This window comes from Akebia trifoliata, chromosome 16 (genome assembly GCF_017979445.1).
Source record: "Akebia trifoliata isolate Shusen 1 chromosome 16, ASM1797944v1, whole genome shotgun sequence".
NCBI lineage: Eukaryota > Viridiplantae > Streptophyta > Magnoliopsida > Ranunculales > Lardizabalaceae > Akebia > Akebia trifoliata.
This window is the reverse complement of record NC_141390.1, coordinates 28370390-28425081: the sequence shown is the minus strand read 5'-3', so window position 1 is coordinate 28425081 and position 54692 is coordinate 28370390. Positions and strand designations below refer to the sequence as shown.

Below are 54692 nucleotides of genomic sequence, written 5' to 3'. Positions count from 1 at the left end.
TAGTCATTCAATACATAAATACATAGCATGCTACCTGGATCCTTTTTTTACCTTTCTTTTTTAAATTTAACTGAAGGGTATGTGATATAAAAAGCCATGGGAAAATGTGATAATTATTAACCAACCAATTACTCCAAAAGACCGATCTGTTGGAGAAGGGGAGAACAATGAATATAAGAGGGTCATGGGGCTTGACTGGGGTATGATACACCCGAGAGTGGAGGAAAATATACACTCAACACTCCCCCTCACCCATAACGGTGGAAAGATTTGAACCCGTGACCTATACGAACCTAGCACTCTGATACCATATTAACCAACCAATTACTCCAAAAGACCGATCTGTTGGAGAAGGGGAGAACAATGAATATAAGAGGGTCACGGGGCTTGACTGGGGGTTTGATACACCCGAGAGTGGAGGAAAATATACACTCAACAATAATTAGAAGTTCTAAATTTTTTTTTATCAAGCCAAAAGCAGTGGCTTAAGAAGATCAACGATTTTTTTGGGTAGATTGAATGCATTACGTGGATTCAGAGTCAATACTTTTGGTTAATTGGCAAATTTCATTTATCAATCAATCTGAGCAGCATTTGTTATCCAATTCCATTGCCATCTATAATTTTACTTACTGTTGCTTGCTTTAATAATAAACTGATTCCCATGCAAGGCACTCTAAGAACGAATTTATGTTGTGAATTGAACAATATTAGGTTATGTCTAGCTGCTAAAGGTTTACTGGACTCAGGGCTATGCTGAAACTTTATTTGTTGCTACGTTTTACTATTTCTTGAAGTTTTGAGTTTGGGAAGAAATAATTTGGACTTGGGAGACATTTTATTTGTTAAATTGTGTATAACTTTACTTAGTTAAAAAAAAAAGAAACTAAACTTATTTTTGTTGTCTGTAACGTTACACTTACATGCGTTGTTTCCTTGAAACTGCTCAGGTCCCTTCTGATAATCCCTCTAAAGAAAAGCAATATGGAGATGAGGTAACTTTACTGCATTTATTTGGTTTCCATTTTTTTATTATTAGATAAGAGCTCATCTTAGTTCCAGTAGACTAAACTGATGGTTTGAAACATTTTCACCTTTTTCTCATACCTGAGTGCTAATTAATTTGTGTTTTCAATCAATTTGTAGATATGACCCTGTTCGCAGAGAATTCTCTATGCTAGTGTTCTTGTATCTTTTGGTTGTTTGTTATAAACATGATGAATGGGTTATAGACCACACACGGTTCATCCTGTCATCAATTTAGACTATGCAATCAGTGGGCCGTGGCCCCAAAATCATACCCAATCATGTTATCCTAATCCATAAATGGATGAACTTGTTCCCTATTTGTTATGTCTTGTTCTTACTTGGAGGATTAGATTGCTCTATTAGTATGGATTTCGGGTATGACCCATCCAAGAGGTTGTTCACTGGATAAATAGTTGCAATTGATGGCCACTTATCTGCTAAAAATCAGAGTTAAGTCCAAAATTCTCACTATTTATTAATTGTTTCTTATTGCAGGAAGGACATGAATATGATTCAGTTTCTTCTTCTGGACTAATTAGTTTCGAATTCCCCAATGGTCATTCCCGTGTTCCACTTGTTCCAACTGCCATAGATGATGACCAATATGTAGAGTACCCACTCGACAATCCATCAGATTTCCCATGCAATATGGAAGAAGAAGAAAGGGTAAAGCTACTATATATTTTAACTTTTTTTCATGTTCAAGTTGTTTTCCGTGGGTTGGGGGGACTTAAACATTAAGCTCGCCTCCCAATAAAAAAGATAATATGATAAATTTATTAATAAAATAAATATACGAGAAAATATGAAAATTTGTAGATCTATTTCATATATGGGGAAGTTATGTTTTTGCTGGTATTAATAGGGGGAAAGTATACAAGAAAAAAGAAAGAATATTATCCATAATTATACAGATGGGGCATGGGCCTCAGACACCAGGCATTAAAAAGAGTTCAGAAGGCGTGAGGAATTTACTTTTCTTAGAAATCTCAATGGATGAGTTGTACACCTCACAAATTTCTACATTTTTTTTTACCAAATAAAGTTCTATTTGTTTTGGGGATGTTCCTACCGAACCAAAAAATAATTTTCCTTTCTCTTGATACTGACTGCTCAAAATAATGCAGATGTTCATGGAAGCGGTAATAGAGTCTTTAAAGGACTTGGACTTCAGACGCCCTCAGGAAGGACAATTATCCAATATGGGCACCAATTCACCAGAATCTTCACATAAGAGTGACCAAGAGTCTTCCTCCAAGGCAGAGCATAGCGGATCCTCGAGGACTGATGGCAGTTGCTCATCAGTTACCAACAACACACGTGAATCGGCTAATGAGCACTCATCTCCAGATGGGAGCGTGGTGTCTGTGGCCTCTACATCTGACACGCCTCCATCATTCGTCAAGCCAGGAAGAATTGATGAACATCCATCACGAGATGCGAGCGTGTCATCTGTGGGGGCTACTTCTGAGACACCTCCATCATTTATCAAGTCAGGAAGTATTGGTGAACACCCATCATCAGATGTGAGTGTGTCGTCCGTCACAGGACCAACTTATGAGACAAGAAGTATTGAAACTTCTGCCTGCAATGATGTGTCGGCGTCTGATGGAGACAGGTCAGCAAAAGAAGCTGACACGGTGGGTGGCACACGAGCCACCCTGACCGTGCAAAGGAATCCAACCAGTCATGTCTTAGATGGGTTAAGGCACCGATGGGGTCTCAACTTCTTTAGAAACAGTTGACAATGGACCATGACGATGAAATAGCAGGGATTGTAACATTATGAAAAATGTGTTTATTTGGGGGCTATAGTAGTGTTCACTGTTCTTCTGTGTCTTTGCTTTCCATGGCTACCACTTTTTTTCTTTGTTCTGAATTTGTTCGATCGATCAACAGGGCATGTGTAGATTGTGTATTTGTAACTTCTATAGCCAAACACTGGATTGTGAATCCATTACTTTATTCTTGATAGTGCAGCAATTCCATTGTAGCCAAACAATCCTGCTGACCAAGATCTTGATTAATATTCTAGATGTCATCAGATACCTGCAACCCTCTACGAGCATGTTTGGTGGTAGGTAGGTATCATGGTTTTAAAACTCGTTTTGTCCATGAATGAGATAGAGAGTCGTCTCGGACAAATTTTTCGATATGTTTTGAGTCGTCTCGATCAACAATGAGAATAATGAACTGTGGTTTTAAATCTCGTCTGATATGTTTGACTTGTCTATTGTCTTAGTCTCAGATGAGATTTAAAACCATGGTAGGTATATGATAGGTTACCAATATTTGATCTTCCCATATCTTGAATGGTGGAGGACAAGGTTTCCCAAGGTGACTACAAACTCATGCTGGCAAAAACAAACCAACCGTTGGCCCCTTCATCTTATCCTCAACAAAGACGATGACATATCCTTATAACCAAGCCAACTATGTGCGATGGATAGAATTCACTAACCTTGTCATATATATAAGAAATTGAATGTTTAATTTCACGAAAAATTAATTTTTTTAAGGGGCACAACTAGCTATTCTTATTTATCTGTTATACTTAAAAATGTAGTACATCTGCAATTGGTTTACCCAATCAATCTACAAATCTACTCTTATAGGCATCGTTGTGTTCCACGCCTCGTGTAAGTGTTTCTATAGAAACACCTCCATTGATATATGGTGCTTAGACAATGTTGTTATTTGGAAACAAATATTTTGACAAACGCATTAAAAATGTTTAACTTTTACATCATATACATATAACGGATGTTTTGGACATTTTAGCCACCAAAAATCATTCTGAATAATTTTTAGAATACAGGCATTGGATTGCATTTTGATAATGGGTTTGAAATAATTCTTTATTACCCTATTCGACGGCCTATTCGGTAAAATGCTGAAATCCAACAAGAAATTGCTCATAAGGTACTTTTTGTTTAGTAGATCCACCAAAATGTGGGCCTAATATTTTATGGGTTAATGGGCCCGTTAGAATGTGCCACGTCACGCATTTCTCTCTAAAACCCTTTCGAGTTGGAGAAACAAAACCCCTAACTCTCTTCGCCAGTCGCCACAGTCTCTTCGTGAGGCTTTGCTCAGTTTCATTTTGGGGGTTTTCGTCGTTGTTGGCTCTCGAGTTCTATCTTCCATGGCTTCAGTTGCTCTCAGAAACCCTAATTCCAAGCGCCTTCTGTCCTTCTCTTCTCCTATCTACTCGTGCTGTCGAGGAGCTATTTCGAGCTCATTTTCTGTGTCGGAATCACTTTGTGGAAATGAGAGGATCTCTAATCTCGGACCATGGTGGAGGTCGATGGCCACGTTTACGCGAACGTAAGTTGAAAATGGATCAATGGAGTGGATTTTATTTAGTTCTTTCTTGATTTTGTGTGTGATTTTGAATTGATTGGTCTCTCTTCTTTTTTTCTATCTATTTTTGTTTGATAAGTAAAGGAATATAATTTTTGAATTATGGGCAGTTGATTTGGTATCTATGTCTGATGAACTGTTAAGATAATTTATGTTTAAAAATTCGAATTAAATGAATTAGAAATGATGAATTATTTATTTATTATTTAAGATATGGGTTGAGGTATTGAGAGCAAAAATAGAACACTTGAATTAATGGAAAACATGGTTTTATTTAGAATTGACTGAAGGAAGAGGCTTAGCCGAATCCAGATGTTTGGGACAAGGCTTTGATGGTGATGATGTTGTTAAGAGATGGGTAGATCTTGTCTCATTAATTGTACCTGTTTTGAGGATCATTGTTTTAGTTCCATCTAACTTCAAATTCTATTGAATTTGGTAGAGATGGTCATTTGTAGTTAGTTCTGTAGTTTTCTTTTGGGTGATCTATCAACATTACAAACATTTTTTTTGTGTTTAAGTAGTGAACCAAAGCTTTATCATCTCTTTGTTCTGTGAAGGTTAAAAACATTATCTTTATTGGGCTTAATTACATTTAGAACTAGTAAAGGAATATTGGAACAACACGAAGGAGTGATTGGTGGAAATGTGGTGAGTGAGTAAATTTGGTCTTTCGTATATTTTTTATATATGTTTCATCTTACGTGGAAGATTCCTCCATTACCCATATTTAAGGGGTCATGAATCATAATTGTTCCTCGAAGGAGGGTTAGTTAATTATTTTTTTATGGGTATAGGGTTAGTAGTTAGCAAATGAAGTTGCGTTCAAGGGTGTTTGAATGTAGGACATGGGAACAACACTCCACATGTCTTACCACATAGTAATTTAATCAATTGTAATTGGGGCTGTATTTGCATTCTTATTTTGTGGACTTTCTTTTTGTTTTTACAGGAAACCTCACGTAAATGTGGGTACTATTGGACATGTTGATCATGGAAAAACTACCCTCACTGCTGCAATTACAAAGGTTAAGTTGTTTTTATATGTGATATTCTGCAGATAGATTTCAGTTTTCATTCTCCTTTGGTTTCAGGGTCCTATTGAATGATAATAACTCACATAATGGATAAAATACTACTTGGATTTTTTTTATTTTTGTTATAACCATCTTTCTGTCTTTAACACTGAAATATTTGATTGAGTCTACTGTGTGCTTTTTCTAGGTATTGGCAGAAGAAGGAAAAGCTAAGGCTGTTGCTTTTGATGAGATTGACAAGGCTCCAGAAGAGAAAAAGAGAGGAATTACCATTGCGACGGTTAGGAAACCATTTATTTTCATGATGTTTACATAGTATTATGCTACTTAGTGGTTAGATGTAGTAGTATTTTTTTTTGGTGCTCAAAACTTGAAAAATATATTTGAGATTATTTTGCGTGATTTTGCAGGCCCATGTGGAGTATGAGACCACTAAGCGGCACTATGCACATGTAGATTGCCCAGGCCATGCGGACTATGTCAAAGTGAGCCATGAAATTTCATCATGTTATGAGTTATCTATAGAAACAGAATGTATATACATCATTATTCCTTTTGATAAAATACTGAGATGAATCTAAATGAGGAAATAGGAAACTGTAATAGAGGAAACCATCTTACTAAAAAAAAATTACATGTTAAGAACTAAAGAATCAATTAAGGTTATCTTTGTGTTTGCTAAATGTATCTTGCTCATGTTGCATAAGTTTCTAGTGAGGGTGTCTTTTTTTATAATTTTAAAGTAAGCAGAAGTACAAAAAGAGAGGGGGAAGGTAGAACAATACCAAAAGGGATTACATAAGTAATTCAAAGTCACTCTAGATAAAATCCTTTGGCAAGGATATCCGTCATATCATTAACAGATGTTTGAAAATTGGAGAATGATATTTTCATACCATGGTCAGGTCCCTAAAATGTTTTTTTTATTTTTATTTTAAATTTATAAGTAAAGAGAATTTTATTCTAGACCATGGGAGTCAAGATGACCCACCCAAACAAGAGGCACGTCCCTAAAATGTTAACTACCTCACGTTTTATTGAATCTTGTTTGATTAATCGTTTGAGCTACCTTGATTAATAATTCTTCTTAAAGTTCAAGTTCTTATAAAAAAAAAGTTAGCCCTTGACCAGTATATGAAAGTGGGGAAAATTGGAGGATCTTTGAACATTGTACTAGTAGGTCTTTGTTGGAGTTGTGCAGGGGGAATTGGGAAACTCTTGACTTTTTGGGTTCGTGTTTTGAATGCTCTTAAAATTGTAATGGGGGTGCTATTATGTTGGAAGACTCAACCAACTAAAATTCCATTGTCTAGTCACTTTCTTGTTGTATTTTATCCTTGTTTTTCTGTGAAGTTTTGTACATTCTTGTCTTTTGAATAATATTCATCATGTTATCGATAAAAAAGAAAACAGAGAAATTTTAATGTCTGTTATAATAAGCAAGATTTTCCGAAGTTTGCTGCTAAGCATTAGTCCTGTTTATATATATACTGCTAAGCATTAGTCATATATATATATATAGATACAAATAATTTTGATTTGTTAACATTACTGTTATTATATAGCTGTTATCCCATTATGTTAGACGTCTATGATGCATTCATATTATTTTGTAATTTCTTCAAAATGAAGTGTATTATACATCTGATTCAATAATAAATAAATAGTTATTGTTAGAAAAGGTACCCACCATCGTAATGGTAAAACGGTGAATGGTGGTCAAGGTTCACATCTATTGCCCCTTTGTTTTTGTTAATTTAAAGTTTGCTAGTAAGAGTTATTGTGTTCATCTCTGATATTCTCATTTTGAATGCTATTGTTTTAAAAGTTGTACTTATTATTTATTCATTAAGTCAATAACTGATGTTTGGTTGGAGCCAAAAAAGAAAAAAATTACTGTTCAGTTGACTGTCATACAGCATAATAGTCTTTACATCACATCATTTAATTATGCCTTGCAGTTCAATTAGTTGTTTTTCCCTAAGATTAGCTGTTGGTTCCACCATTGTTGTTAAAGTGATTTCTGTCTCTTGTATTCACGTTATGAGTTTGCTTGAATCACAGAACATGATAACTGGGGCTGCCCAAATGGATGGGGGCATTCTGGTAGTATCTGCCCCTGATGGGCCCATGCCACAGACCAAAGAACATATTCTGCTTGCACGCCAGGTGAGTAACAAAATTTTGGGCTCTTGTAAAGATGTCTGGCTCTCATCTCCCATGTTCCAAACTTCTAGAGTCATCATCTCATATTTGCAGATGTCTGAGGGCAATTATTATTTATTTGCTTGTTATTCAGGTTGGTGTGCCATCATTGGTTTGTTTTCTAAATAAAGTTGATGCTGTTGACGATCCAGAATTACTAGAACTTGTGGAAATGGAACTCCGTGGTATGATGAACTTTGTAATTAATTGTATTTAATAGTGTATTTCTTTCGTAATGTCATGAATTCAGTAGAATTGTTTCGCACATATTTTTATGGCAGAGCTACTTAGCTTCTACAAATTTCCTGGGGATGAAATTCCAATTATCCGAGGTTCAGCTTTGTCCGCCTTACAGGGGACAAATGAAGAAATAGGAAAGAAGGCAATTTTAGAGTTAATGGATGCTGTGGATGAATACATACCCGATCCTGTTCGCCAGCTTGACAAGCCTTTCCTAATGCCAATAGAAGATGTTTTCTCTATTCAGGTAATTGCAAATGCATTTTGATACCATCTCTTTCAAGTAATCTTTCAAATGGCGATTTTCCCTTCAGCGAAGCTTTACTACATTTCCATATTTATTATTGCTGCAATGCCTCTAAGGATCTCAGGTCCTCTGAAGGCATGACTCGAAGATTTACTAATAATAAAAAAATTAATCAGGAGAAACACTTTCCTTACTTAGTAAGATGTGAAATCATACCAAGAGTCGTTGAGCTCAAAGGATTACCAAATTGGCAATCCAACACCATGGCCCTCTAGATTTCATGGAGAAACTTAGATAATTTTTTTAATAATAATAATGATTTTTTTTTGGGTTTGTTCCAAGGTTTTGAAAATGGACGGTTACTGAACCCCCAAATTCAAAATTTTAAAATTTAACGGTGAAAAATAACCTTTTTCTAAGATTTTTATGTTCATAGAATTTTGTCCTCTACATCCCTGTGGCATCGGATCGTGTTTTTGGATGCTACAAGATGAGCTCAACAACCCTTAGTAAGATTTGAAATTTTACCAAGTTATTTATTGGAAATAAGGATGTTTTTTTTTGTTGTTTTTATTCTTTTATTTCTTTGTAAGGGCATTTACGTTTATTCACTCTTTTACTAATATATATATTGCCAAGCTCTTTTAATGAGACTTGGCAACTACTTTTCTGCAATTCTTCTTTAGTAAGGCTAACCTTACTCTTTAATCAGTATTGTTTTCTTAAGAGTGTCTAAAGTTCAATTTTGTCTTAAAAATAGACAAGTGATAGATGGCTAACATATTGCTGAAATGATGATGTGTTATATCTCTAACTCTTTCTCTCATCTTTATCATCTTAAGTTTTATAACCGGAAACTAAAAATCTGTTAATATTGGAAATGAATTAACTATTTGATGTTTTTTACTTAATTTTATTCTCATAAGCCTCATACGATAAAGCATTACCTGGAATGGTCTATCTAATCATTTGCCTTGGTAATCTAGAGACTTGATGGAAATTTATAGTCATATCAGTTTTGATGATACATGTTTCGTTTTCTGAAGGGGCGTGGAACTGTTGTCACTGGTCGTATCGAACAAGGGGTTATTAAAGTTGGAGAGGATGTTGAGATTATGGGATTAATGCAGGTATTACTTGAATCTTGAGTTTTGATGTTATTTAAAATTGTGAAGCAGACTTGCATCATTGAATGTTTCCTTTCTTGAATGCTCTGATCTGATTATTCATTATGTAAAAGTAAAACTCATTTGTTGATGTGAATGCATTGTCTTCATAAATGATTTTGATCTTAACGGTAGGTGATAATGTGATGCTAGTAGTGAAGTGTTGGTCTACTTGATGTTTGATCCTGATGTTAGTGTCTTTACTATAGGGGGGTCCTCTGAAGAGTACTGTGACAGGTGTAGAGATGTTCAAGAAGATCTTGGATAATGGACAAGTAAGTCGTTGGGTTTTCAGTTTTAACCACATTCCAATCTACTAATATTTTCTGTACAGCCAGTCTAAGCCATTGATGATTTGTCTATCCGTTTGTAGGCTGGAGACAATGTTGGCCTTCTTCTTCGTGGTTTGAAACGTGATGATGTACAACGAGGACAGGTGAGACACCAACCCATGCCTTTTGCAGTTGTAGTAGACACTACCAATCAACTTAACTACTTTCAAGATATAAAATTTATTTTCACAAAGTTTTCATAGTGGACACTACGAATTAGGGCTGGCAATGGATTGGATTGTTATCGGATCAATACCATACCAATACCAATCTGAATATTTTATAATATAATCAGGGTCCGATCAGATCAACAAATTGTTGAACCAAATTCGATCAGACTACATGTTCAACAAAAATCAAAAATCCAAAACCGATCCGATCTGGGCTGGATTTTCCTAAATCCTTTTACAATTTACAGTTTTTCTGTTTGATTGCAGGATTTTTTTTTTTTTTTAGGAATATCAAATTTCTAGGAAACAGCGCACACACTCTGCTCTTTGTTCACCACAAAGAGTTTGATTATATTTAGTAAAAAAACTGAAAAATGAGGGGGCACACCGTGCTCTTTGTTCGACAAAGAAAACACATAAGAAAGGACCATTTTTATTCCATTAAGGAATGAAATCAATCAAATGGGTTTTGGTTGAAAATGAGATTTTCTTTGAGAATAGCATCTAAACAGAGAGAGAGAGTTTCCGATCGGATACCAGATCATTGCCAGCCCTACTACTAATGTATGCCACTGAGAAACAAATGGACAACCTAAGATTCTACAGAAAATTTGGACTCCCCTCTTCAACATTGTAATGTTTTTTCTCGTGCTGCTTTTGTGGTGATAATTACAGGTAGTCTCCAAGCCTGGTGCTGTGAAAACATACAAAAGGTTTGAGGCAGAGATATATGTCCTCACAAAGGATGAAGGTGGACGCCATACTGCTTTTTTCTCAAATTACAGGCCTCAGTTTTATATGAGAACTGCAGATATAACTGGGAAAGTGGAATTACCTGAGAATGTTAAGATGGTGATGCCTGGTGATAATGTGACTGCAATTTTTGAGTTGATATCAGCTGTTCCTCTTGATGCAGGTATGTATCTCATCATATCTTTTTTTTTCAAAAATATACAAAATGGCATTTCAATAAATTGCTGGGAATACATGCTTGTTACTTTTCAACTTTGATCAGATCATTGAATCATTTATTTCTCTAGAAATCTGTCCAATTCTTATTTCTAAATGTCAGAGGTATACTCCGTATTTCTTTTCTTGGTTTGATTATTTTGTTTTTATGAATATATATTAGAGAATGTTGCCTGTTTGTAGTAATGTTAATTGATTTATTATAGTTCAATGTGAAGTAGAAGAACACATCATTCAATGCTTATCTTTTTCTTAGAGATTTGTTCCATGCTGATACTAGAGGATAAATGGAATTATATGACACCACATTGCACATGTGCTAGTATGGCCAAAATTTCATTTTTAGATAATGCACTTAGTGTACTGTCACTTGAGTTTTTAAAGTGGTATCTCTGACATATATTCTTAAGGTTCTCATTTTCAATTTTTACTATAGATGTACTCTTACATGAAAGAATCAAATCGTGTTCATGTTTCTTATTTTATTGGGTAAGTTGAGTGCTCTAAGAGGCCTGGATACCTTGTTTCCAATTTTTTTTTCCCTTCAGATTATTTTTATTTTTAACTTCTGTTGTATCTAATGCCAAACCATCATGATTAAATGTAAATACTAAATACAAATATGAAAGTGCCAACCTAGTAATCACATTTAAGACTTCCCTTTGAAAATTGCGAATACTAGTAGTACTCGTGTTATCTTTCAGCATTTCAGACAATGAGTTGAGAGTACGGAAGTCCTGACCTTTTTGGTGGTTAATGGTTTTAACAGGACAAAGATTTGCCTTGAGGGAGGGAGGTAGAACGGTTGGTGCAGGAGTCGTATCAAAAGTGATCAGTTGAGCTATTTCAGCAGTGCTGTTGTTTTTACCTATTCGGCTCATTTGCTAAAAGAGGAAAAACAGAGTACCAGAGGCACACTGGCAGGGACAATGTGGTAATAGCTTACATGTTGTCCAAATTTGATTGACATTTGTTTCTTGAGTATTCCGACATAAGTCAAGTTACTGGTGGTATGCAATTTTGAATTAATTAAATTGCACTTTTTCTTAAGGACTTCAGAATTTCTCAAAACGTAGTTCCAATTGTTTCTTATACGCCTTTTCCAGATCTGTATCATGGATAAATGATGTTCATTGTTCACCAATATCAAGCACTGGACGAGTATTATGTTGCCTGCATGTTGAGCTTATGATAGGTTCCATATGCAACTAAGAATTTTTGTTTGTTTTGTGCACAAAATTTTGGTCTGTGATCTTTGAATGCTTTGTCGATCCACACACACACACACACACAAAACCCCTGCACAAGCACGCATTTGTGGTTTACATAGACGAACTTTACCACCTTACAGAGGTGGAGGTGGCACCTTGGTCATATTCAGCATCGTAAGCTTTATTTATGATTGGTGCAAATCTTTTGATGACCTTTATTTGAGGATTTTCTTTTCAGATGAAGGCTCGTGTTAGGAGAGATCTTAAGATGGGTTTTTCGTGTCTACTGTATTGCAGTTTTTCTGTATGTTTCTTTCTTATGTTCTAGGTAGGTCTGGCATTTTCTTGTCTGATTAATGAAGTTAAGATCCATAATATACATATAGAAGCTGAGATTCTTCCCAATTAAAAAACAAAAAGAGAGAAAATTAAAGAACTTTTCTAACCTCAAACCACCTTGATGGGCAGCATGAGAGCCGGAATTTGAGGGAAAATATTGGTTTCCCATGTATCAATTCAATTTCCTTGAGATTCGTTTAGTTTTTGATGGATCGACTGCGTTTTCCAAAATTAAAAAAATAGCCTTCAACATGGGAAGAAAAAATAAATAAATAAAAAGCCTAAAAGAAGACTGCGTTTACCATAAGAGGGCTTTGTAACGTATCTCATTTTCATAGATAAGTCAAACTGTTGTTAGGTTCGACGCCACCTTCCCGGCTGTTTCTCCATCTCTTTATATTCTCTCCACAGACAGATGAGATAAGAATTAAGCGTAGTTGTGGCAAGAGTAAATAGTTAGTAATTCTCTGAATGATTGGTGAATTATACCTAAACTTTTTGAATGATGCACAAGATGACTTTTTTTTAATCTTTTTGAATCACTCACGATTTATTCTTTTTTTGAATTAAACAAATTAAAAATATTTTTTACACCGAAAGTTAAAAACACAAATTAACCCTTATTTTTATAATAAAAAAAACTCTATCTTAATATTGCATAATAATATTTTCATTATTCTCTATTTACACTCGAAGGTTTCATCATTAGATAATCATTAATTGTTGATTGTTATCGCACTAATCATTATTTGTTATGAAATCTCACGATTATAAATCAACAATTAATTTTTTCACTCATTGTACATGTTTTCTCTCTCTCTCTCTCCCTCGGATTTTTGAACATGAGTTTTGGTAACTCAATTAATTAAGATAGTATTTGCTTTGCATTATGAATATTTGTTTTAATAGTATGATTAATCATAAGAAAGAAAAATATTCTTAGTTTTAATTTTTTTTCTATATATATACTATCTTAGAATAAATATTAAAATGGGATACCTGTAAAGGTATCCAAGTGTTATTGATTTGTAATAAGGCTTATGAGTTTGATATACATGCAATTAGAGGTGCAATTTGGTTCGGTTTGAGGTTAAATTAGAATCAAATTGACATAAGTCGGTTTAATTAAATAAGAATCAAAATCGAACCAAATTCGATTGGAACTAAATATATCCAAATTGAATTAAAGTCGGTTTGGTTCGATTTGATTATAGGGATTGCCAACATTCTATAAATCATAAGTAATCTTATAATGAAAAAAATAAACATAAAATTTCATACAATAAATCACAAATCTATCCATAGAAAGTCGTTAGTTTATTCATAAAAGATCACTAATCTATGTCTTAACTCCTAAAATAATTCATAAGAATTATTATATATATTATTTATTTATTGCACTAGGGTTTTATTCTATACAAGTTTGATATGAGAAATGAACCAAATTGATCGGTTTTTCATTTTCGTAATCCGGAATCGAACCGCAACAGAATCAAACCTCCCTAAACTATCGCTTTGGTTTGGTTCTCAGTTTGAACCGGACCAAGTTGCACTCCAAATGCATATCATATGTTCTTAATTTACATGAGTTCAAAGATGAACGGTACTTATGATGATTTTGAAAAGTAAGATATAAAAATAATAAATATTAAAAAGGTAGGGAAAATTTCTAAATATTTGGATATGAGTAATATGAAAATTTTAATAGGCATAAGTTTTTTAGAGTATTGGAGTTGAATTATACCCGAACCATTTTTGTATCACGTTTTTGTCGTTCTTTGAATTTTTGACCGAATTATCATACGAACTACTAAATGTATATTCCATAGGTGTACTTAAATTAATCTCGTAATGATGTTTTGCTATCCATCGAATTGCTAACTATAGCCACAACACTACCCATTAAAAACAAACATTTTACTAAAAGCACACCTAGATTTGTATCTAATTATTGAGAGATGGCCTATTGTCACAATGCGACATCGATGTTATAACAAAACTACTTTATTCTCTTGTCAGGCAATTTAGTGAATGTTGGAATTGATTCAGTTGAGTGGTTGGGAAGCCAGTCTAATGCTACCCCAGAAAGGTTGGAATAAGCAAAGTTACTTTCGGAGCTAACAAATTCTTTACAATAATAGAAACACAACTTTAAGTGAGTTGAATCTGATCAGGATTGAAAAAACCAAATGTAATTTTTATTAAAAACATCTCAAAATATGTGCCAATAAATTAATTATATAATAAAACACAATTATAGGTCTCAACTTTGTTACTTCAATATAAGGTTCACATTAATTATTTTATTGTCTTTTCTCTTCACCTTCTTAATTTTATTGTCTTTTCTCTCTTTTTATTTTTTTAATAATATTTTTTTAATTTTACTACTTTTTTTCTTTTACCCCTTTTTCAATAGTCTCTCTCTAATTTTACTATATTTATTATTTTACCCCTTTTTAATATTATCCTTATAATTTTTTTATTTTATCTCTTTTATTTATTTTATTATCTTTCCTCGTCTCCCATTTTTTTAATGACACCTCTTCAATTTTATTATTTTTTCTTTTTTAACTTGTTTATCTCAATTTGGTTAACAATAGATTTGAGGTTGAAGAGTCCCATTTGTCTTAAACTTGCCACATAGGGAGAAATCATATTTCCTTGGGGACATCCCGACAGTGAAAACTTATTCTCTCAACCGTCTGTGGAGAAACTTTTACATTTTCACATACAATTAATAATTATTAATAATTCTTTTTTATCTCACTTATTTCATCATCTATAAATCCCCGTCAGCAATCAACGCAATTAAAAGTTCTCTCTCTCATTTGAAACCGAAACCCTAGAAACCCATTTTGAATCGCGCAGAAACATTTCGTAATCGAAACCCCACGATATCAAATTCTCTAGCAGAAACTCTAGATCTCAACCCAATCCACAATCTTGCAGAGAAAAAAAACCTAAACAAATACCTAATTCGTTTGAATTTCGAAACCAACCTAATTTGAGAAATCTTTCGATTTCTACAAAAAGGTGTAAGATTATCATAAAATCTTTTGATTTCTCTCTATTGTTGATTCGCATGGGTAGGATTTGCAGAGAAACCTCCAACTCCTCTTCTTCTTCATCCTCTTCTCCTTCGATCACAACTTCCATCTCTCTCACAGACACTATTAATGGTTCTCACCAATTCAAGATAACCGGGTACGCTTTGTCGAAAGGTTTGGGGATCGGAAAGTACATCGCTTCGGATACTTTCATGGTTGGTGGGTACTCATGGGCGATCTACTTTTATCCAGATGGGAAGAGTATCGAAGACAACGCGGGGTATGTGTCTTTGTTCATCGCGCTTGCGAGCGAGGGGACTGATGTTAGGGCGCTTTTCGAATTGACCCTTTTGGATCAGAGTGGAAAGGAGAGGCATAAGGTTCATAGCCATTTTGGGAGGACTCTTGAAAGTGGACCGTACACCCTTAAATACCGTGGAAGCATGTGGTATGTTAAGGTTTTTGTGATCGAATTTGTTTATTTATTTATTATTATTCTTATTATTATTATTATTTTTATTTTTTTTTTGGGGGGGGGGGGGGGGGTTGTAGGTTTTAGGGTTCTTTGAATTGTAGAAATACGAGGGAATTTCAAAATTTATCCTCTTTGTGACAAGTAAAAGCAACTGATTTTGGGTTTTAAAGATTCCTTTACGGTCCTTACACTCTTAAATAACGTGGAACATGTGGTAAGTTAGGGTTTTGGTGCTCTAGTTTGTTTTTGTTTTGGGAGAAGTTTTTGTGGGATTTTATGGTTTTTTGAACTGTAGATTACGAGGGAATTTCGAATTTTATTCTCTCTATGATTAGTAAAAGCAATTAATATTTGGTTTCATTGAATGGATTGCCTTCTAGATGATGAACTCCACATAAAATGTCTGATTGTTGGATTCTGCAGGGGTTATAAACGCTTTTTCAAAAGAACTTCTCTAGAGACATCAGACTACCTTAAAGATGATTGCCTTTCGGTTCATTGTAGCGTTGGTGTTGTAAGGTCTCACACGGAGGGGCCAAAGATTTATTCCATAACGGTGCCACCTTCTAACATTGGCCAGCATTTTGGGCAACTCTTGGAAAGTGGAAAGGGAATTGATGTGAATTTTGAAGTAGATGGAGAGATCTTTGGTGCCCACAAATTGATGCTTGCAGCTCGCTCACCTGTGTTTAGGGCACAACTTTTTGGTCCAATGAAGGATCGAAACACTCAGTGTATAAAGGTTGAAGACATGGAGGCTCCTGTTTTCAAGGTGATTAAATTATTTTTATTCTACAAATAGGCTGATTTTGCATTTCTTTTTTTCATTTTGTAAGTTGCATTTGTTTTGTATGTGCATGTAAATTCTTCTTATCACGTATACAAAAAATGTAAATTCTTAGCTGCTTATAGCATAATAATATGTGAAATGACTAGTATGAGTGATACACAGAGACAAATGCGTATGTGCGTACATTCTTATTGATAGGGTTTCCTTTTAACTAGGTCTCTTGTACTCCTGCTTGTAGGGCCCATGTTGATATCATGTTAGATGGTCCAATCGTACATTGATTTTTCCTCACTTTGAAGATCATCCTTACAAGATTTCAATTATTGTGGCATACTGAACCTCATTAAAATTACTTTTGAGTTTGAACAACTTGAATTGTTCACTTAATACTGTTAAGTTAAGCCATATTTTTTGTGACAATGACTCATCATATTTTGAATGACTCAATGTCGGGTTGGATCATCTAACATTATATAAAGGGAATAAGAATAGGGGTAAGTATAGACTAACTCTCTATATATATATATAAGCACACACAACTTGATTGTTTAAGTTGGCTCATCAATTGCTAAGAGGACTGGGGATGAGTTCACTTTTTTTGTGTGTGTGGATAAGTGGGAGTTCGGGTTTTGTATGCTTAGAGAAGCACAAATGGATTATCTTGTATGCTTGGTTTTGGTGCGCATCGGACCTTTGTGTAGAATACTCAGACTTTTGATCATTGATTTTTGGTTGTTCAATTACAAATTGGTGATGGGTTATTTTGTTGAATTATTGGCCATGCAATCTTTTTTGTTGAGCTGACTTATATTGTTACAACTGTTAGCTTCTCAATTTTCTTTTGTATATTTGACAGTAGTAGATTCAGATTTTCATTTGTCTAGATATTTCTCATCTTCCAAAAGTCATAGTGATATGGAGTTAGTGATTCATTAGAAATACCACAAAGCGCTTTCTTTTTCATTTCCTATATGTGTTCTTTCAGAGTTTAGTATGGGGAATCATTGTTTATTTATTTCGTTATATGTTGTCATTGTACTTTAAAGATTAATAGAAAGAGTCAGTCAAGTTTGTTATCTTTGTCAGGTTGTTAATTTTAGTGGCATAGAAGTTGATTTACACAATCATGAGCTTATGGCAACAATCTTCTCCTAAGTCCGTATTGCCACTTATGCTTTGCTTGCAAATCTTACTCAATTCAGCGCCAGCTTCTTAACATCTCGCTTTTGCCACTGATTGTTGCTGCCATAATTGTATTTAGTGCATTTTAACTTAATCAAGTTTGTAATACTTTGGCTTATTGAACATCTAAATTAGTATCTTTTTCGAAATTTTGTTTCTACAAATACATCACTATATAACTTGATGTCCATGCTTTATATAGATTAAATGCATGTTTATATTCTTTATCATTCGCACTCCAATTAGGCTAGTCTTGCTAAGAAATGAAGAGATTAGGGAAAGATAGTGGGTTATTTTCATAAATTATTAATAATAACTATTGAAGAGTTTTGGGACTAGCAAGAGATACATGGGAGATCCAATAATACTCATACTTTAGTAGAATTGGGACTCTAGAAGTGAAATCAACAATAGTGAAGATGAAAATAGCCAAAACTCTAGGATTGAATTGTTTTCCGAGTAGAAGTATGGAAATGCATGGGAGTGGTTGATTGTCCTGATTAACAAGCTATTCCATAATATTTTAAATATTAAAAAGATGCAAGATGAATGGGAAAAAATCTGTGTAGTACGAGTAACTGAGACATTGAGTTGTACCTAGAGAATATGATTGAACAAAGGCAAAATATATATATATATATATATATATATATATATGGAGAATCATTTTGGTTTTATGCCAGGTAGATCAATCATCAAGGCAATTTTTCTGCACAAATGATAAGAGAAATTTAAAGATACTAAGAAGAATCTATGATAAAGTACCTAGAGAGTTAATTTGGTAAGAATTGAGAAAAAGAAGTCTTGAATGGATATATTTACATAATTACTGACATACAGTACCCCATTACAATTGGTTTATATCAAGATTGACGTTGAGTCCATATTTGTTGGCTCTAGCTATAAATGGAGGAATAGGTCATATTCAAGAGCACGTACTTCGATGTACATTATTTGTAGATGATGCATATTAATAGAGAGGGAGAGAGTATGGGGGGTCAAAATTGGATAGTTAAAGTGGAGGTGTGCATTTGGAGTGCTATGTGGCTGGTGCATACCAATCAAATTAGAAGGAAGATTTTGTAAGATGCCAGTATGATCAACTATGCTTTAGGGAGTTGAATCTTGGGCAGTTAATAAATATCTTATTAATATATTGAGCGTAACAGAGATGGGGATCTTGAGATGGATGATGGGAAGACTAGAAGAGATAAAATTAGAAATGAACATTCAGAGAAAATGTAATAGTAGCTTCAATACGCGATAAACTGAGAAAGTCAATTGAGATGGTTTGGGTACGTTCAAGGAGACTGATAATAGTCTCAGTTAGGAGAAACACATGGGTGAGAGCTTCTAAAAGGGCAAGAGGAATTCCGAAAAGAACATAGAATGATAGTCCCAGTTAAATGGTTTAGACCCTTCATTGGATGATTTTTCCCATCGCATCTTGGCTCATGGTTTTTGTATGAAAATTGGTGTTAGGATTGTTTTCTCGCTTCCCTTGGATTAGTTCTTTAATATCTGAAAAACATAGGGCTTGGGCCAAAGTCAAGTTGATTTCTGAAAAATTGTGTTGCAACCCAAATTTGATTTCTCATTCTTTTTCATGGTTTGTATTTTGCAGGCTTTACTCCATTTTATGTACTGGGATGCCCTACCTGACATGCAAGAGCTTACTGGTATGAACTCGAAATGGGCTTCCACACTGATGGCACAACATCTTCTTGCAGCTGCAGACCGTTATGGCCTTGAGAGGCTCAGGTTGCTCTGTGAGGCCAAACTCTGTGACGATGTTGCCATAAACACTGTGGCCACCACATTAGCATTGGCCGAGCAGCACCACTGCTTCCAGTTGAAAGCTGTGTGTCTCAAATTTGTCGCGATGCCTGAAAATTTGAGAGGTAATGTTTTGCATACTTCCATTTTTCTATCTTTAATTATATGTAATGGTTGATGGAAAAGATAAAGAGGCAACTTTTTTAATTTAATAAGCATAAGAGTTTAATTTAACAAGTATAAGAGTGATTTGGCAACAAGGTTCAAGGGTTAAATATCGATTAAAAAAAAAAAGTTTCAATGGTTAAATGGAATTAGGACTATTTTTCTCGCCCAAAAAATTAGTGATATATGCGAGTCACATGGCACCAGAAGTGGCTCTGAAACTCAACAGCAGTTTAGGATTGATTTTTCATGTGGGAGAATTTCCTTTTTCAGCAGTCGCCCTTTGTTTCCAGTCTTAAGAAATCTCTATGAACTCATTACTTTTCATGCTATAATCCGCAATGTCGGGTTTTTATAGAAAGGGTTCTCTTGTCATCATGGTTTTGAATCTCATCTGAGACCGAGATGACTTGTCTGATACGTCTTGGTATTGTCCACCAATGAGACGGATAGACAAGTCAAACATATCGGATGGGATTTAAAATCATTTTTCATTTTTCTCATTGTTGAACGAGATGACTCAAACATATCGGAAAACTCATCTCAGACGACTCGGTCTCACTCATGGACATGACGAGCCGTCAAAACGAGTTTTAAAACCATGCTTGTCATTTGGGATGTTGGCATGAAAATTCTGGCCTTCCATCTGATAGATTACCACCTGAATTCAGTCAACTGCACTACTTATCATCGCAACACTCAAATCTTTTTATATTTTATTTTTTCCAATCAAGAAATTGCATCCACACCCAAACCATGTATTGCAATTTTTCCATGTGAATGACAGCCTTGAGTATCAAAATTTAAATAGAATAAATGTGAACAAAATAAGGAAAAAAAAAAAAAAAAACCCATACATTTCTGTGTAGTGGGGGGAAACTATGCTGAAATTTACCTCATGGAAGGAAAAGAAAGGGATCCTCTTTGGTCTGCCTCAGCAGTTCTCACTTGAAAACCCTTTCTCTTCTGTAATCACCTGACTACTACTTGATTAGTAGTTATTAGCAATGTTCCATTGTTGCTTTAATTGCACCTTCTTTTCCCCATTTTTCTTATTGTCAATACATAATGTTTTTTGTTCCTTCTGATAAGCATATATATATATATTATTTGAAGTATGAGAGATTGTTGAAATGGTGTTTGCAGCTGTGATGCAAACGGATGGTTTTGAATACTTGAAGGAAAGTTGCCCTTCTGTCATGACTGAGCTCTTGGAATATGTGGCAAGGGTTGGAGAGCACTCCATCATGGTCTCTGGGCATGGACATGGGCACCCTGGGCATGTCCATGTGAATGAAGCCATCGTTGATGGCAGTGATGTCAATGGGAGGAGGGTGAAGCAACGGATATAGTAAAAGCAGTTCAGATTCTCTATAGCCCGACAACTAATGACTAGAATTAGAAACAACAACAGTTCACTATTGTTTTCTCTCAACTTTCCATTTTGTGTAAGAGATGTAAAATTAGTGGTTTTTGTGGTGTTAATGAATGTCTTTTAATGTGAACCTATCTTGAGTGCGGTGTGATATACTTCCTTTGAAGACCATTGTTTCTACATCTATTATTTGTGTTGCATTCGTAATATCATCATTACTTGTTAAGGAATCAGCTAATTTTGATTACTCTGTCAAGACCCACCACCAATATTATCGTTGTTGCCAAATGCAATTCTTAATTGTATGCAATTTAGGTTCTTTTATGACATTTCAGGAAATCAAAATAGATGCAGTTGATATTTTGATGTAGATGACTCAATATATATGTAAATATCAGGTGCCCCTACTATGATTATGATTATTATGTTTGTTTTGAAGGTATTATGGTCATAATTAGGGCACCCATGAATCTCTGGCATCTCTTTGTCTTCTCCAGTGAATCAACACATCAGAAGCCAACCACGAATCTCCAGCACCACCACCTCCTCTCTCTCTCTCTCCCTCTGTTTTTGTCTTCCTCCTTACCTAAGCAGTCAAGAACTGTTGGGAGGATGAGTGGGGTGCCCTTTGACATGGATTGCCTACAAGGGAGCCTTACTTTATGAAGTTTGTTACCCACCAAACCCTTTTACTTTATCAAGTATTTTACCCGGCAAACCTTGGAGGGGGGATCCACATCATAAAATTCAAATTGATGCGGTTAATTTGCTATTTAACATACTTGGAATAGATTAGTAGATTCTAGCAACATCAATTTTAATTTTCAATGTTTAATTTTAATTTTAAATTTAGGTGTTTAGTAGCCTTTCATTTTTAATACCTTCGATCTAGAACATTTAATTTTTTTTTTTTGTGTGTAGAATCTGTGATTTTTCAAGAAATCTAAAAGGTTGTAGTGTTGGATAGCCCATTTGATCATCCATATGGTCCAAACGACTCTTAATGAGATTTCAAGTTAGTCATGCTAGCATGATTTATAAAGTAAGATTTGTTCAATATAAAGTAGAAGAGTTTTTTTTTAGTAAAATTGCAACGTATAGATCTCTCATAAATATATTAGTAAAGTGCACGTGCGATTGCACGTGGTATAAATTTTATTTTAGATAAAATTATAATCATTAATTTAAAAGAATATATTTCTTCAATTTTACCGACGAGTTGTGAGCCACATGTTTCATATATTTTTTACGCTACTAATTGCAAAGCAAGACATCACTGACAGAACGTGATTAGGTTTATAAAAGGATATCCCTAAAAGAATTTACAGTCAAGATGTTCCATTTAGCAGTATAACGTATCTGTGTTGGACACATCCTTAGTAATTGAGTTACACTCTTTTCTTGAGATCACAATTTTCTTTGATCAACTAAATTATCTAGCTGGCACCGTCAGAGAATCCCCTGTTACTTCTAAAAAACTCCCAAATGATATCATATTCAAATCCCACAACTTTCGCAGAAAAAGTAAACAAGAAAACAATTACTATTATAATAATAATAATAATATTAATTTATGAATAATGTTGAAGTGACCTCAAGATAAGACCTCGATCAGAAGACCCCGACTAGAGTCCGGGAGCCACTACAAAGGCTGAAAGAGACAGTGACTCGAAGCATAAACAGGAAATATTCATATTCAGAGGTCCTCAACCCTATGATCCTTAGATGTTGAAGGAATGAGAGGGAAAGGTATCGAAATTCCCGACGTTTCACCTACATAGCGGGGGATCCCCTTTCGCACGTTCAATCCTTTTATGCCCACCCAAGATGCTTCAGTGGCTCATGATGATGGTCCTATGATCAGACTATTTCCAAGGAGCCTTACTGATCAAGCTAAACGAATGGTACTTCACCCGAGGTCTGAAATTCAATCCTTTATTGTGAAAGTGTATGAGAACCATACAAGTATTCTCCCGGGAAACAAGTGGAAAAGCATCTATGATTCTTATCCACTTTCATGTCAACATGTTCGATATGAGGTCCAATCTTGAGGTATTAACGTATTTCCATTCACCACCCAACTTCTTTGAACTTTTCAAGTAGCCAATTTTATTTTGAGTGGGAGCTGTTCCATTACCAAGATCAATAGTTTAATTTGATTTATAAATTCTCCAAGCCATTGAAGTCATTCCCAGCTAATTTGAAGTACTGATCAAGTGACTTTGAGAAGGACTGGCCAACTAGGCAACAGTAATTACATAATTCAATACAAAGTTAAATGAATATGTTGTAAACATGGGTATTTAAATGAAATTGCAACTGTCACAACTTGAATATAATCCTAGATTTGTATCATAATTTGTAAACTGTTTTAATGCCTTATGAATTACAAATATAAATTTTTATCCTCTCTCTCTCTCTTTTTCGTACTCATCTCCTTTTAAGTTTTGTGAGAGGTTGAATTAATGGAGATTAAGTTGTAGGATTTTTTTCTTTCAAATTATTTTATTTCTTTGATTTTTGATTTTTGATTTTTTGCATTTAATCATGGAAGATGAAAAAATTACTAGTAAAATCGTTAAAATAATGATTTTGAATTAAAGAAATTAGATAATTTTGACAAATTTATTCAGTAGATTCAGATCGAACTTGTTTTAGTAAATTTAATAGATACCCCACAAAATATTACAAAGTTGATTTGATAGATACTCACAAAACATTACAAAATGGATTTGGTAGATTCGATTGGAGGTGTTAGGGTTACACGAAAATCGATTTGGTAGACTCGATAGGTACTTATCGAATTTGTTTTGTATTATATGATAGGTACCTATTGAATCGATTTTGTAATGTTCAATAAATCCTAACACCTATAATTAGGTCTATTGAATCTATTTTGTAATGTTCGGTATGTATTTATCGAATCTACTAAAACAAGTTCGATCTAAACCTACCAAACACAATCTTTCAAAAAATCTTTGAGTTCTTCAATTTAAAATCATTGTTTTTAAAGATTTTAATAGTATTTTCCCATATTCCTTGATGATCAAGAGCAAAAAAGTAAGGAAAATTTTAAAAAACTTAGATAACCTTAAAAAATCCTTAAAATCTAATAACCATTGATTCAATCTCTCACAAAACCCAGAAGGAGTTGAAGAAGAAGAATGAGAAAGAAATGAGAAGAAAGAGAGAATGGATGGAGAAGATGGTGGGTAGACTACGAGGAGTTGGCTCAATGACATGCTCAAATCGATAAGCGGTGAAAGTCCATAGGTCGTGAATTCAATACCTAGAATGAGCAATAATTTCTTGGGGCACCTATGAGGGTGCACCCTCACTTACCTGTTACGTGTGATATGCAAGCATTGTATGTGCCTCAGGAAGGTATCACACACATTGGCCCAGCCTCTGGCTGTTTTAGCTTTACTAGTCGGACGTAATTTCAGGTATCTCATTAAAAAAAAAAAAAGAAAAAAAGAGGAATATGGTGGGTGTACAGAGTAATTCGACGAGGATATATGTGTAATTGTCTTAGAGAGTACATGGTGGGTGCGATTAGCACGAATCTTATTAATATTAGATGACTTTTGGGCGAGTCCCTTTAAGTTCCAAAATCCTACTACGGAGTGAAGTCTTCAATAAGAGCCGAAGCAGAACCAGAGCAAGTTTTCGTTTCCTATTAAAAATGGTAATCTTTCATAAAATTTTACCATTTTTCTTTAAATAATTCTGTAAATTTATCCCATATTTTTTCATGGGTTTTCTTCACCTGTTTTCTACATTTTTTTTATTTCTGTATTTTGATCTATTTTTTTTCTCACATTCACTTAAAGTTTCTGATTTTTCCAACTTTTTCTTTAGTTTGATGTCGAATCTTTCACGGGTTTTCTTCAAATACTCTCTGTCTCTAATTTCTATTTCTTTTTTAATTTTTCTGCAGTTGTTCTTCTCGTATTTCAAGGATTTAGTGGGCAAAGAAGTGACGGTAGAGCTGAAGAACGATCTTGCAATAAGGGGAACTCTTCATTCAGTCGATCAGTACCTCAATATAAAGCTAGAGAACACCAAGGTTGTTGATCAAGATAAGTATCCTCACATGGTAAGTCTCTTCTATTATCCTCCGTAATCTTTTTAGGGTTTCTCGTTGTATTTTTGTTGTTTTGCTTGATTTTGATCTGATTTGGTACTGGATCTTGGTTATGGTTTAGTTCGTTAATTGTTAACAATCTTGGAAACAAGATGATATGGAAAAAATGGGTACTTTTGTGGATGGAAATTGAAATTTAGGGTTTAGGGTTCTAGAATTTGGGTTTTTTTAGATTTGAGGATTAGTAGGTTTAGAATGTTTTTCTGACTTGGAGCATTACTGTTTGAAGATTGTGAATGTTGCAGACAATGATGCAAAAAAAAAAAAAGGATTAAAGGATGAAGAGTTTGGGATTAGATTCTAAAGTATGAAGTTCTAATATAGTCATGGTTTGAAGTATTACCCGTCGAAAAAAAAAGTCTGGTGTAGTGATTGGATGCTCAATGTAACTGACTGCTATGATGTGATACTGAGTCACCACCATTCATTGAGTTAACTGAGTGTGAATGGCCATCAGGTTTGATTTTGATTTTTAAAATGATTTATTTTTCTAGCGAGTTCAGACTCCAAGGGAAAATCCAAGAATGAGAGATTTGGGTTCAGAGATTTGGTTGTGACTTGAGGAAGGTATTGGGCACCTCAACTCATCCGTTAAACGGTTACCTACTTAACGTCACTTGGTTTATTGATTTACTTTATTTTTTATTTATTTCACTTTTTAAAGCTTATGTACATTGGATCGAATCAGATAGAGGCATACCATAGACTTTTAGCCCACCAATGATTCAATGACCTCTAGCGCATGCTATGACCTACTTTTAGTCACTCGCTTTGTTAGTATATCAAATCCATGATTCAACTAAGTTTAACTCGAGCACATGTGTGCAATTGTGGTCTGGGATTTATTGAAACCTAGTGAGTTAAGGTGAATTAACTTGTGATTAATTAAAATCCTGATTTCCTTGCAATCACAATAATCATTGTATTCACCTCATTTTATTGGATTTGGAATTATCATGAATCCAAGCACTCACACTTATTGTGTCATCTTGATGATTGGGAGAAACTCGATTTTCAAACCTAGTCTCAAAAGTTTGAGTTCCACAAAACCAAACCAATCCCAAAAACCATTTTGTATTAAAGCTAGATCAATAAAAAACTTGGTTTTTTATACCCTCAAAACAGTAAAAAAAAAAAAAAAGATTCTTGCATCACAAAACTCTCCCAAAAGTTTGTTTTTTTTGCATAGTTCAAAACAGTCCAAACAATCTGAGTTTCACCTCACAAAAAATAGTTCCAAAAATCTATTTTTTGGCACTAAAACAATCCCAAGAAAATTTGTTTTTGTAGCATATTAAACCAGTCCCCAAAATCTGTTTTTCCCCTTTTTTCATCAAGTCGACTTGATAGTTAGACAAAATCTGAAATTAATCTATTTTGGATCACACTGAACCATGACTGAATTTTTGTTTGATCAGTAAAGATGAATTTATTGAAAAACCATGACTGAATCAAATGAATACATCATCAGAAAAACCAATTCATCAAGTTGTTGATCCCCAAGTCAATTCAAAATCCATTGTTGTACCAATGAATTTCACAGAAACAATTTGTTTTAATTTTTCTTGCCGCTACTTCTCCAAAAGAATTTTTTTCTCTCTCCTCTTGCTTTTCAGTTCACTTTCTTGTTTCTTTTTTGTTTTTTGTTTTTTTTTTTTTCTGTTCTTAGCCTTTTTTTTTTGTTTTATCTCCTGCTACTATATGTGAATAGAACAAAAAAGAAGGGGAGAAAGGTTATGAGAGAGGGCTCTGAGATTGGGAGACTTAGATCAAAGGGAGGTAACACACTGTGGAAGGGGGTCTGAGATGAAATGGAGTGGAATAGTAGAGATATGAGAGGTATTGTTTACTGAGGTACAAAAAAAGATTTGATATCTAAAATTATTTTACACAGCGACAACTCCGCAGAAGATAGGAAAAAAAAGATAAAGAAAGGAGACGCTGGATAGTTGAAAGAGAGAGAGAGAGAGTTTTGTAGAAATTGTGCTCCACCTTCAAATTTTTTCTTTCTTTTTATAATGGTAGCAACTTACTTCTTTTTCTTTTTTCTATTTATATATTATGTATAAGAGAGTGAGAGATGAAGGCAAAGAGAAATAAGATGTGGTGAGAAGAATGAAAATGATGAAGATAGGGAAGGCTTTGAGTAAAGAGATCAGTGGGATGTTGGAAAAAGATAAATGAGGGGTTGTGATAGACGATGGAGACAAAGGGAAAGACGAGAAAGTGACAAAGGTAGAGGTTTGAGGAGGACGATGGAGTCAGGGAGATGGGAGAGATGATCCGAAAAAAGAAAATTTTGTATAGATGTAACTCTCACATGAGTGAGTGAGAGAGAGATAGTATGTAGGCACACGGATGAACAACAAAGTCAGAATAATTCGAGGAGAAACATTCTTGAATGAAAATGTCGAGATCTTCAAGATCCATAGAAAGCTATGGACCTTTCATTCTTATTCCTGATTCCTTCATTTACTGTATTTTTCAAATAATTTTGTCATTTTAGGAAAGTTTTGTTTTGCTAATAACTTTATTTATAGAAGTTAGAATCACGCACCGTCGATTCCGCCTTACATCTAGGGTTAAGTTGTATCTATTTCCATGCTTAGTTTGTTTTTACTATTTTTAGTAATTTTTTGGCCATTTTCATGATTTTCTAGGAATAAGACTATTTTCTATATTTAATGTTGCAGCTTCATTGTGGGGTACAAATTTTGGATTAATAAAATATATTTTTTAAGAGAATTTTCTCTTTTCCAATTGCTTGGTATTCTGTATGAATCAACAAGTTTTTTATGCCCAATTGTTCGGTATTCTTTTGAGAATCAACGAACTAATTGGAAGATTATTCTTCGATATGCATCAGTTGCATCAGTTGGTGTCAGAGCTTGCATCAATCATGTAGCTTCTTATTCTCGTTGAGATGTGTCCAAGAAGACAATCAATTTAACGCGATACTACATTAAATGTATACAAATTGAAGAAGTCTATTCATTCGCTTTTTGCGATCACAACTGATTTCAAATATAGTAAATTATATAATGTAGAAAATATTTTATTTGACATAACGTTCCCTAAGTGTCCACTGTTGATTACCTTGCAAATTAATTATCTGCCAATCGTGCACATTGTGAAAGACATTGTTGCAAAGCCAACCATCATTAGATTTTTAATTGGATGTAAAGATGTTTGTCGTAGTGCTAGAGCCGCCTCCACGTGTCGTAAATTTCTTCCTCTTCCTCAGCTTCATCTTCGTATTCATCATAAGATAGGATTGGAGTGAAAAACACTTTCTGTATTACATGATTTATTATATTTGAAGTTAGATTTGATAGTAAAGAGGGAATTAACAAACTTCTTCTATTCGTATACATCTTCTAGTGTAGCATCAAGTTGAACCGATTGTCTTCTCAGAAGCATCTCGAAGAGAATAACAAGCTACGCGATCGACGCAAGCTCTAATACCAATTCATGCAGATTGAAGAATAATCTTCCAATTAGTTCGTTAATTCTCAAAAGAATACCGAACTATTGAGCATCAAGAACTTGTTGATTCATACATAATACCAAACAATTGTAAAAGAAAGAGAAAATTCTCTTAAAAATATAAATTTTATTAATTCAAAGTTCGTCCTCTAGTAGAGTTACAATACTATTTATAGAAAATAGTCTTATTCCTCGAAAAGTATGAAAATAGAAAGATTACTAAAAATAGTAAAAACGACTTAAGCATGGAAATAGATATTACATAACCCTAGAAGTAAGGTGGAATCAACGGTGTGTGATTCTGACTTCTATAATTAAAGTTATTAACAAAACAAACTTTCCTAAAATAACAAAAAAGTTTAATAAATACGGTAAATGAAGGAATCATGAATAAAAACGGAAAGTCTATAGCTTACTATAGATCTTGAAGATCTTGACGTTTCCATTCAAGAATGATTCTCGTTGGATTATTTTGACTTTGTTGCTCATTCGAGCCCGTGGGACTACATGCACTGCATCAGAGAGGTTGATTGAGGTTGGATGTGCTTTTGTCAAGTCGGGGGCAATTTTGTAATTTTGAGGATTTTTGGGATAGTTTTCTCTACTTTGAGTTTGAAGACGTGACTATAGTCACTCATAGGGTTTTTTGACATTCTGAGTCCATTTGTAGAGTTATTTTTTGGTTCACTCAAAATGTGCATCTGGTTTGGCTAGAGGTATTTTCCTAATTTTGCGTAAGTGTTAATACCTTAAATTTTGTAAAATTACTAAATTACCCCTACGAAACCCATTATACTTTTCAACCCAACTTGACTTGACTCACCATAAACACAATCCAAGCCCGAATCCAAAATCCAAATCCAAATCCAAATCAAAACCAAATCCAAACCTAAAATCAAAGTCAAATCCAAAACCAATAACATTTATCGTTCCGTAGTTCTCTCTCCTAATCTTCCTCCAACGAATCAATAACCATTCCCTATTTTTTCTCTCAGTCCAACGAGTCAATACCCACCTCCCTTTTTCTAAAAAAAAAAAATTGCCTATAAAAAGAGGTAGAATCCCAAGAGACGGATCACCAATTTCCAACAAAGGAAACCCTATCCTCTCACTATGCTCTTTCTCACAAATCCTGTAAAACCCACACCCTTCCCCCTTTCTGATTTGTTTTCGGGGCTGTTACCATCCATATTCAAAAAGGGATGAAAGAGATAATGGTAGGAGTTTTGTTGGATAATGGGGACTTCACTAAAATAAAGATGATGGGGTTTGAGACGTTGAAAGCAAATAAAGGGGGTTATGTGAAATTTGAGAGATAGAGAGATGTTTTCTAAAAATAAGAATATTTTTGTGCAACTGCAATCCCATAAACAAATGAGAGAGAGAGAGAGAGAGATGCGTATGGAGTGGGTGATAAGAAAATAATATAAATTGAGGAAGGGGTGGTCTCATGACCCAACATGAAGAAAATGTAAAAGGAGGAGAAAAGAGAAGAAAAAGGAAAAAATAAAGAAAATAGAGGGTTGTGGGGTGAATAGAGAAACAATTGAGTGAAATAGGGATTTTTTTCTTTGAATTTGTACATTAGCAACCCAAAAAAATAGACCAGAGAGGTAGGTTTTAAGGGACTTGTGAAAGAGGCCTTAGTAAGAGGGGGAGGTGATTTTCTTCATTGGAAATTGGTGATCCGCCCCTTGAGATTCAATCCTTTTTTATAGATAATTTTTTTGAGGGAGAAATGGAGGTGGGTATTGACTCATTGGACTAAGAAAAAAATAGGGAATGATTATTGACTCGTTGCAGTAAGATTAAGAGTGAGAGATTAGAGAAAGATAAATGTGGTTGATTTTGGATTTGAATTTGGGTTTAAGTTTGGATTTGGTTTGGGTTTTGAAAAGTATAGTGGGTCTCGTAGGGGTGTTTTAGTAATTTTGTAAATTTTGAGGTTATCAACAATTGTACAAAATTATGAAAATACCCCTAGTTGAATAAAATGCACATTTTGATCGAACTTCAAACTACTTTGTCTTGAAAATAACCCAAAAAATTAACTCAGAATATTGAAAAATCCTATGAATGGCTATAGTCACACATTCAAAGTAGAGAATTATTTAAGAAACCCTCAAAATTTTCAAAATTACTAAAATGCCCCTGACAAAACCACATTCAGCCTCAATTAACCACAATCTTTTTCTCCTCTCTCTCTCTCATGTGAGGCGTGTACCTTTACACACTTTTTTTTTTGGGATAATCTCTCCTAGCGTCCATTCTCTTACTTTCTCTTGTCTTTCCCTCTGTCTCTATTGTCTGCCATGACCCCTTTCTTCTATCCTTTTCCAACATCCCATCAATCTCTTTTCTCAGAGTCGTTCCCATCTTCATCGTTTCTATTCTTCTCACCTCATCTCTCTCTCTCTCTCTCTTATAAATAGAAAAAAGAAGTGGCTGTTGTGATTGTAAAAAAATTAAAAACAAAGAAAAATTTGTAGAAGGCGGAGTACAGTCTATAGAACTCTTTCTCGCCCCCTTTCTCTTTTTTTGTGTGTTTGTTTATATAAATTTTTTTATTATTATCTCTAACCTTTTTCTCTCTTCTCAGCAACACTCAACTCTCCAACATCTCCCTTATTTATTTCTTATCATTTGTGGAGTTGTCGCTGTATAAAAATATAAAAAAAAGTTTCTAGAGATTACATCTCCTTTTGTATCTCAATAAATTTTAACTCTCATCTATTTAATATTTCACTCCATTTCATCTCTCAAACTCCTCTCTAGTCTCATGGTGTGCTGCCTTTCTCTGATCTAAGTCTCCCAATCTCACAACCCTTTCTTATAACCTCTCTACCCTTCTTTTTTGTCTTATTCACATACAATAATAATAGGAAATAAAAAAAGCTAAGAAAAGAAAAGAAGCAAGAAAGTGAATTGAATGGTTGTGGATCTCCTCTGAAGGATATCTTTTACATGATCTCGGATTTCTTTGGGTTACTTTTCACTAATTTATTTGACATGGTTGTTACCGTAGTGCTTTGGTTCATGTTAGTGCATTTAAATGCCCTTTTAATTCCTTTTTGTTCATTTTTTTTTGTAGTCATTTTGTTGTCTGATCTGGTTAGGTAATCTATATCCATGATCGAGTTAAACTCAATTGAATTATGGGTTCGATTCACTAATTGGGCGAGTGACTAAAAGCAATGTCAGAGCATGCATTAGAGGTCCTCGAACCATTGGTGGGTTAAAAGCCCATGGTATGCTTCTATTTGACTCGATCCATTGTAGATAAGCTTTGAAAAGGGAAATAAATACATAATAACGTGAGTTAGTGAATCGAGTGACGTTAAGTAGGTAACCGTTTAACAGGTGAGTCAGGGTGCCTATTACCTTCCCCGTGTTACAACTGAACATTTGAATCCGAATCTTTGATTCTTAGATTTTCCCTAGGAGCCAACTCGGCAGAAAAATAAATCATTGTAAAAATCAAACCAAGTTGCCATTCACACCTTGTTAACTCAATGAATGGTGGCGAGTCCGTATCACATAGTAGTTGGTTCCATTGAGCATCCGATTGCTACATGTGATATTTAGATGATGCCTAAAAGTAGCTAAAATAGATGGTTAGGGTATAGGGTTCCTGAAATTTTAGAATCTTGAGGGATTATAGTTTGGCATTTGGAATTATAATGTCTGCATGGGGAGAATTTCATTTTGACTGGAAGAATTTCTTTGGAATTATACAAGATCAATTCGTTCATTTTTCTCTGACAGGTGGTTAGAACTCGATTTGGGTTCGAATCCTATTGAGAGATTCACTAGAGATGAGAAATTGGTGAAGGAAAAATAAGATATTTCTTTTTTCTAAAAGTAACTAGAATTTTACCAGATAAACGAAGTAAAATCCATCACATGTACTGTTTTGTCGTCTGTAGATAACAACAGTGATTTATACATAGATTTATATTGGGAAATATTAACTACTTTTGAAACTAATCTGGGTCCAACTTTTTTGGGGTGTTTAGTGTTTTAGATAATTTTGGTGGTTTGTTTTGGGTTGTGTGTATTATTTGTGAATTTTCTAATTTTTTGTCTCTCTCATGTCCTGTGGATTTGGTGATCTTTTTAAATTATTCTATGGCAGCTTTCAGTGAGGAATTGCTTCATCAGGGGATCAGTTGTGAGATATGTCCAGCTACCTCCAGAAGGAGTTGACGTTGAACTCCTTCACGATGCTACAAGAAGAGAAGCTCGTGGTGGTTGATTGTTGCTGTTTCACCTTTTGGTGAGAGATCACTTGGTGGTTATGTTAATCGACAATTTATTTGGATATTTTAAATGTATCACAAGATAGTTGACTGACATAATATCTATAATATATAGTTGTTTCACATCCTTTATTTATTTCGAAGATTTGAAAGGTTTTTTTGTGTTGGTGGAGATTTCACCTGTTGAATTTTTCATAAAATTCATATGGATCCATACGTATGATGGATGCGATCATGTTCTTCCCATAGAAGACCGACCGTCTGTCAGGGAATGGGAATGCGAGTTCTTTTAAATTTGACGACTGATGGTAATTAAGATCTTATTGTCATTATCATGTTGGTTGCAGTACTGTTTCTAGTAATTGGTGGGTTAAGTTATGCAAACATGGTTTGAAATCTGTTTTGGGGTAATAATTTTTGGTTAAATGTTTTGTGGTTAATTCTCATTTAAGTTTCGGTTGAAATATTTCGAGATGGTTTGAAACTTTAAATCATCATCAGAGGAGCCAAATTAACTCATGGAAATTGCCTTCTCTTCCCATGGAACCCCTCTCCAATAATTGGAATCTATTTCTTGCATTTTTATGTTACCCATTTTTTTTTTGGCATCAGAATGATATAAATGTGGTTAGAAAGCACAAATAAAAAAACATGGTTAAAAAGTGGGAATTCTGATTAGAGATTCTAAACTAAAATTTTAGTAGTAGTATGTCATAAACTAGATTCTAAGTTCTTTTAGAACAGTTTCTTCAATTTGATTTTGAGAAACCAAGTGAAAATCTAAAATTTTGAACCAAATGTGATCCTTAAATCGTACATAATTATAAATTGTTCAACTTCAGGGTCTAAAATCAAGTCGAACTTGAATTGGGCAGGGCGTGTGAAAACCGATTCAAATAGGATGTTTATGCTTACGATAATGATTTTTCGACTCAAATTTTTTTCTAAATGTATGAAATCCTTTGAACCAGTTTGGGAATGTTTGGTTCTTCCAAATTGGATCGGGACAGTTTCAATTGATCTAATAAGTAATTGAGTTGTGTTAGAGTGACCTCAAGTTGGAATCTCATATGACACTTCTTATCACGAAAGTGGATAGGAATCATTGATGCTTTTTCACTCATATTGAAAATGAGATTAAATAAAAAACGTAAAATTATTTAATGGATCCTAAGGGATTTCTTTCTAATTATTTCTTAAGTTTTAAGACTTCTCTTAATAGGAAATCTTTTCTTTAATCCTTAAATCTCGCTCCTTACATTTCTCACTATTGAAACATCGAATGTGTCCTAATGTTCAAACTTATCATTTTCATAAATAAAAAAAAAAAAAAACCCTGAAGTTTTGACATCTCAATCGAGTTTTGGGGACTCTAATCTGATATAAATAAATTGGGAAGGAAGAAGAAATCATTTTCAAGTGATTTTTCAATATTTTATTTTATTTTTGGATAAAAATCGATTAATGATGAATCTTTTGGTTTGAAATCATCTAGAGAAGTTATTTTGTTAAATTTTTAGTTGATATTTTCATGTATTTTAGTCAGAAAATTTTGAAAAATAAAAATAGTTGAATCTTACTAGTGTTGGGCTCACTAATTTTTATTATCAAATTTAGCATTTATTTTCTAAATTGTCAAATTCAATAATAGAAAATGTTGAACTCGACAATAAATAAAAAACGCGGACCTAAAATATAAAGAGGGATCATTAAGAAATGTAAAATTTACTAAATGGACCATTAAGCAACTGCCTAATACTTAGGGATTATTTAGAGAGAAATCCCTTGGTCAGGGTCCTTTAAGTAATGTTCCTAATAAATAATCCATGAATTGTCAGATTAATCAACACTTCTGACTTGTCATGTTCGGGAATCGTAGATCTGCACTCCTCGAGATATTAAATCAACTTTTTTTTTACATGGGAAAGCACGATTATGCATCCCGAGGAGTACAGATCTACAGTTCCAAACAAGTCAAATTACAAATATTACAAATGTGATTGATGGTGTAAAACTAGAAAGGCAAGAATAAAAGAGAAGGAAAGAACATCTCAATCTAAACGTTTCTTCATCTTTCAACCAATCTTTCGTCGTTTTCATTTGCGTTTTTATAACAGGGTTCTATTGAGACGACGGACATAGGAGAAATTATTGAGGGAGAATATGGGTTCTCTGAAAGATGGAAATGGAGGAGAAAGAGAAGAAGCAGATGAAGAAGAAGAAGAAGAAGAAGAGCCAATTTTGACAGAGAAGTCTCAGAGATTTTGTATGTTTCCTGTAAGATACAAACATGTTTGGGAGATGTACAAGAAGGCTCAAGCTAGCTTTTGGACTGGTATCCTCTCTCTCTCTGCTTTTGTTTTCATTTTCTTCTCTTTTGAATTTCTCTTTATCTCCTTGTTTTCTGAATTGGGTCACTTTGCTTTCTCACTTTTTTGTGTGTGTGGGTATTTTCCTTGGGTATCTCTCTGTCTCTGTGTTTTCTGAATTGGGCATCTCTCTTATTTATTGGTTTGGGTTTGGGTTTGGGTTTAATTTCTGAAGGATCTTGAATTTATAGACGTGTGGGTTTTAAGATAAATGCAGTGGAACTCTTTTCAAGATACTTGTAGAGACGAAACATTAGTTAGTTAATATCGACAAACAAGCTATCCTTCAAAATGATCTCATCCTGTAGGATTGTCAATATGCACTTATCAAATTAAATGAATTTTTTTTTTCAAGGCAACAATAAAATCAGCCATGCTTTATTGAGCTAAACCTTGCCTGTCAAAAAACAATTTGTTTCCTGTCGAAATGGTATATTTGAGGAAATTTAAGAATAAATTCAATAAGAGACACAGTATGGAACGTCATTTCAAATCTTTTAAGCATGCCATGCAAAATATGGAGACGTAATATTGAACAATAGGAACACAAATTATATTTATTGTTGGAGCCTGGTTCCTTTTATTTTTCCCCGTAATCTCCGATTCCGCAAATTGCTTCTTTATGTAACTGTTTCATTGGAAATTGAGCAAGTTTTTAAATCTTACTTTTTTATAAAGTTCATTCCTAGACAAAATCGAAATGAAATCCGGAAATTTATTTAGAACTATATTGAAGCACTTAAATTTTGTAGGAGACTAAGCCAAAATTGAAATTGAAAAATATTGAAAACTAAAAATCACCCATTACCAAAACAAAACCTTGAAATGGTTTTGAAGTTTAAAACTTTTGTCAATTGAACTGTCAAGGCAAGAAGACAATATATATGTTTGAATGGCATCCTCTGAAGTTGATTTTGGAATGGGGCTAGTATTTTTTTTTTCATTTTTCTGTTTCATGTGAAAAGTTAATTTTTCTCTTGAAAATGTGTGTTTTTCTTTTTTGTGGTTTTCCAATTTTAAGGTGATGTTTGGGACGAACAAGTTTTGAATCCTTGGATAAGTTAATATCAGCATTACTTACTGTTCTCTTTGGATTTTTTTCTTCTCTTTTCTTTGGGTTTACTCTCCAAAATATATTCTTGAAATATATATATTTTTTCCTTCTAGCTACTTTTTCTCTTCCTTCGAATTTGTCAAAGGGAGAAGTTTTCATAAAAACATGTACATGGTTGATGATTGGATCATATTTCCGTTCAAATTCTTGGCTGTCACTTGTTATCCTTAAATAGGTTCTGTTCATGGAATAGAACCTTGGATATTTTCTCCATTAATTAATTATTTATTATTTTTTAAAATTGGTTTGCAGCTGAGGAGGTTGATCTCTCCTATGACATTCAGCACTGGAAAACTCTGACTGATTCCGAAAAGCACTTCATAAGTCATGTATTGGCATTTTTTGCTGCATCTGATGGCATCGTTTTAGAGAACTTGGCTGCGAGATTTCTAAAAGATGTTCAAATTCCAGAGGTTATATTCTTGACCATGCACCCTTTTTTATTCCATCTAGATGGATATTTGGATCTTTAATGACTAAACTTTATTTTGAACAATTGGTGGCATATTATGACCTTGTTCTCTGTTTTGTTCATCTTAAAGTGCCCAACATGTTTTCTTATCATGTTTGAGTTGCAATCTTATTCATTGTCTTCTTATAGCACAAAAAAAAAAAAGATGAATATTTTTTTCCTTCAAATAATTAGTTTTCTGACACATTCATCTGCACATGTAACATTAAGAAATATGTATTTTTTTTTCTTCTGTAGGCTCGGGCGTTTTACGGATTTCAAATCGCCATGGAAAATATTCATTCTGGTAGAGTTTTGTAAATGAATTTAGTGAGTTTCTCTTCTTTATTTGGAATTTTCTAGCAGCCTTAAAGTAGATTTTTTTGGTCTCTTCTCAGAGATGTACAGCTTACTCTTGGAGACATACATTAAGGACTCAAAGGAGAAACACAGATTGTTCAACGCTATTGAAAATATTCCTTGTGTCGCGAGGAAGGCCAAATGGGCATTGGATTGGATCCAAAGGTATTGCCACATTTTCTTATTCATATTAACCATCTGCTATTCTTATGTTTCAGAGTAGAACTTTATCACATTTTTTGTACCGTTCGGATAGTCACCAGGGAACTCATATTTAAGTGCATAGAATGTGTAGAGGCATCTTGGCCATTTTTATCTACATAATACACTTTATAGCAAATGATTTCTCACTTATGTCAGCATCCTCTTGTGTGTTGCTTATGCTAAAATTGGCATCTCCTTAAAAATGGGCATTCCCTGGTTTGAGGGGACTATGGTGGAGAGATTTTAGTGGATATAAGCTCAGATCTCCATTCCTAGAGGATAATTGTTAGTTTAGGTGAGGTTTTCCTGAATTGTTGTTGGACTTTCTTGTTTAGACTCGGAATGAGTTCTTAGCTCTTATTTAGTGGGTTTCTATGAATCCGAGTTTGCCCTTTAATTTGCAGTTGTGTGTATGCACGTATGCATATGTGAGTGTGAGGCCATTGGGATATGTCACAAATTTCTCTTGAGAAGCCTGATTCTAACATATTTTTCATTGGAGATCGCTACCCTGTGAAGGCTCTTATAGAACCCCTCCTCCCCTTCCCCTTTCGATTCCCTTTTTGTAATTGGTAAATGTACCTCGGGTGAAGTAGGAAACGTGTTCCCATTACACAATTTCTATGACATGTCTTTTGACAATTGAATGGGGAACACAATTTGTTTAACCAACCCAAAATTTTGGGTAAGGCTTTGATGAGCGTGATGACAATACCAAGTCTCGGCATTGAATCAGCTTTATCATTGGCGCAAACATAAACTCTGTTTATACATAATCCCCGCCACCCACTGTTAAATTTCCAATTTGATTGAAGGAAACTAGTTAAATATTTAATTTGACAACACAAAAATAATTTAGTGTAGTTGGCTTCTGATTAATTACATTTCATAAGAAAAGAGACTAGGTTTTTTTTTCTTATTGTTGTGGGTAACCCCACCCTTTGGGGTAGACTAATCCCACAGTCTCATGCACCGCCCCCTTGGAAAGTCCTTCGTGCAACTGGTTGAGTCGAGGGTCAACCGGACCCTTGAGGGTGGCCCCAAGGAATTCATTGCTTCATGGGGTTTCAAACACTTGACCTACGCTTCCTGAGAAGCTTATCCAGGCTTGGCTTGCCACTAGGCCAACCCCTTGGGGTTAAGAAAGGAGACTAGTTGGGTGTGCAGTTATCAATATAATTTAGTAGTTTTTTCTAAACCTAATTTTGGAAAATGTGGGCTTTTGCTTGTGTGCCTCTCTATTCACGTGTGTTGTTACAGTCTAATTAGATTATTGCATTATTACCCATTTATTTGTGACTAGCTCCTTCCAAGGACTTTATCAGATCTCTTTACTGTAGTCAATCCTTAGAAGTAATTTTTTATTGGAACTGTCAAACTGGTCGTTTATTATCTATATTTGTATTGACTTTGTACTGAAATTATGGAATCTATGTGCTCTTCATTGATTTCTTATTGCACTCACTGCCAATGTGCAGCTCCACTTCATTTGCAGAGAGACTTGTTGCCTTCTCATGTGTTGAAGGAATATTTTTCTCAGGAAGGTAGGTTCATGTCTCATAACATGGTTTGTCCTAATTTTTCAGATTGGTTTATATCACACGTGTCCTTGTTTCATTTTTCAGTTTCTGTGCCATTTTCTGGCTGAAAAAGAGGGGAGTAATGCCGGGTTTGACCTTCTCAAATGAACTTATATCAAGAGATGAGGGCCTCCATTGTGACTTTGCTTGTCTTCTATACAGGTGCGATTGGTTTACATTTTTATCTTTGCTGCCTGGGTCGAGCCTATCTCTCAATACAGCAAACTCAATGTCTCCATGTGCTCATTGGACTAGTTGCATGTTTAGCCCTTATATTATATGTCAGGAGCTTTATGTCCCACCTTTGAAGTCATAGGCTTGGCACTGGCTTCCACTGACAAACAACACAAAAGAACTTGAACAATATATTGATAATGTGATTAAACAATATCTTTTCTATTATAATGAGAGAAGGTGGAGTAGAAGTGGTTCGACACGAAAATTTGGATTCCAGCAATGTCCCCACCTTAACATTTAAACTTAATATGATTAGGGTCATTTTGGTCAAAAACTAAGAAAATTGCAATCGCACGTCCCTAAACTCATGTTGGTTAGTTTTCAAAATTACAAACATATCCTTTTTTAACTATGTAATCTTCAAAACCACCCTTTAATTAATATTTTAAATTACAAATAAGCCCCTCTGATACATGTGCCACCTTCTAGTATTAATAATGTGATTAAACAATATCTTAATAATGTGATCATACTGTATCTTCTAACAGCTTGTTGAAGAAGCAATTAAACTGGCAAAGATTACATCAGATTGTCCACGAAGCTGTGGAGATTGAGACTCAATTTGTTTGTGATGCCCTTCCATGTGCTCTAATTGGGATGAACTCAGCCCTCATGAGTCAATACATTAAGTTCGTCGCTGATCGCCTTCTGGTAAATCTATTTCCATTGGTTTAATTTTTGACTTGGGATTTTTTTGTTTTTGTTTCTTGGGTTGGATTAATAGCTTGATGTACTCAAAACACTTTTCAGGTTTCTTTAGGGTACCAGAAGAAGTATAATGTGGAAAACCCATTTGATTGGATGGAGTTCATTTCCTTGCAGTGAGTATTTGAGCAAACAAGTAGTTTTTTTTAAGGCCTTCTGCCGAGCAAACCCATAATGCGAATATTATGGTAACCCATAATTGTGTTATGAATTGTGATAATTTGGTGCCCCCCTCTGACATACGCCCCCCTATTGTTAACGTATTTAATAATGTGTTTTTGTCCTTTTTGGTTTTTTCCTATTTCTATGTATCTCATTTAAATAAGAAGTAAAGGAATAAAGAAAATAACTTTTTCTCTGGAATTTTCTTTCTTTCTCTCCAAAATCTTAGATTAAATTTCTACATGGTATCAGAGCACGAGAAGATCAAGAGTGACCAAGAATCAAAGAGAAAAATGTTATTTTCTTTATTCCTTTACTTCCTATGTATATGAGATTCATAGAAATAAGAAAATACCAAAAAGGACAGTGACACATTACTAAATATGTTAACAACTACGCCCCCATCACAGAACCATAGATCATTTGCCTCAGGATACACAAGAAAAAGATTTATAGTTCTGCATATCCCAAGGCTAATGATCTACGGTTTTGGATTAGCCTATGGTTTTGGAAAATCATTATTCTTATGTTATATAGTTAACTACTTATATCTTTTTTTTTTTTTCTTTTTTTCTTTCTTGATTGAGCAGAGGAAAAGCAAATTTTTTTGAGAGGAGAGTGGGTGATTATCAGAAGGCGTCTGTGATGTCTAGCCTACAAGATGGAGGAGGAAATTATGTGTTCAAGCTGGATGAAGACTTCTAGTTATTAGAACTTTTTTATTGGATTCTACACCCCAAGTGTTCAAGGATGCTAAACAAACCATCAACGTTTTGTAACTATTGTTATAGTAAATTTTTTTCTTTCTTTTTATCATGAACCAACCTTTTGAAACATGTTGAAACCTTTATTGTTTATTAAAACAATGAGTTGAAGTGCTGACTTTTCTTTGGCACATTGATACACTAGTATTTCAAATTGAATAATGCTGGCGTGAAATTACATGGGAATCATAGATGTTTTCCTTGAGATATAAGTGAAAAAGCATCTATGATTTCTATCCAGTTTCACGTCAAGATGTGCAGATGTGGATTATGAGGTCTAATCTTGAGGTCACTCCAGCTCGATTCTTTCAAATCTCAATCCATTCAATTACTCTAAAGAATGTAAAATAACTTTATGATTTTATTTTTTCAAGTTAAAAACAAAAGATTGTCTTTTATTGTATTAAATTATTTTGGTGTTCCCATTATATAAGATTGATGCTGGAGTGATCTCAGTGGAGGACACACAAGGGACATCTTGATGTGGTGGTGCGAACATGCCTATAGATGTATTTTTTCCGAGATAAGAGTAAAATGCATCTACAGACATGCGCGCACCATCAAGTCAAAGTGTCTCCCCCGTGTGTCCCTCACTGAGGTCACTCTTAACACGACTCATTATATAATTGTTATCATAATTATTACAATTATGGATCCGTACTCCACCATTGAACTTTTTCTTATAGCAACTCCAATGCATGACTTATTCCACTCTTCATTCCATCTCAACTGTCATTTTAGGTCGTGAAATCCAAAATAAAGGTCTCCAATGTATGCCCGTCTTACTATCCATTTTGGATGGTAGGATTTTCTCCATTTTGGATAGCAAGACATAGTTTCTCCATTTTTCACATTTTTTTTTTCTAAAAAAATATAAATTTTTTAGATGATTTGAAATTTGAACTGAATTAAAAAATATTAAAATATTTGTAGATGATAATTTTGGATAACACAGTTTGATTGCATATCACATAAATATCCAAAATGACTATCCATAAGCGCATGGTTATGAGAGATGGAGTTTGGTATCTATGTTTGAGTTGCTTTTGAGTAACTAACGGGGGAAGGAGAGAGAATTCATAAACTAGTTTAAATGACTAAAATGTCCTTCAACACTAATACCTATTGAACCAAAATCCGAATACCAACAACGCCAACCCACTTCATTCATTCCCGCCATTTCTTTATTCAAGTTTACCGTTAAAAACTGGACAAGCTGAGAAGAAAATACAGGATTCAAAATTTTCTTGCCAATTTTCTCTTCCCCCATGATCAGTCACAATGGTTTTCAAATCCATGAAACCCAATCACCATCACCTCTCCTACATCGCCATATTTAATAAATGCAAATCCATGCTGGAATTCAAGCAAGCTCATGCTCGCCTCATTGTTGAAGGCCAATCACACCCTCCATCAGCTCTTCGACCCGTCATCTCGTTCTCCAGTCTCAATCCTTCCGGCGACATTGCTTACGCCCTCCTTCTCCTTTTTCGAACCTCTACCCCTCCAACCATATTCCTCTTCAACACTGTGATCCGGGGCCTCGCTCGTTCTCACCGTCCGGATTCTCTATTGGATTCCTTCTTTGTATTTGATCGGATGGATGAATTTGGCCTTACCCCCAACAATTTCACCTTCACTTTCCTCTTTCAAGCTTGTGCAAACTCCACTGCATTTGATTTGGGTAGGCAGTTTCATGCAATGGTGACCAAGAAATGTGTTCAAGTCGATGTATTTGTACATAATTCAATCATCCAATTCTATTCAGTTTGTGGGAAATTGGATGACGCTCAACGGATATTTGATGAAAGTAGTGTTGTGGATGTAGTGAGTTGGAACTCTTTGATAAATGGGTATGTAAGAAATGGAGAAATTTTAGAGGCTCTTGGCATTTTTGAAAAAATGCCCGAAAGAAACGAGGTTTCGTGGAACAGCATAATTGGTGGGCTTGTGAGGTTCGGTCTCCTAGATGAGGCTTGTCGTCTTTTTGACGAAATGCCCAAGAGGAATCTAATCACATGGGTAGTGATAATTTCAGGCTATTCTCAGAATGGGAAACCAAGGGAAGCTTTAGCCTTGTTTCGAGAGATGCAATTGTTGCATTTGGAACCGAATTCTGCAATTCTGGTGAGTGTTCTTTCTGCATGTTCACAGTTAGGAGCTTTGGTTCTTGGGTATTGGGTTCATTCTTACGTTCAAAAGAAGTTTAAAAAGATTGATTCAATACTTTCTGCAGCTCTCATTGACATGTATGCAAAATGTGGAAGCATTGATTTGGCGATGCAAGAATTTGTTTCAACTAAAGAAAAAGATGTCTCTACTTATACGGCAGTGATATCTGGGTTGGCACTCAATGGGCGTTGTGAAGACTCACTTTGGTTTTTTGAGAAGATGAAAAGTGAGGGCATCGTGCCTGACAATATATCCTATATGGCAGCTTTGTGTGCTTGTAACCACATGGGATGGGTTGAGAAGGGTTTCCATTACTTCAATTCGATGGTTGATGTTTATGGAATCAAACCGGAGTTGGATCACTATTCATGCATGGTAGATCTTCTTGGCCGTGCGGGTTTGTTGGAAGAAGCAGAAAGATTCATATCTACCATGCCAATAAAACCAGATAATGTAATATGGGGTGCCCTCCTTGGTGCATGCAGGACACATGGCAATGCTGAAATGGGACAAAGAGTGGGGAATTTTCTGATAGAGTCCGACCAATTCCATGATGGGCGTTATGTTCTTCTTTCAAACATTTATGCAGAGTCCAGTAAAGGAGATGATGCTGAGGAAATCCAGAGAACTATGAGAAGAAGAAGAATTAAGCGGGTCCCAGGATGTAGTTCAATTGAGGTTGATGGTGTAGTTCATGAATTTGTAGCAGGAGACAGGTCCCATGGTAAGACAGAAGAGATATATTTGGTGTGGGAGGAGATGATTAGAGAGATAATGAAATTTGGATATACACTTGAGACGAGAGGGGTTGTGTTTGATGTGGAAGAAGAGGAGAAGGAAGCCATTGTTGGTTATCATAGTGAGAAATTGGCAATTTCATTTGGGTTCATCAGCACAAAGCCTGGAACAGTGCTGCATATTGTGAAGAATATTCGGATTTGTAGGGATTGCCATTCTGCAATGAAGCTTGTTTCAATGGTTTTTAAAAGGAAGATTGTGGTTAGAGATAGGAAAAGATTTCACCATTTTGAAGGTGGGTTTTGTTCTTGTATGGATTACTGGTGAGAAGGTTACGTAATGTAATTTTGTGTTGGATAATTCTTCTTTGGGAGGAGAAGAGAGCAACAAGTTCAGTCCACAGAGGAGCCCATAGGAATGGCAGCACATAAGCAAAATAGGTATAAGAGAAACTACTACTCTCAAAGTAAAATATTTGCTCTTTCACAATATACAGCCATTACAATGCCATCACTATATCTTCAGTTGGTGCATATGTCTTCATAGATTTTCTTACTACGTCTACCCACATCATTTTTGACCATTCTTTCTCCTTTTCAGAGCCTTCAACTTGCACCGAAGCGTTCCTTCTCATTGGCTTTGTTATTAGCCTTCATTCTACATGCCAAAACCATCCCAGCCCCTTTTCTTTTCAACAGGCTTCGAGCTATACCCCTCCCAGATAAGAAGCTTTTACATGATTTAGATCTAGACATAGATAACCTATTATGCATTCCACTATATATCCTTAAGTGCTCATTCGGAAAGGCTCATCATTAAGTACAATATCTCAACAAATATCTCATTCAAAGTGGATTAGGAATTCCCATTATATGGGCCCCACATAGGAGACTTCCAGGTCCAAAATCAGCATGACTGGTGATTTGCAACCATCAAATCTATATACTTTTTTCGGAGTTTTTTATAGAATGTTTTTTCATCATACAATGGATAAGAAGCTTTTACATGATTCAGATCTAGACATAGATAACCTATTATGCATTCCACTATAGATCTAGACATAGATAATCTATATACCCCTCCCAGATAAGAAGCTTTTACATGATTTAGATCTAGACATGGATAACCTATTATGCATTCCACTATATATCCTTAAGTGCTCATTCAGAAACGCTCATCATTAAGTACAATATCTCGACAAATATCTCATTCAAAGTGGATTAGGAATTCCCATTATATGGGCCCCACCTAGGAGATTTCCAGGTCCAAAATCAGAATGACTGGTGATTTGTAACCATCAAACCTATATACTATTTTTGGAGCTTTTGATAGAATTTTCACCATACGATGGATAGAGTAAAATTGAATGGTTAATATTACCCTATCATATTGATATTGGTCTTGTATATCTCTTCTAAAGGACCCATTAAACATTGGGTTCCTGATCCTCTGCATGCCCACTTATTGTGCCGAAGGATGGTCATAAGGCTGTTTGTATTGAGAGAAATTGAGAGAAGAGAAAATAAATGAGTCTCTCCATTTCTCTTGTTTGGATTGTTCGGTGGGGAGAGAAGAGAAAAGAAGAGGAGAGAAAAAAGAGAGAGTTTTCTTTCTCTCCAAAAGTGGAGAGGAGAGAAATGGAGAGAAACCCTTCTAAAATATTTTCTAATTCCAACTCTGCCTTTAGATCTCTTTTAAGATATTTTAAAATTCCAAAGTTGTCCCAAGTTCTTTCCTGTCTATCCAAACATGGTGGGAGAGATATTGAGTTTCTCTTCTCTTCTTTTCCCTTCTCTTCTCTTCTCTTCTTTTCTCTTAATGAGATTCTCTTCCCTCCACTTCTCTCAACCCAAACATAGCCTAAAGTCTGAGTACTCGGCCAAGTTCTGCCCATTATATAAACTCTTTTTTTTCTTTTTTCTTTTTTAAGTTTACTAGAATATACTGCAAAATACATGAATTTAATCATCTTAGTGCAAGATTTCAGCTGATCCCAAATCTTTGGGATAAGGCTTCGTTGATGATGATGAGTGCAAGATTTCATATCCATGCCATTTTTGAAAACCATGTCCACAATATCAGACTTCCATATAACTTTGTGTTTTGTTCTAAAATCTAAATTATGCATGCAGTGGAGTGCCTATATTTTTCCAATTGTTCCATGAATGGTAGTTTGCACTATTTTCCATGTGAACATACATAACTGGCATCTTAGAATGTCCTTTACATTCTTCAATTTGTTATTTTCTTTCTGATTTTGATCGTTTGTCCCTCTTTAGTCTTCATCTGTTTACAGTATGCATCTCTGGCTACTAACTTCCACAACCTTCTGACATTCTGTATAACATTGGTGGTCCACAATCAACTGATAATCTTGTCTTCTCCTTGTAAGATTTAGAAAGTTAATAACCACAACTTTTTTATTATCAAGTTTTCCCATTTTTATTCTCTTTTTACTGCCCAGAAACGCAGAGGAGGACAATCATTGATTTTTCACTTATTCAGGAAAGGTTCCTAACCTTGTCTTATATGATACAATCTTATCTTCTTCAAAACCCTTCAGAATTTGCAGAAATCTTTCACAATTCGGACCCACCCCGACAATTCTTGTCTTTTTCCTCGATCGGCTATTTCTATTTCTACCTCAAAGGACTCAACTCAGTTCTAGAAAAGGCATAATCAATAGAATTATCGATAGACTGTTTGCCATATCTGTTTTCTTTTGACCAATTGAAACTAATGAAACAGATCAGATGATTAGGATCATCCCGTTGGGCTGATTTTTGGCCCTAGAGATGATTTCTTGAGTTTAGCCATTAAATGATGACTAATAGAGAAAAAAAAAAAAAAAAAACTCCCCAGCGCGTGTGCTACATTTATGTTCAAGGAAAACAGCTTCTATCTTCCCATTCTCTTCTCGTAATAGTGTACATGGTTTTCTATCTGGAATGACCAACCATAACGAAACAAATGAACTTCATCACCATTGTGGGTCCACGTACTGTGTTCCTATGGTGCCATCTTCTAACTACACACCTTATCATCTGTAGAAACTCCATAAATATCATATGGTGCCACTTTTGCTTCCATTGAAACTTGACTTTATTCACCAAAAACTGATTTTAATCTTTTCAAGCTAATTAGGAACTCCATACACTAGAAAATGCTTGATGTTCAGTAATACTATTTAACACATTTGTTTTCTCTGGAATATTTAGCTTCATCTCCATTTATTTTGAAATTTTGTTACTCGAATGACTTAAATATACTCAAGCTACATAAATCAACAGCAAAACATACTCATATTATCAACAGAACAAAACCCTCAAATATAAACATGACTAAATAAATCATTATAGCTAAGAATGCCAACAATGTCATCGATTAGACGAGATGCCTGCCTGAAACGAATCTCTAGAATACATCTACTGAGACCCAATTGCAGAAGTGCCTTAAATTTCGATCAATTATTTGTGGTGATCTTTTGAACTTGTCTTGGATGGATTCCGTAGAGACCAAGAACAGTAATTTGTACTTCGATAGCTTCATCACTTGATGAATTAACACCCAGGACTCACTGATCGATTCTTGAATCTTGAGGAGCTTGAAGGACAAGTAGTCGATAGGCTCTTAACAAGAGGGATGAGAGACTGAACAACATCGGTTATGAAAGGTCGGTAATCAGCTTCTTGTTGCACACATACAGCAGCAATGGCAGCTACCTATAACACAAATATCGGTAAGACAAAAAAAAAAAAAAAAGAAGCCTAGTTAGATAGAATGTGTGAATAACCAGAACAAACTGACCTGAATTAGCTCTTTCTTTGAATATTGGCCTTGAAGAGCTGGATCAACCATTTCCTCTACCTTCTCTCTGCTTGTCAGCCTTGGAAGAGCCTGAGATATCAAAATAGATCCTATTTAAACTTATAGCATTGTAAGGAAGGTTTAATTCCAGTCCACTTGACATCGATGGATTATAATAAAGGTTAAAATGAGATTGTTGTCAGCTTGGATTAGTATTTATTTTATTAAATTGAGTTTCTCGGGTCCAGTTAATTTGGTGTAAAAGATTCTAAAGCTCTTGTGCAGGAAACCCAATTTCGAGGACAAATAAATGGCCTCTCACATATTTTGTTGGCACGATCAGTTTCAGTAAATAAGAGCATAACAGATAAATGTTGGAGAAAATTTATGTTTTTTCGTTACTAACCCAAGAGACAAGGACATGTTCGCCTGGGGGTCGATTGGTATCAATTGGTACACGGCCTGTTAATAGCTCTAAAAGAACGACCCCGAAACTGTAAACATCCGATTTTGTGGTCAGCTTGCCTGTTGAAGCATACCTACATCACCAATTGCAGACGATCGTTATTAGACAATTAACAACACGAAAATTAGAAGCTTATGTTGATTCACCCCATATTTAAGAAGCTTGAAATAGTTTACAATGTGGTTGCTTTCTAGTGTAAATTGGGCCGACACAATGAGGATAATATCGATAAAGTGAGGACAGAATGGTGGACTTACTCAGGTGCGAGGTGTCCCGTGGTCCCAAACACCCGTGTTGAGGTCTGGCTGTTGGTCTTGTCAGAACCCGCCTTGGCTGATCCCAAATCTGATATTTTAGCCCTGAAGTTATGATCTATTACAACATTGCTGCACTTGAAATCCCTATGAATGACTGATGGAACAGCATACTCATGGAGGAACTCGAGAGCTCTGGCACAATCGAGGGCGATCCTTAATCGGGTCCCCCAATTCAATGGTTGATGTAGTTTGTGAGTTGGGTGGAGGTTTTCTTGGAGACTACTGTTGGGCATGAATTCAAATATGAGGAGCCGATGGTGTTGGTCGGCACAGTAGCCTAGTAGCTCAACCAAGTAGGGTGAGTGTAACCGGCTCAACAGGTCCACCTGCATTTATGATCATTATGTAGCCATTTGACCAAGTATCAAAATTTAAAGATCCTCTTATTGTGGTTGAAATTGAACAAAAACCCATAACCCAAATGAAGGTTGGTTTCACCTTTCTATGTTTCATAACTCGACTTGACTGGTCAAAATCAATTCAAGTCAACTAAATGGCTTGTAAGTTGACTTATGCAAGTCAACCAAATGTATATTTGCCATCATCATCATCAAAAGCCTGGTGCCAAATATTTGGGGTTGGCTAAACGAATCCTATTCCTCCATTCCACTATGTCTAGAGCAATGTCTCTATTCATGAAATAAATTTTAAAAATTTCAATAGTATTTTAATATTTAAAAATCTAGAATTATATTTATGTTTTTTTTTTTTTTGTTGATAAAGAACATTAAGTATAATATATAACAAGGGCAGCGTTCTATAACTCCACACGACAAAGTTTTCAAATTGACTCGATGAGTTGATTCAAAAGAAATTTAGGAGCGAGTCAAGTCAAAATTTAATTGAGATTTGAGTGGACTCAATTACTTTTAAAACAGAGCTTTGGAGGTAATGCAGATCAATGAAGAAGAAGAAAACGTAGGAAAATGAGTTTTTGAGAGAGAGGAACAATTAAAAATCAGGAAGAATCACATAATGAATATATTTTAGTATAATATACTTTCATGGAGGCTCTGAAAGAAACAAGAAGAAAACAGAAGTAATAAATGTAAAGAGTCTTACCTCAACCCTGAACTCACGCTCACCTTGCTTCCCTTCCTTATGCAACATCTTCACAGCTGCAACAGTTCCATCACTCAAAATTCCTCTATACATCACTCCATATCTTCCATTCCCAATCACATTTGCATCAATAAATCCATTTGTGGCCATTTCAAGCTCCTTGTATGTGAACACTTGAATTCCTTTGAATTTATTTGAGGGCATTCGACCACCCAAAGTCCCTCCATAAAGACATCTACTCTTCACATCTTTTTTAATCATAAAATACCCAAAACCAAATAAAATTAATTAAAAAACACCCACAAAAGATCTAGAAAAAAAGGGGCAAAAAAAAAAAAAAAGAAGAGAACCCATTAAATTTGTTTGAGTAATTTTCACAAAAATGAATTTTATAAATTAAAATTGGGGTGGTTACCTGGGCTAGCATCGAAGGATATAGTACAATGATTTTTATACTTGCAATGTGTTTTATTGTTGGCGTCGTTGTTGTTGCTGTTGTTGTTGCTACTATTACTACTTTTCGTAGATTTGAATCTACGAAGTAGTATCATTAATATTAGAAAGACGGTGAAAAATATGATGATCGAGATGACAGATACGGTTATAATGAGAATCGAGTCGGGAATCCCATGAGGGTAATGATGGGATTGAGAATTCGAGTAGTTATGATGATGGTCATGAACATGATTATGCCCAATAAGATCAGGTGATCCCGTTGGAGCGACAACATCGGGACGAGTCCCCATGCCTCCCTTGGGAATCAGGAAAGGAGAAAAGAGAAAAGAGAGAGAGAGAGAGAGAGGAGAAGAAGAAGAAGAAGAAGATTGTGTTGGAATTAGAGAGGGGGAATAATGAGGTAAGAAGAACCCAATGTGGAGGGGATGTTGTTGTGTTTCCCTTCGTAGGAGGTCAACATGTCTGTATGGGCACAAGGTTCCATACTTCTTTCACGTGTTCTCTCTCTCTCTCTGTGGGTGTGTACTTAGTCGTCTCTTCTTTTGTATTACTTGTAGGTCTTGTCCTTGTCTTGCTGTCGGTTAAAGTTTGGAAGCTTTGTTCAAACATTTTGTATGTAAAAGTAAGTAAATATTCATAAACTATCTAATAGTAACTCATCAGTAGCTGATATTTATAACATATTCACTTGTCATGTGTGTTAGATTCTAATTTATTAAGGGCCTTGTTATCGTGTGCTTAAGGGCACATGTTAAATTGCAATAAATACATATTGAAAATTGGTTTTTCTACTAAAAATGCCCTTAAATGTAATTGTTGTACATGTACATGGTGTTCACGCAAGGAACAGAACCACCATTAAATGAGTCGTATGTAGAAGATTCAACAAACAATACTTTTGACAAACATAGATCATCATCAAAGTCAGATTGTGCGAATCATGATCCTTCATTCCACTTTGTCCATATATAGTCATGTATTTTATTAGAAAAATCTTAAACTAACTCAAAGAAAGACGCTCAATAGTGTCGTAGTGTGAAAGGAACCATTGATTTTTTTTCTTTGCATATACAAGTGAGTGTTTTTTTAGTAACTTTAGTGAAGTCTCATTTTATTATTGAAAATGTGTTTATACTGATTTCATTATCTCCAATCATGTTCTTTTGGGTATTTCTCGACTCTTTTAAATCTACTTATTTATGAATTAACACAAAAAACTTTTCTTTCCTCTATTAACCTTTTCCTAACAATACCCTTTTAACTTAATTTATTATCTTTCCCCCCACCACACACACAACAACACAAAAAAAAAAAAAACAAAGAGGATGCCCGTGCATTTAGGTAGGCAAATTGTGAAACAACACCTCGTACACTTAAATTATCTATATGAGTTGTGATAATCTGACTACCCCACATGGCCAATTCAATCGACTACTTGACTTGACAAGTTTGGAAATCGTGTATCTCGATTTGTCACATCAGGATAGTCGATTGAGTTTGCCACATGAGTAATCAGATTGTCACGATTCTATCTATATTTATAATTTAAACTTTTTAAAATAATAGATTTAATAAATTATATATCACTTATTAATATAAAAATAATTGAATTAACAAATTACATTTGTTTGGATAGAATTAAGTGTGAAAAAGTAAAATTTTATCTGAATTTTTTTTATCTTGGTTAAATTAAGTATCAACTGAGGAATTGGAATAAGGCTTTGGTGATGATGGCCCCCACTACTTCTGCAGCACTAGATGAAAGGGCATGTGCACCGAAGCCAATACAAAAGATACTTACATTTCTCTCTCTTTCATTGCTGCAGCAGCAGAGAGTGACATTTTACAAGCTTTCACCTCTAAATAGGGACATCTCACTGTACGTGAGCATTGGGTCTCTTTTTCTCCACAGATGATTAGATGCTTAACTGTCTGTCACAGCTCATATGGCCGCGACGTTACTTTTAAACAGATTGCAGGTGATTGGTCTATGTGGGTCCCATCAATATCCCTCACAGCATTCGAGAAAACCTTTTGTTTCGCCTAATCAATCTCTTAACTGTCAATTATTAACTGACGGTCTAGTCAGTGCCGTTAGTAGGATACGCATGTGAGTCGCACCTACCTTAATAAATAGCTCACGAGTTTCGTCAACGTTAATCATCCAATCAGCTGCATTTGATCCGTACAAAATTCACAAGATACGGTAATGTAGTTGATGGTTACTCAAAATTTACGTTTTGACAAGAAGACGTTTAATTGGTCCCAATTACAAACTCACCATCTCAGATGTGGACATGACTCACATGCATCGCCCGTGTATCAGCGTAGATGGAATAGACAAGTTGAAGGTTCTAAATCAACAAAAAAGAAAATCCAAATTAAAAGAAGAGTTTTGTTACCACACATTAAAATATGATACATACACCTTGAAAATAAGTATCTAAGGGTATTTTGGTAAAAAAAATTAAGGGCATTTTCGACACAAAATTCAAAATTTTTAGGTGTAATTAATGCACTTAACGTATGCCTTAGGGCACATGTTAACAAAACCCTGAAAGAATTAGGATTAGGAATGAAAATGAGTACAACCCATCACAAGAGACATAGTGCTTTAAAAAGAATTAAATGGTAGGGCCTAGACCCATAGTTTAAATGGTCTCAAACATTGCAAAGCAACTCGGGTTCAAGTCTAGTTTACCATTCAAAAAATGGGGAATTAAATGATAGATTAAATTTCATTTCATTGACCACAAATCTTTGGTATAAGACTTTGATGATGTTGAATATAAATCTAATTTTGTTGCCTAGTTCTATCTAAAGCAACATCTATTTTATATATATATATATATATATATATATATATATATATGGGGGCGTTCAAGGGCCAACTTTTTAGCAAACTTTTTGGCAAAACATTTTTCAAAACATAGGTTAGAGGTTTTGGAATGGGCTGATTTTTGGTGAGGATGATCTCTACGGTGAGGAGATCATCCTCACCAAAAATCAGCCCATTCCAAAACTTCTAACCCATGTTTACAAGTTGAAAAATCGTGGACCGTCCATTTTTTATAAACTGTTTTTGATGGGGTTAGAAGTTTTGAAATGGGCTGATTTTTGTTGATGATGATCTCCTCACCGTAGAGATCATCCTCACCAAAAATAAGCCCATTCCAAAACCTCTAATCTATGTTTTGAAAAATGTTTTGCCAAAAAGTTTGCTAAAAAGTTGGCTCTTGAACGCCACCCTATATATATATATATATATATAGGGTAGCGTTCAAGGGCAAACTTTTTAGCAAACTTTTGGCAAAACATTTTTCAAAACATGGGTTAGAGATTTTGGAATGGGCTGATTTTTGGTAAGGATGATCATTACGGTGAGTAGATCATCCTCACCAAAAATCAGCCCATTCCAAAACTTCTAACCCATGTTTACCAGCTGAAAAATCGTGGACCGTCCATTTTTTATAAACTGTTTTTGATGGGGTTAGAAGTTTTGGAATGGGCTGATTTTTGGTGATGATGATCTCCTCACTGTAGAGATCATCCTCACCAAAAATCAGCCCATTCCAAAACCTCTAACTCATGTGTTTGAAAAATGTTTTGCCAAAAGTTTGCTAAAAAGTTGGCCATTGAACGTCTCCCTATATATATATATATATAAAAAGGGAAATGTTCAGTAACAAACATTTTGGCAAAATATTTTTCAAAACATGGGTTAGAGGTTTTGGAATGGGCTGATTTTTGGTGAGGATGATCTCTACGGTGAGGAGATCATCATCACCAAAAACAGCCCATTCCAAAAATTCTAACCTCATAAAAAATGGTTTAAAAAAATGAACGGTCCACGATTTTTCAACTTGTAAACTGGGATTAGAAGTTTTGGAATGGGCTGATTTTTGGTGAGGATGATCTCCTCACCGTAAAGATCATACTCACCAAAAATCAGCCCATTCCAAAACCTCTAACCCATGTTTTGAAAAGTGTTTTGCCAAAATGTTTGTTGCTGAACGGGACCCATATATAAATTGTCTCCCAATTTTCTACTACTCAAATTTTGACTTTCCACTCTTCGTTTTACAATCCTCAACTTGCACCAAGTTATTCTTTTGTTTTAACTTATATCCAATTCAAACTTAATAGAATTATTCAGCTCCATAAAGCATAGTTAACATAATTATTTTGATATTTATAAAATAAAATTAATTTTATGATACAATCTTCACCACCCTATCCATCTTTAGGAAAAGCATAATCTAGTTCGAAAAATAAGTTTTTGACATCTCTTTTTTATATGCATGGGTGGATTTGCAATGGGAGCCGACAAGTTCCCCCACCCCACTCAAGTTTTAGGATTTATCAAAATCCTTCTATTTAGTTAATATTTGGGAGTTGCTTGCACCTCCACCAATGACATTGCCCCTTTACTTAGGTCTTCTCTCATAAATTAATAAGAGACGACCTAAATTCCCTTTTCTACAACCTCTAACAAGAAACCCATGAATTTCCCCCTCAAAACCACTCACATTCTTCATGTTCTTCAACCTTATCAGGCAATTATAGTTTGCCCCCACTACAAGAAAATCCTAACACGCCCCTGCTTACATGCATGGTTAAATTGTTAACCCTCTCCTCTCCCCTCCCAACTCCAAAACACACACACAACTCATTCTAATCACCTAAAAAATTGTTTTATGGCCAGAAATTAATAGTGA

At 34.8% G+C, this 54692-nt stretch overlaps 6 protein-coding genes and 1 pseudogene across 6 annotated transcripts in view; 6 read left to right on the top strand and 1 right to left on the bottom strand.

Annotated features, from left to right (window-relative positions):
• The window catches only part of LOC147383269 (uncharacterized), a 14625-nt gene extending 11631 nt beyond the window's left edge, over positions 1-2994 (top strand). The window contains exons 12-14 of the mRNA XM_086428850.1: positions 951-995; positions 1525-1695; positions 2157-2994. Coding sequence (XP_086284976.1) covers positions 951-995; positions 1525-1695; positions 2157-2774 — 834 coding nt within the window. The 3' untranslated portion in view covers positions 2775-2994. The remainder of the gene's footprint in view (positions 1-950; positions 996-1524; positions 1696-2156) is intronic.
• Positions 2995-4074: 1080 nt separating this feature from the next.
• On the top strand, positions 4075-11936 carry LOC147383268 (elongation factor Tu, mitochondrial). Its single transcript, XM_086428851.1, has 12 exons — positions 4075-4356; positions 5345-5420; positions 5617-5709; positions 5840-5914; positions 7494-7598; positions 7729-7819; positions 7916-8121; positions 9168-9251; positions 9497-9562; positions 9661-9723; positions 10465-10705; positions 11528-11936. Exons 1-12 carry the CDS (start codon positions 4175-4177, stop codon positions 11596-11598), a joined length of 1353 nt encoding a protein of 450 aa, XP_086284977.1. The 5' UTR covers positions 4075-4174; the 3' UTR covers positions 11599-11936.
• Positions 11937-15103: 3167 nt separating this feature from the next.
• On the top strand, positions 15104-21365 carry LOC147383267 (BTB/POZ and MATH domain-containing protein 1-like). The gene is made up of 4 exons (XM_086429208.1): positions 15104-15803; positions 16254-16602; positions 19427-19703; positions 20890-21365. Exons 1-4 carry the CDS (start codon positions 15391-15393, stop codon positions 21093-21095), a joined length of 1245 nt encoding a protein of 414 aa, XP_086285334.1. The 5' UTR covers positions 15104-15390; the 3' UTR covers positions 21096-21365.
• Positions 21366-24653: 3288 nt separating this feature from the next.
• On the top strand, positions 24654-33135 carry LSM2 (Small nuclear ribonucleoprotein family protein). The gene is made up of 3 exons (XM_086429209.1): positions 24654-24806; positions 25059-25217; positions 32887-33135. The coding sequence occupies exons 1-3, from the start codon at positions 24699-24701 to the stop codon at positions 33004-33006; spliced, it is 387 nt and encodes a 128-aa protein (XP_086285335.1). The 5' UTR covers positions 24654-24698; the 3' UTR covers positions 33007-33135.
• Positions 33136-35029: 1894 nt separating this feature from the next.
• LOC147383265 (ribonucleoside-diphosphate reductase small chain A-like) lies at positions 35030-41074 on the top strand. The gene is made up of 9 exons (XM_086429112.1): positions 35030-35345; positions 36746-36906; positions 37203-37251; positions 37343-37469; positions 38987-39052; positions 39134-39250; positions 39814-39976; positions 40076-40146; positions 40783-41074. The coding sequence occupies exons 1-9, from the start codon at positions 35174-35176 to the stop codon at positions 40895-40897; spliced, it is 1041 nt and encodes a 346-aa protein (XP_086285238.1). The 5' UTR covers positions 35030-35173; the 3' UTR covers positions 40898-41074.
• Positions 41075-42237: 1163 nt separating this feature from the next.
• On the top strand, positions 42238-44193 carry LOC147383264 (pentatricopeptide repeat-containing protein At5g66520 pseudogene; annotated as a pseudogene).
• Positions 44194-47129: 2936 nt separating this feature from the next.
• Positions 47130-50479, bottom strand: LOC147383263 (Protein kinase superfamily protein). Its single transcript, XM_086428328.1, has 6 exons — positions 49934-50479; positions 49519-49766; positions 48397-48782; positions 48080-48212; positions 47674-47763; positions 47130-47588 (listed from the first exon to the last, which is right to left on the bottom strand). Exons 1-6 carry the CDS (start codon positions 50262-50264, stop codon positions 47427-47429), a joined length of 1350 nt encoding a protein of 449 aa, XP_086284454.1. The 5' UTR covers positions 50265-50479; the 3' UTR covers positions 47130-47426.
• Positions 50480-54692: the final 4213 nt, after the last annotated feature.

Bases quoted from the DNA above. Each gene is read 5' to 3' on its own strand.
- LOC147383268 (XM_086428851.1), top strand. From the start codon at position 4,175: ATGGCTTCAGTTGCTCTCAGAAACCCTAATTCCAAGCGCCTTCTGTCC. The intron at 5,915-7,493 runs GTGAGCCATGAA...CTTGAATCACAG, and splicing joins GCCATGCGGACTATGTCAAA to AACATGATAACTGGGGCTGC. The intron at 7,599-7,728 runs GTGAGTAACAAA...CTTGTTATTCAG, and splicing joins ATATTCTGCTTGCACGCCAG to GTTGGTGTGCCATCATTGGT.
- LOC147383267 (XM_086429208.1), top strand. From the start codon at position 15,391: ATGGGTAGGATTTGCAGAGAAACCTCCAACTCCTCTTCTTCTTCATCC. The intron at 15,804-16,253 runs GTATGTTAAGGT...TGGATTCTGCAG, and splicing joins AAATACCGTGGAAGCATGTG to GGGTTATAAACGCTTTTTCA. The intron at 19,704-20,889 runs GTAATGTTTTGC...TGGTGTTTGCAG, and splicing joins GATGCCTGAAAATTTGAGAG to CTGTGATGCAAACGGATGGT.
- LSM2 (XM_086429209.1), top strand. From the start codon at position 24,699: ATGACTTTTGGGCGAGTCCCTTTAAGTTCCAAAATCCTACTACGGAGT. The intron at 24,807-25,058 runs GTAATCTTTCAT...ATTTTTCTGCAG, and splicing joins TTCGTTTCCTATTAAAAATG to TTGTTCTTCTCGTATTTCAA. The intron at 25,218-32,886 runs GTAAGTCTCTTC...ATTCTATGGCAG, and splicing joins AAGATAAGTATCCTCACATG to CTTTCAGTGAGGAATTGCTT.
- LOC147383265 (XM_086429112.1), top strand. From the start codon at position 35,174: ATGGGTTCTCTGAAAGATGGAAATGGAGGAGAAAGAGAAGAAGCAGAT. The intron at 36,907-37,202 runs GTTATATTCTTG...TTTCTTCTGTAG, and splicing joins AAGATGTTCAAATTCCAGAG to GCTCGGGCGTTTTACGGATT. The intron at 39,977-40,075 runs GTAAATCTATTT...AACACTTTTCAG, and splicing joins TCGTCGCTGATCGCCTTCTG to GTTTCTTTAGGGTACCAGAA.
- LOC147383263 (XM_086428328.1), bottom strand. From the start codon at position 50,264: ATGGGGACTCGTCCCGATGTTGTCGCTCCAACGGGATCACCTGATCTT. The intron at 48,783-49,518 runs GTAAGACTCTTT...TCATAAATGCAG, and splicing joins AGCGTGAGTTCAGGGTTGAG to GTGGACCTGTTGAGCCGGTT. The intron at 47,764-48,079 runs GTTAGTAACGAA...TTGATATCTCAG, and splicing joins AACATGTCCTTGTCTCTTGG to GCTCTTCCAAGGCTGACAAG.